Below are 72,089 nucleotides of genomic sequence, written 5' to 3' on the forward strand. Positions count from 1 at the left end.
TAAAATGTTACCAACTGTTGAGATGTCGGTAAATAGTCTTCATGCAGGAGTATGCGACTCCTACTGATATACATAGAATCTAATGAGTTTCAAATGGAATAAAGCAGTAGTGATATAAATGTCTGAAAAATGTAATAGGCATTTGCTGCCAAATTCATTTCATGTACATTTTAAAAAAATAATGAACATCGCTTCTTGACCAACATAAGCAATTTCAGTTTGACATCAATTAGTGAGCAGCTTTTACTTTTATAGACATATTTAGAATGGAAAAGGGTGCATTTAGGCTTTAAGGTCCTGCCAGCTAATCAATTTGATGAACTAATTGATAATAAATGTTAATTGACAACTAACAGCAGTCAATTAATTGCATTTCAAATGCAACTCCAGGAAGCTAAGTTGAACATTTATTCTACCTCAAGCTACTGAAATAATAGCTAAGCATTGACTTTGTAACAGGCTGCAAAGGTCAAAAAGGGTTGCCTTTTATATTTATTTTAAGAAAAATGATATGAACCGACATAATGCATTATGTCTGGGTATGACTACTAGTGTTATATATTTTATCTGATGCTGGTATTAAAAATATTGGCTGCTTATTGTTTCCACCTACTGCTTTTGGTGGAGCTAAATCTTAGTCATCCAAATTCTAATTTAATGTAGCAAATTCTGCTGGTCATGCTTTAACCTTTCAGTTAAGATTTTCTGATAAGTAAAATGTTTTGGAACCAGTGGTAGGAACTCAAAACATGCAAACTTGATAAAAACTCCCTCCATGCTATTCCATAAGCTATTTTTCTATGCCAAACACTGTGCAATGTCTTTTTTTTTTTTTTTCAAATCACTAAAAGCTGCAAACATCTTATTGAATTCAGCTTTCCATCTGGTTATAAGGAAGTCATGCAGCAATGAAATTATGAAGTCCCTGATGTATGAACAAGCCTCTAATCTGCATGCAAAAGTGTTCAGTGGTCCTTTCTTCTGTTAAGTTGCCATATCAAGATACGCTGCTGTTAAGTGAACATCCAAAAAAAAAGAGGTGGAGTGAAAAGAGAAAGAGGAATCCTCTTTACCGTCAGTCCCTTCCTTGAACTTGAAAAGAGTATGCGAACATCCCCCCTTGATTTCTTTTTTTTCTTTTCCTTCTGTCACTCTCTGCTCCTTTCATAATTTCTGCAACAATACTCTCATCTGTTTTATTTCACAGGCTATTGTTCAAACACTCAGATTTTAACAATGTAACTTCGTGATTCTGCTGCTTACACAGAGGTGCTCTTCTACAGTCTAATGCTAGAAGAATAATGGTTAGGAAAAGTAAAAGCTTCGAGCACTAACTTGATTTTTAACAAATGTACTATCAGTGCCTAATCAATACCTTGGTGTACTGGGGTAATAAGACAATACAGATTTTGTAATCGAAAACTCCATTTGCAACAAAAATCTAATCTATTAAGATAAAGATAGTCTGAAAAAGATGTTATGTTGTCGCCCTTTATGTAACTTAATAATAAAAAGTATAGGAGTTTATTATGCATTTTAATTTAAAAACACATCTCTAGCTTTAAGCCAGAGGATACAATATTTAATACAGTATCTATCATATGCATAGTTCTCTACAACACTTATTAGTTGGTAATATTTTGATAAATATGAATTGCAATATGTATTCATTTAAAATATTATTATTTTTGTTACTAAAAGAGAGATGATATCAATGCACATGATCATAAACAAAATTAAAAGTAAAGCGTTTACAAAGGTAAACTGTTAGTAAAATACAAATACATTTCAAGATGATATATTAGAGCAAGAGAGAGAAACAAGGTTAAACAAAAATGGAATATCATCAAAACTTGTATGGTTTAATTTGTTGCAACAAGGTCTCCACAAATGGGCTGTAATATCTATTAGATACAGAGGTCTTTGCAAATGACAGCTTCGATAAAACCCAAGAGCATAATATGGAGTGGTTTACCTTTACCTTATTACAACCCTACACTACTTTCCCTTCCCATTGGCCTATGAGTAGCACAGCGGGCAGGGCTTCCTCTGGTGAGGCGGTTTATATTGTAATGAACATTGGGAGTACTGATTCACTGTCAAACACTCAAAAAATGTTGGAAGAAACAGGTAAATATGCCCTGGGGATTTTTTATATTATTTTAATAATGATAGCTGTTATGAACAGACTTCTTTTTAAATATTTGTGGCACCATACGTTACGATTCTTCCCATGGCTGGAGCCACGGGAGGCCTCTTACCTCTGCCTGTGTGATGCCTTGTTTGGCCTTGTGGCCCGGAGGCCGCCGGCAACATCCTCCCACGGCCCGGAGGCTGCCGTCATGCTGGCACAGCAGGAGCCACGCCGGGGCTCTCCCTCGCGGCACAGAGCCGCACCGGTGTTCTCTTCCATGGCCAGAGGCCGCCATCTTCCAGCAGGCCAGGAAGCCTGCTCTTCAGCAGCAGGATGCCACCATCGCCGTTCCCATGCAGCTGGAGAGATGGTGATGTCATCGTCCTCCTCTGCGGCCTGTGGGCCGCTCCGGAGCTCCTCTTCATGGCCCAGAGGCCACCACCAATGTTTCCTGGTGGTTGGAGCCGCCTCCAGACCTCCTCTTCATGGCAGGAAGCCGCCTCCCTCGTCGGGGCCCTGCTCCGACTCCTCCTGTTTTCAGCATCTTCAGCAGGGCCATTGTCCATGGTCCTGCACTTCCTCTTCCTGTTCCTCCTTAGGTGCGGGGCCGTGCCTTCTGACCAGATTTAAAGGGCAAGTGAAGGAGTGGTCCCTCTGGCCCCCACCTGATGGGTGTTCCTGTCCAGTCCTACAAAAGGGCTCAGTTGCTACTTCAACTTCGCCTTTGCAAGAAGCTGGTCTTTCCTTAGACTCCCCGTCTCTGCTCCTGCTGGCATTCCTGTATCTTCGTGGGATCCCTTGTCGTCTGTCTTCCTGGTTTCTTGTCTTAATCCTGGTTGTCCTGGTGTCTTCACGTCCAGATGTCGTCTTGTCCTGAAGTTCTTTGTCCATGTTCCTGAGGCTCTGTCATTCTGTCCCAGTGGTCTGTGACCAGCCCCCGCTGGAGTGTGTAGGGCACAAGTGGGATTCTTCCATCTCACAGGGCCAAAGATCCTCTTCATCTTGATGTCCAGATGTCCTCCATCTCCCGATGTCCTCTGTCTCCGATGTCCAGAGGTTTGCCCCTTTCCTAGGCAGGCCCCACTGCCCTCGTGGTCCGCGACCAGCCGGCTGGCTGTGTAGGGCGCTTAGGGGACAGAGTGGTCCGCGACCAGCCCAGCCAGGCTGTGTAGGGCACCTGAGAGACCTTGCTCGCCCATCCACCTTCCTCCATTTCCTGGACTTCTGAGGGGACGTTGTCCGTCCTCCTCTCCGAGCTGCTCTTGATTGAGTGTCTGTGAGTTACGAAAGGCCCAGCACTCTCATGTGAGTTCTGGACTTGTATTCGCCTGTTTTTAGCTTGTCTTGTTCTTGAATGTCCTGGTCCGGATCCTCCTCTCTGTGGACTGTCCTCAGTCTAACTTCTCTGACCTGTTCTGCAAGGTCTACGAAGCTCAGTCCAAGACGACAGCTACACCAAGTTGCCCAGATTCCTCACCATGCCGAGTTTTAGCCTCATCTTCAAGTCCAAGTTCCACATCTTAGTCTCATCTGTTCCAACGTCCATGTCTTTGTCTCATCTGTTCCAACATCCAAGTCTTTGTCTCATCTGTTCCAAGTTCCAAGCTCCAGTGTCTGCCTTCGTCTCTTCGTCCTGTGCCGAGATGTCTTCATTTGCCCTTGACCTCTGTCCAGCCTGCCGCTTCTTGCCGTTACCCAGCGGCAGGTCCGAAAGGGCTGGAGTGGTCGGAGAACCACTCAGAGACCACCATTGTATGGGTGGCCTCACGGAAGCGTGCAGGTCCGGTGAAGGGTCAGGGTCTCCAGATTCCCAGACGAGGACCTGTCTATCCCCAAGGGCACACACATCTCGTCCCGCAATGGGGAGCGCTCCCTAGTGCTCCCTTCCATCACAATGCAACACCATTCTGGTAGATCCACAGGGAATGAAGCAAATATAGATAAAGACTGCAATTCTCAAAGCCATTTACACCTTTAAAACCTGCTTTTATGTATATAAATGGCCTTCTAAAAATTATCCAGAGGGTTGTACATAGAAAAGTACATACAAAAGCAAGTTTGCATGTACAGTGGAGTTAGGATGGGGACACATATTTTTGAAAGTGTATGTATAAAAATTCCAAAATAAAGTTATATCTGTTCCTGAACTGTTGTAACTTTGGGCATGCGTGATGGCACCAGTTCTGCACACACCTGCAAATTTTTTAACAGATTTATGCATATAAATTTACTTTGAAAATTTGAGCTAAAATGTGCAGGTAAAAAGTACCCAGACTTCAGAATAAGGGGGTAACTTTCAAAAGGATTTATATGCATAAAAGTTGCATATATCATAGTAATTTTCAAAAGTCTTTTTACATGCTTAAAGTGCACATACAACCTATTGACAATTCAATAACATATCATAGCAATTTTCAAAAGCCTACTTGTGTGTGTAAAGTGCATTTATATGTGTAAAACTCAGATTTAAGCAAGTAAATCCTTTTGAAAATTACTCCCTAGAAGGTCATTTATATACATAAATGTTTGAAATCTTCATAAAACACATACACAAACACATAAGTATATACATATGGAGAGAGAACGAGAGAGATTCTTATGACAGAAAGATCAAAATCATATTTCAGAATCAAGTTTAGGATTAGATTGCCAGGGTCTGAGACATTGCCAGAGCAATTGATAAAAGGGCATTCTGAAATAAAATGGTTTGTGGTCTGTGAAGGGGAATAATATTCACAGTTGGACGTGGTAGACAAGCCCATCTGAAACTATAATATTATATTGGCTCAAAAGTGATGGAGCCCAATTCAGAAGATCCAGAGAAATCAAATAAGGTTGGAGCTAGGTGGTTCTGATGAAGGCTTTATAATTAAGACCTTGATCCTGCATTTGTCAGAGTTCCATCACTCTTTCTAGAGTTGTGCAGCCCAGATGTCTGAGGAGAATCCTCAGTGACATAATGCAGGTGATGCAAATGCTTAATGAGAGGGTGCAATGCTGCAAGTTGTTTGCCTGGGGAGTTTAAGTGAATCAGCTGATGTAAATGGTGACCAAGATGAAGTTCAGAACAATGAAATATGTTGCATGGGTGATGAGTGGATATCACCAAATGCAAATTGCATGCAGTTGTTCAGATTCCTGCCTATGCTGGAGGAATGGATACTTCTGCATTACCCTGAAATACAGCATTCAAATGGAGAGTAGGCAAGTTCCAAAATAGATGTGCAAAGTACAGTAAATCTGGCACCCATCTATGGTTGACTAGTTAGCAAAAAAGATTGTTAGATACCTGAACATTACCTGCCACTTGAGTGAGGTGAATTTTTAAAGTGAGGAATGAGTAAACAACACTGGCCCCAGTACAAATCCCTGGGACACTATTTGCCTTTGTTCATTGGAAAAACTATTTAATGTTACTCTTCAATTCCTATCCTTTAACCAGTAACCATTCCTCAGTAAGACATTGCCTCCAATCTCATTACTTTTTAATATTCTGAGAAGTCACTCATGAGGTACTTTATCAAACACCAAATACATCATATCAATCAATTCACCTTTATCCACATACTTATTTGTACCTTCAAAGAAGTCTAATAGATTAGTAAGGCCTCTCTTTGCTGAATCCATGCTGTCTCTTCCCCATTAAGCCATGAATAGCCGTATGATTAGTAATTTTGTTCATCTCTTGTCTTTACACTATGGCTGCATGCACAGATGCTGCTTGGCATAGGGATGTGAATCGTTTTTTGACATTTTAAAAAAATCGTCCAATATATTTTAAATCGTCAAAAATCGGTACAGTGTGCGATACAATAGAAATTTTTAAGATTTATCGTGAAAAATCATTACTCCGTTACTGTCCACTAACGGGAGTTATTTGGGGGGAGGGCGGGACAACCAGCACACCAAAACAACCCCTAAACCCACCCCGACCTTATAAAATTAATCCCTTACCTTCCCCCACCCCCCAAACCCCCCAAAACTTTTTACGAGTACCTGGTGGTCCAGTGGGGGCATGGGGACTGATCTCCCGCTCTCGGGCCATCGGCGACATTTTGGCTGCCACTCAAAAATGGCGCCAATGGCCCGATTAAAAAAAACCCCACCCGACCCTTTAAAGATGACCCCTTAGCTTCTCCCACCCTCCCGATCCCCCCAAAACATTTCTAAATTACCTGGTGCTCTAGTGGTGGTCCCAGGAGCGATCTCACGTTCTCGGGCTGTCGACTGCCAATCATAAAGATGGTGCCGATGGCCCTTTGCCCTTACCATGTGACAGGGTATCTGTGCCATTTGCCGGCCCCTGTCACATGGTAGGAGCACTGGCTGGCCGGCGCCATCTTTAAAGATGGCCGCTGCCATCGGCAGAGGAGACCCATCCCACACTTCAATGATGGTAGGCTGTGCTGGGTAGAGGAGAGAGTCCCGGATGTAGGCTCGCAGCACTGAAGCTGAAGGTGAGACAAGCTGACAAGGTTAGTTTACTCACTGAATAGATAGCTGTATTAAATGATGATCCTGGCAGGCAGAAGTAGTTGGTTTGCAGGCACCAAGGCAGGGAGAGCAGGCCCTCGAGGAGCGAGTACCCAGTATCCCAGATAGGCATCTGAAAGAAAGCATAGGGCCCCCGAGGAGCGGGAACCCAGGTTAGAGGGGAATGGCCCCGGAGGGCAGAGAGAACTTCCAGCAGCAGCAAGGAAGCAGCAGAGCAGCTTAGACCAGAGGCAATCCAATCCTTGCTAACTCAGTTTGTTAGCAAACGAAGGGCAGGCTAAATACCCGGATGGCGTGACGTCACTCGGAGGGGACGCCCTCGAGGTTCTCGCCATGACGTGGATAAAGGCATGGGTGGCACACACTAGGAGTCCCTCAGGAGAAACATGGCAAACACTGTCGCCATAGCCATTCCGGGGACGCTGGAGAGAGTGGCATGATGACGCAGCAGCAGCCATCTTCCCAAGGCTTGTGGAGAGAGAAGGAAGAAAGTTGAGGCACAGAGGTCAAAGCCGTCTGAGACCGACGGATGTAACAGACAGGACTAAAGGCTTAAGCAATAACACGTGAAACGTGTTGTGGATTCCCAAGGAGGCAGGGAGTTGTAGCTGGTAGGTGACTGCTCCTATGCATCGAAGGATGGGGAACAGACCAATGAATCTAGGAGCTAGCCATTGAGATGGCAGTCATATTTGAATGTGCTTCGTACTGAGCCAGACGATTTCTTGTGGAAGTTCATGCAGACGAAATACATTGGTTAAGTAGAGTCTAGCTATTTCTGGAGCTGAGGGGAAACCTGGTAATGGGACAAAGTGGGCCATTTTTGAGAAGCGGTCAATGATGACCCAGATTACAGTATTTCCTTTTGAAGGAGGTAGATCCACGATAAAATCAGTGGAAAGACTTGACCAGGGTTCGGTGGGTGCAGGAAGAGGTTGGAGGAGCTCCCATGGGCAGCCAGTCGGGGTTTTTGCTGCACGCAAACTTTACAGGAGTCCACGTATTCGCGGGAGTCCTTTATCATACTAGGCCACCAATAGTGCCTTTGAAGCATCTCGAAAATTCGGGCTCGACCGGGATGGCTGGCCAGCTTAGAGTCATGACACCAACGGAGCACATGTTCACAGAGATGGCGGGGAACCACCATCTTCCCGGCTGGTACTGTGGTGGTGACTGCAATTGATATGCAAGCTGGATCGATGATGTGCCTAGGAGTTTCGGGTGTGTCTTCTGGCTCGACAGAGCGATACAGCACATCTGCATGGAGGTTCTTTATTGCCGGGCAATAGCGGAGCTTGAAGTTGAAGCATTCAAAGAACAGGGCCAGTGGGCTTGTCTAGGGTTAAGTAACTGGGCCTCCTTTAGGTGTTCTAGATTCTTGTGGTCAGTAAATATTGTGAATTTGTTTTGTGCCCCTTCCAGCCAGGGACGCCATTCCTGGAGGGCTAGTTTCACTGCTAGGAGTTCACGGTCCCCTATTGTATAATTTTGTTCTGTGGAGGAGAATTTATGTGAGTAGAAAGAGCATGGTACTAAAGTTCCTTTAGTGGAGTATTGACTCAAGACTACTCCTGCTCCGATGGTGGATGCATTGATTTCAACGCTGAAGGGACGGTTAGGATCCGGATGATGTAGACATGGACCATTATAGAAGGCTTCTTTCAAGGTGTGGAATGCTGACTGGGCCTTGGGACTCCACGCTCAGAGGTCACATCCCTTCCTAGTCATGGCGGTGAGTGGAGCAGCTAGCGAGGAGTAATTAGCGATAAAGTTTTGATAGTAGTTTGTACATCCAAAGAATCTTTGTAGGGCACGGAGGTTTGTCAGAGTCCATGGTGAAGCCACGGTTGGAAATGATGTGGCCCAAGAATGGAAGGCTGGGTTGTTCAAAAATGCACTTCTCTAATTTTGCATAGAGATGATGGTCTCTGAGGTGTTGGAGGACTGTTTGAAAGTGGAAACGATGGGACTTCAGGTCTTTGGAGAATATTAGTATGTCGTCCAGATATATCACGACAAATGAGTATAAAAGATCCCGAAAGATCTCGCTCATTAAGCGCTGAAAGTCTGCAGGGGCATTGCAAGGACCGAAGGGCATTACTAAGTATTCGTAGTGCCCATCTCTTGTGTTGAAGGCAGTCTTCCAGATGTTGGAATCTGGTTGGATTCATACCAGGTTATATGGTCCTCGGAGATCCAGTTTCGTGAAGATTTGTGCACCCTGCAGACTAGAGATGTGAATCGGTACCGGACTCATTTCTGGTATTGGGTTCGGGGAAAAACCCTGGGAAATCTTCGTTCCTGCGGTACTTAGCATTTTTTATCAGCTGTCTCGTGCCGCAAATAAAAACCCCACCCGAACCTTTAAATTTAATTATTTTGAATCCCACACCCTCCTGTCCCCCCCCCCCCCCAAACTTTTTTAAAGTACCTGGTGGTCCAACGGGGATCCCAGGAGTGATCTCCCGCTCTTGGGCTTTCGGCTGCCAATAAAAAAATATGGTGCCAGGTACTTTAAAATGTTTTGGGGGCGTCAGGTGGGTGGGGAATGCTAAAGAATTAGATTTAAAGGGTCAGGGTGGGCTTGGGGGTTGTTTTTGTGTGCCCTTTCTTCCCACCCCCCAAAACGATAAGATAACACCCACAAAAAATTTCATGGGGTTTTCCTATCGGTTTTGGAAACCCCCTGTTATTTGACGAGTTTGAAAATATCGTCCGATATTTTCAATCGTCAGAAAAATGATTCACATCCCTACTGCAGATGATCAAATAGTTCACTAATAAGTGGCAGTGGATAACCCTCTGTAGTCTATGCAAGGTCTTAAACTGCCATCCTTCTTCTTTACGAAGAAGAACCCGCTCCTGCCGGGGAATTAGAGGGTCTTATGAATCCTTTATCCAGATTCTCCTTGATGTATGCTGACATTGCTTGTGTTTCAGGAAGTGAAAGGGGATATGTTCTGCCCTTGGGAGACATGGTTTCGGGTAGAAGTTCTATGGGGCAGTTAAACTCTTGGAGCAGAGGCAGGATGTCAGTGTTTTGTTTGAAGAACACACCTTTGAATTCAGAGTATGGGGCAGGTAACCCAGGAAAGGTTGTAGAGTTTAGAACGGTCCAGATGGAGACACTTGCCGTAAACAGCAGGTTTGACATTGAGGGCCCCACTGAGTTAGTTGCAGGGATTGCCAGTCGAAGTGGGGTGCATGTAACTGGAGCCAGGGAAGTCCAAGGACTACGGGGTGCGTGGATCATTTCAGGATCAGGAGAAATATTTCCTCATCATGGAGGGTTCCAACGGTGAGGCGAATGGTCATCGTACGGTGAGTAATACATCCAGGAAGATGCTCTGCCTGGATCGAGGTGATACAGAGTGGTACCTCCAGTGGTTGGACCAGTATCTGTAGAAGCTTGACGATATCTTCCATAATATAATTTCCACTCGCCCCAGTGTCCACGAGGGTGGTAGTAGCGAAAGAACGTGACTCTCTAAGGAGGGAGATAGGGAGCAATAGTTGAGGGCCAGAAACAGTAGCACTCAAGCTTGGGACTCCCACCAGGTTCAGGCTTTGGAGTTTTCCCGGACGCACAGGGCAAGTCTGAAGAAGGTGTCCAGAACCGCCGCAATATAAGCAAAGACCTGCTTTTCTGCGTTAGAGATCTTCCTCTGGAATCAAGCGGCCACGATTGATTTGCATGGGCTCCTTGGTAAGGAGGAGCCACCGTAAGGCCTTCAATGGAGGAGTCACTGCACAGGATGATCGTAGAGTAGGAGATCGGAGGACCTTTACCTCCTGATGCTGTTGTCGTAGACAGTAGTCAATTCTACCGAACAGGGAGATCAGGTCTTCCAGAGATATGGGGATCTCACAGGTGGCCAACCTTAAGGGCAGGAGACAGTCCCTTGAGGTAGAGTGCCCACAAGCAGTCTTCTTGCCAACCTAACTCAGTGGCTAGTGTTCTAAACTCCACTGTATATTCAGCGAGCAAGTGCGAGCATTGCCGGAGGTGGAGTAGGTGGTAGCCAGCGACCGCCTCTCGGCCTGGGTCCTCGAAGGTACATTGGAAAACGGAGATGAACTGAGGGAGCTGGCGATGGATGGCGTTGGAATGCTCCCAACGTGTGGAAGCCCATGCCAGGTCCTTCCCCTCAAGGCGCGAAAGGATGAATGTGATCTTAGTTGCTTCATCAGGAAACAGCGAGGGTTGCAGTGAAAACTGCATATAACATTGATTTATGAAGATTCAACAAAGGTGCGGATCCCCATTAAAATAGGGTGGAGCCGGGAGGGCCAGCGGTGCCCATGAGGATGAGGTGTGGGCAAGACCCCCTGAGTTGGCCATGATAGATTCCTCCAATTGGGAACGTATTTTCTCCACAGAAGAAGCCAACGCTTTCATTATCCATTGTTGCTCTTGGACACGAGTGACCAGACCGGGGATGGCCTGCAAGGCAGGAGACTCTGCCATGACCATGGACTTGGCAACCTGTTGCACCGGAGGTGGACCCTTGGCCTGGTGCAGGATTGGTATGGCCCTCTAGTCGGACCAACAGAGCGCCTGCCACCAGGAGGCAAAACACACAAAGAAACAGAGGCTAAATGGAGCTTCACCGATAACAGTCCGGGGTTTCCGCAGGTTGAGCCCTTGGGGACCCGGACCGCCTGGATTTAGGTGGGCCTCTGGGGTCTCCCGGAGAGGTAGTGGAGGGGTGTGCTCACCACGAGCAAGGGTGCGTGGCTGATGCAGAGTGGATGGACTAGACCTGAACTGGAAGTTCCGGAGACCTCAGGGAGGCAACAGTTCAGGAAGGTTCTCCGGGTGAGATAGGCAGTGCCTGCGGGTCTAGTCTAATGGAAGCCACGGTTAGGTTCCAAGCAGGTTGGTCTGATGGTCACAGTAGGCCAGAAGAGAGGGTCTGAGTGAAGCACAAGGGTCAGAGCCAGAGTATCAGTCCAGGAGAAGTCAGCCAAAGCAGGGGTCAATACTAGAGTCAGTCCGAGGTAGTCAAGGCAAACGAGGGTCAGTTTAGGTGGCAGACAAGAGAATGGTCAGGCAGGCAGTGGTCATTTCCAGGCGGCAGGCAGAGAATGGTCAGGCAGGCAGTGGTCAGTTCCAGGCGGCAGGCAAGAGAATGGTCAGGCAGGCAGTGGTCAGTTCCAAGCAGCAGGCAAGAGAATGGTCAGGCAGGCAGTGGTCAGGTCCAGGTGGCAGGCAAGAGAATGATCAGGCAGGCAGACTGCCTGTCAGGCAGGCAGTCCGAACAGGTACTACCTGAGAAGGATACAGGAAAACACGGATCCACTGGGAACAGAGAGACATTGGAACACGGAGACGCTGGAACAAGGCGACGCTGGAACAGGAGAACACTGGAACAGTATGAGGCAAACTAGCACACCAACGGTGTCGACCCGATTGCCAAGGCACAGATCAGGAGACTGAGCCCTGCCTTATATACAGGGCTCTGGTGATGTCATCTGAACGTGCCTCCCTTGGGTTTCCCACACTTGCCCTTGCCTTCTGGAACACATGTCTTGCCAACATCAATGACTTCCTCACCAACATCCACCTCGCTCTAAACTCCTCCAAAACAGAGCTGCTCCTTATCTCTCCTCACCTCCCTCCCAAACCACCGATCTCCAACGATCCAGCTTTCAACGTCATAACACCCCAACCCACAGTAAGAGACCTTGGGGTTATCATAGATCAACAACTCAATCTCAAAAAACAGATCAACTCCATCCTCAAAGAAGGTTTCTTCAAGCTTCACATCCTGAAGAAACTCAGACCCCTCCTCCACTATCATGACTTCCGCACCGTCGTCCAAGCCACCCTTTCCTCAAAGCTGGACTACTGTAATGCCCTCTTCCTTGGCCTACCCTCCTCCACCACCAAGCCCTTACAAATGCTCCAGAATGCCATCGCCAGGGTCATCACCAACTCAAGGAAAGCTGATCACATTACCCCAATACTCAAAGAACTCCACTGGCTCCCCATCGCATCCCGAATTCTCTTCAAAATTCTAACCATAGTGCACAAGTCCATCCACTCGCACAATTCCAATTGGTTGGATGAACCCTTTCGTCCTATACGCACTGAACGACCCACTCGCACTGTCAACAAAGGCACCCTCTCCATTCCCCCTTTGAAAAAAGCCCACCTCTCCTCTACTAGGGACCGTGCACTATCCATTGCAGGCCCTAAACAATGGAACACCCTCCCTACCACTCTCAGGCTAGAGCCATGTTACGCCAAGTTCAGAAAAAAACTTAAAACATGGCTCTTCCGACAAGCCTACCCTGATTAAGTACACCGACTTCTGCAAGTATATTGCCTACGCCTTGTATATTCCTGTAAATAGTCCGTTGCAGTTTTTATTTATTGCTTTAATTCCTCCACCTCCTGCTCTTTGTATACTCCTCCTTGTTCGCCCTCCCTGTTCATTGTAATTTCTACCTTTAAAGTTACATTGTAAACCGGTATGATGTATGCATACTAATACCGGTATATAAAAGTTTTTAAATAAATAAATAAATAAATGCGCGCCTAGGGACGGGGCCAAGATGGCCGAAGATGCGGAGCCCCGTCGGGAGCTCTGCTGCGAGGCCTGCAGGGATGAGGATGCTGAGGAAGGCCGTGGTAAGCAACAGGGACGCCGGGGGTTAGTGGCAGCAGCCAGGCCAGCACTTGTGGAGGGCAGCATGAGGTGAGCAGGCCCGATCGCGGCACCCATGCAGCCGGGACACACAGCACTCTGTAGTGGTTTGTAATGCCTGCAAAAAAATAACAGAATTATTTATAAGAGACACTCCTCAATGTTTTACAATATCTAAAAAACAGAGCGATAAAAGTGTTATGTTCAATATATTCAAATGCAGACATTGGTTGGTATCTTTTTTGGTAGTTATTCTATTTTTGTATTTTTTTAATAGAAAATATAATATTTCCTTTTTCTACTATAATGGTAATTTTAAACATCCTGATTGTAAAACTATATGAGCATGGCCCTGAAAATATACTGGGGCAAAGTTGGCATGGAACTATGCATATTGTCAGGCCAACCAGCACTTCAGAAAGTCTTGTGGTGGGGTCAGCCAGGGGTGGGGGAGAGGTCACCTGCCAATGATGAGGCCAACCTGCTGGTCACCTTTTGATGACGTGGCTGCCCTGTCACTACAGCAGTGGCAAGGAATGCTGACCCCCTGCTCTTAATGATGCATCTTGGTGTCTTCCTTGGAGAGGCCTCATTTGGAGCACTGTGTTCAGTTCTGCAGTCTGTATATGAAGGGGGATAAAGACAGGATGGAGGTGGTCCAGTGAAGAGTGACCGAAATGGTGTGATGTCTGTATCAGAAGACCTTTGAGAAGATGCTGAAGGATCTGAATATGTATACCCTGGATGAGAGGAAGTGCAGGGGAGATATGATACAGACCTTCAGATACCTGAAAGGTTTTAATGATGCACAATCATCAAACCTTTGCTGTTGGAAAGAAATCAGTAGAACTAGGGGTCATAAAATGAAACTTCTGGGATATCAACTCAGAACCAACATCAAGAAATATTTCTTCATGAAGAAGGTGGTGGATGCTTGGAATGCTCTTCCAGAGGAGAGGGTGAAGATGAAAACAGTGAAGGAATTCAAAGGGGCATGGGATAAACACTATGAATCCCTAAAAACTAGAGGATGGAAATGAAGAAAAGAGTGTATGGGATAACTTGCTGTTGCAGCAGTTATTACTCTTAATCAATAAGTCTACAAACTGTTAATGATGCTCCATCAGTGCTCTCTGCTTTAACAGCAGGGGAAAATGGGAATAGAATTCAAACAGCAATCAATGTTGGCCCTGACTTTTACGGTCTGGGGAAACAAATAAGCATGGGGGTAACTTGCTAGTGCAGTGGTTGCTACCCTTAACCAATAAGCCTACATACTGTTAACGCAACTCCATCATTGCTCTCTGCTTCAATGGCAAGGGGTAACAGGGAATTGGAGTCAGAAAGTAACCAATAACCCTGTTTTTTACAGTTTGAGAAACTGATAAGCATGGGGGTAACCTGCTTGGCAGATACTACCATAAGCTTGCTGGGCAGACTGGATGGACCATTTGGTCCTTTTCTGCCGTCATTTCTATGATGGCCTGGGCAGTTGTCTTCCATGCCTGCCCCCTTTGAGAGCCATGCCTGGGACAAGTCTATAAGGAATCATGTTTTAGTCTTGGCTTGCTTCTTTGGGCATCATTTCAGCAGGCTGAGAACCAGGGAAGCCAGGGTTTAAATCCCACTGATGCTTCTTGTGATTTTAGGCAAGTCACTCCACCTTCCATTGTCTCAGGTACATACTTAAATTGTGAACCCTCTTAGGACCTGATTTTAAAAAGCATTTATACGCGTAAAACAGGGTTTTGCTCAAGTAAAAGCACTTTACTTGAGTAAGTGGGCTTTGTAGTAATTAATCCCTCCTATTGGTACCTTTCATTGATTCAAATGAGAAAAATGAATCAGTCATATCAAATTTGCAGTTAATTCCTCTGTGTATGGAACCCCCCCCCCCCCCAAACCTGCCCCGAGTTGAAAGTGTCCCCTCTTATAGTGGTATATATAGCATGTTAACATTGACTCACTCTCTCTCATAAGAGCTGCGGTTGGGCGTTACAACCTGCAATAATATACCATGTGCATTAAAAACAATTAGGACTGGATTTTCAAAAGTTTACCTGCATAACTGGGCTTATGCGCGCCAGGCCTATTTTAAAAGAGCCCGGCAACGCGCGTAAAGCCCCGAGATGCGTGTAAGCCCCGGGGTTACAAAAAGGGGCGGGGAGGGTCTGGGCTTGGGGGTCGTGGCGGTGGCGGGGTTAGAGGCTCCAGGCACAGTGGCCATTTGCCACTGTGCTTGGGATTGTGTGCTGGCAGTCGGCCGGCAGGCGCAAAAGGTAAATTAAAAGTTTTGGGGGGTTAGAGTAGGGCTAGGGGGAGGAAAGGTTAGGGGAAGGGGTGGGAAGGTCAGGATAGGGGGAAGGGAACGGGGCAAGTCAGCGCAGCTCAGCGCGCAAGGGGGTGCACAATTATGCAGCCCCTTGCGCGCACCGACCCCTGATTTTATAACTTGGCCGTGCAAGTTATAAAATCAAGTGTACATGTGCCCGCACCGGGTAGCGCACGCACATGTAGGCCACGCGCGCTTCTTTTAAAATCTACCCCTTAATGCGCAACGCGATAATGTGCCATGTGTTAAGATATTTATTTATCTGATGTGGTAACTCTACAATTTGCCTAACCATGCCCATTTGTTTTTTTTTACCAGGGTCTACAAGTGAATTTGAGAGTGTAAAAAGGGGCATTCCAAGGAGGGGCCAAAGTTTACAGAAGTACGTTGCTATTTCCACTATATTAATAATGTTTTGATGAATCTAAGGGTTAGCCAGCTAAGTAGCATTTTAAGACTTATCCAGCTAAATAGCACTTTTAAAGACTTATCTGGCTATCTTACACAGCCTGTTAAGTTGGAAAGGTGCTACTTAGACGGACAAGTAGTGCTTTTCAGAGTTATCCAGCCAAATAGAGCCTGCTGCTATTTAGCAGGATAAGTCAGAATTTAGCTGGATAAGTGGTACTACTATCTAGATAAGTTCAAATTTGGCTAAGTAATGGTAAAGGCACTACTTGACAGGATAAGTCAGAATTTAGCTGGATAAGTGGTACTACTATCTAGACAAGTTCAAATTTGGCTAAGTAATGGTAAAGGCACTACTTAGCAGGATAAGTCAGAATTTAGCTGGATAAGTGGTTCTACTATCTAGACAAGTTCAAATTTGGCTAAGTAATGGTAAAGGCACTACTTAGCAGGATAAGTCAGAATTTAGCCAGATAAGTGTGGGCAAATGATATACCCACATATGTCTGTATCAAATTTTAAAGGGATATGCAAGTAGATTTTGCATGCATTATTTAGACACATTTACCCTCTATAAGTCAGGGTTTTTTCTAACATGTGCATGGCAATGAACTAACCAGTTTTACCAATTAGTCTACAAGTTCACACTGTCCATCTGCAGCTCGTGAAGCCCCTCCTGGCTCTTCAGTCTGAAGTCCCCCTCATTTCAACCAGATCCCTCCCCAGTCATTTTTTCACTTTTAAGATGTTAAAAAGCTCTTACTCCAGATATTGAGCAGATATTAAGTAAGGTGCCGAATTTACATGCTTTAATTGCTTATAAAATAGCATCATACTCATGCAGGCCCCTCCCTGGAATACCCCTTTTTAACACTCTCAAATTTACTTGTGGTCCCTGATTTATGGGTGTCTGTTGAGGTTTCTAAAATACTCACATGCATGCAGTGCTAATTTTTACACACGTAACTTTTGAAAATTCACCTTTAAGCTTTTTTTTTCCCTATAGATATTGAAAGAGGGAAAAACATAGCAAATCCAGTCCTATATTTGGCAGTAAAAAAAATTCCTGGTCTTTGATTTTAACCAATGACCTTTTGACCGAAGAGCTAGACTAGTGCCAACAGAGCTGTATTGACAGTAGATATATTTATGACAAATGCAACCACTGTGTCCATCATTTATACTTAAAAGAATCAGAAAAAATACTCTAGGAAAGAAACTCTTAAAAGGTTCCAGACAAGTTGTTTGTGTTCAGATATAGCAGTTAGAGTTAAAGCATAATAGTGATGTCACCAAGAACAGTAAATGCTGGAGGCTAGCAGGACATTTTCATTGTAATAACCTCACTGCAGATTTATTTGAACTGCTAGAATTTCTTTGCAGTATAATTATGGCCTATTTCTATTTCAGTGGTTTTGAAGATAATAGATACCATTCATAAAAAACATACACAATACTAATGTAGCAACATATATAAAAATGATCCTTATATAATATGCTAAATCAAATTAAATATCCCATTATAGCATATATTTGGTATATGAGTAATAGAATGCACAGATGCAGATCATCAAATAATAAACAGTTTTATCATTTCAGAAATATGCTACTTTAATTATTTTAGTTTGCTATAAGCTTAAACAATAGAAATTATATTTACAGGCTATTTATAATTGCATGTTTTCCCAACTATAAGGTTTTAATATTTTCTTGTCATGAATTTGTATTTTCTTCCACTTCAAAGAGGTCCCTGCACACTAATGGATCAGTTTTCAAATGAGTGTAATGGGAGTTTCGCAAAATATGAGAGGGTCTAACATCTGTAGAAGCCAAATGCCAGTAAGGCAATAGAGTTCAATAGAAGTGTGAGGATGGGCTGGAGCAGGACCCATACTGACTCCAGGCTTTTCTTTTGCATATTGAAGCAGAGAGCAATATTGGAGCTGCATTAACCATGCGAACGTTACCTCCACTCCAGTAATCCACCCCCATGGCTCTTCTCTTCATTCCCATCCTCTAGCCTTTATGGATCCACAGTGTTTATCCCTTGCCCCTTTGAAATCCTTCACAGTTTTAGTCTTCACCACTTCCTCCAGAAGGGCATTCCAGGCATATACCACCCTATCCATGAAGAAATACTTCCTGACATTGGTTCTGAGTCTTCCTCCCTGGAGCTTCAAATCGTGACCCCTAGTTCTATTCATTTTTTTCCAATGTAAAAGGTTTGTTGTTGACCATGGATCATTAAAGCCTTTCAAGTATCTGAAAGTCTGTATCATATCACTCCTGCTCCTCCTCTCCTCCAGGATGTACATATTTAGGTTCTTCAATCTCTCCTAATAAGTCATTTTATGAAGACCATCCACCTTTTTGGTTGCCCTTCTCTGGACCGCCTTTATCCTGTCTCTGTCCCTTTGGAGATACAATCTCCAGAACTGAACACAGTACTCCAGGTGAGGCCTCACCAAGGCCTTGTACAAGGGGATCATCACTTCCTTTCTCTTACTAGATCTTCCTCTCTCTATGCAGCCCAGCATTCTTCTGGCTTTAGCTATCGCCTTTTCACATTGTTTCGCTGACTTTAGGTCGTTAGACACTATCACCCCAAGGTCCCTCTCTCCTACTCTGTACACATCAGCCCTTCACCCCCCAATAAATACAGTTCTTTTGGATTTCCATACCCCGTATGCATGACTCTGCACTTCTTGGCGCTGAATCTCAGCTGCCATATCTTCGACCACTCTTCCAGCTTCCTTAAATCCCGTGTCATTCTCTCCACTCCTTCCGGCGTGTCCACTCTGTTGCAGATTTTAGTATTATCCGCAAAAAGACAAACCTTACCTTCTATCCCGTCTGCAATGTCGCTCACAAAGATATTGAACAGGACCGGTCTCAACACCGATCCTTGCGGCAATCCACTTAACACCGCTCTCTCTTCAGAGTAAGTTCCATTTACCATCACACATTGTCTTCTGTCCATCAACCAGTTTGCAATCCAGGCCACCAACTTGGCACTCACTCCTAAGCTTCTCATTTTATTCACAAGCCTCCTGTGCGGGACCGTATCAAAAGCTTTGCTGAAATCCAAGTAGATGACATCGAGCGCTCTTCCTCGATCTAATTCCCTAGTCACCCAATCAAAAAAGTAAATCAGATTTGTCTGACAGGACCTTCCCCTGGTGAATCCATGCTGCCTCTGGTCCAGCAATTCTTCTGTGTAGATAGTTCACTATTCTTTCTTTCAGCAACAACTCCATTACTTTTCCTACCACTGAAGTGAGGCTAACTGGCCTGTAGTTTCCAGCCTCCTCTCTGCTCCCACTCTTGTGAAGCAGGACCACCACCGCTCTTCTGCAATCACTCGGCACCACTCCCGTTTCTAGGGATCTATTGAACAGGTCATACAGTGGACCTGCCAGCACATCTCTGAGCTCCCCCGTATCCTGGGTTGAACCTGATCAGGCCCCATGGCTTTGTGCACTTTTAGTTTTCTTAGATCTTCCCATACATTCTCTTCCATAAACAGAGTTACATCTACTCCACTCCCTTCCAGTTTCTTGTTAACTAGCGACAGTCCTTCTCCAGGGTCCTCTTTAGTGAACACCGAACTGAAGTATTTGTTTAATATTTCTGCCATTTCCTTCATCTCTCTCCACACATTGATCTTTTTCACCTTTCAATTTCACTATACCACTTTGAACTTTTCTCCTTTCTATGATGTATCTGAAAAATGTTTTGTCACCTCGCTTTACCTCTTTGGCAATCCTTTCTTCCACTTGACTTTTTGCAGTCTTGATTACTTTCTTTGTCGCCCTCAGTTCCACCAGATATTCTTCCTTGTGTTCCTCCCTTTGGGATCCTTTATATTTCTTGAACGCTGTTCTTTTAGCTTTTATTTTGTCAGCCACCTCCTTTGAGAACCAGATAGGTTTTATTTTTCTCTGCTTTTCTTTACTTTTCTAACATATAGATTAGTTGCCTTGGTAATTGCTCCTTTTAGTTTGGTCCATTGTTGTTCCACATCTTTCTTGTTCTTCCAGCCTTCTACTTCTTCCTCCAGGTACTTACCCATTTCATCAAAGTCTGTGTTTTTAAACTGTAAAACTCTGGTCTTCATGCTTCTTCTCTGTGTCCTATTTGTGATATGAAACCATACCGTTTGATGATCACTGGTGCTGTTGTGGGCACCCATTTGGACATTAGAGACATTATCTCCATTAGTGAGCACTAAATTGAGTATAGCTCCCTCCCTTGTGGGTCCCATTACCATTTTTTGAACTGAGCTCCTTGCAGGGCATCCACTATCTCTCTACTATTGTTAGATTCTGCAGAATGGATTCTCCAGTCTACATCAAGCACGCAGATTAAAATCTCCAACAATCACCACTTCTCTCTTCTTTACCATCATTTAGATGTCTTCAACCAGATCTCTGTCAAGCTCTTCCATTTGATTTAGAGGCCTGTAAACCACTCCAATAAAAATGGATGCCCCATCATCTTTTTTTAGGTCGGCCCATAGGGCTTCTTCTTTGCCCCCTTCTTCCTTGCAGCTCAGATGCTTGGATATTGTTTCTGACATAAAGAGCCACTCCTCCCCCTTTCCTGTCCTCTCCGTCCTTCCTTAACAAGTTATAGCCCGGTATTGCCATATCCCAATCATGAGATTCTGTGAACCACATCTCCGTGACAGCAACAACATCCAAGTCCACCTCTACCATTAGGGCTTGCAGATCTTGGATTTTATTGCCCAAATTATGAGCATTTGTGCTCATATCTTTCCAGCTTTTCTAGTTCAGGTTACTGCTTTTCTTGGACTCCTTTTGTGACTGATTTAGTTGAGTTTTGTTATCCACTTCATCCTTTTCCATTGCATTTGTACTATTGCACTTCTTATTCCTTAGATAAGCAGCATGGAATATACCTACCCTTTGAACAAGGCATATATGTGTATTGCCAGTACAGTGAAACTGTGAATGGCTCATTATTTCAGTTATGGTTCTGTTACTTGTATAGCTGTGGTGATTGTAGGGTGCATACATACCAATGAGTGCCGAGTCACAAGTCATAGTGAAGGGAATTGCAAACAGCAAAAAGGTGTCTAAAGTGTGATACACTGAAAATAGTGCAAAGGGGTCTAAACCCACAAGGGGTACAGTCCTTCTGAAACAGCATTAATATCTTTAAAGCCCTAGACAAGATGTGTGATGAATTGTAATAGCACAAAAATATCTAAACAGCTATGGCATGGAGTGCAGTGAATCCCAAACAACAGAAATATATCTAAATAATCAAGGCATGGAGAGCGGTGAATTACAAACTGTACAAAGTTCTTTACACTCCCAAGGTGTGAATCAGAATCATCACAAAGGTGTCCAAACCTACAAGACATGAAGTGCATCCATCGCAAACAGTGCAACATTGTTTAAATCACAGGGCATGGAGTACAGTCCATTGCAAATAGCATGAATATGTATAATTCCCCAAAGTGAGTGCAGTGAATCTCGAACAGCAGAAAGGTGTTGTTGCGTCCATTGGTCGCAGATGGCTGCGACTGCTCTGCCTTACCTCTTTCTTGCCTTTCTCCACATCCATGGGCAAGATGGCTGCCTCCGGTGCCGAGTGCCGAAACCCTCAGCATCTCCAACTCATCCCCGTCCACCATGCTCCTTCCCGTGGCCTCCTAGGGTGCATGCACATAGCCTACACTTATCTACATGTCATGGCAGGAACCTTGGGGGTGACCCCAAGCATGACGTTAATACCTCTGGGTATTTAAGCCTCCACTCTGCTCAGAATCGTGTTGCCGTACGGCCGGCGCCATTTTGCTTTGCCATACAGTAAAATGGCACCGGCCATACGGCAACACGATTCGAGCGCAGTAGGTCATTCCCGGACCCCCGCTGGACCCCCAGGGACTTTTGGCCAGCTTGGGGGGGCCTCCTGACCCCCACAAGACTTGCCAAAAGTCCAGCGGGGGTCCGGGAACGATCTCCTGCGCTCGACTCGTGTTGCCGTACGGCCGGCGCCATTTTGCTTTGCCATACAGCAAAATGGCGCTGGCCGTACGGTGCTCGTGACGTCGGGGAACACGAACCAAAATGGCGCCGGCGCCATTTTCTATCAACGCGCCCGACGCCTGAGAGTGGAAGATCACAACGGGACCCCCCACTGGACCCCAGGTAATTTAAGAAATTTGGGGGGGGGGTTCTGGAGGGTGGGGGATTTATTTTAAAGGGTCGGGGTGGGTTTTAGGGATGTTTTAATGTGCAGTTTTCCTGCCCTCCTCCGATTCACGATTTACACGATATTTAGAAAAACAAAACCGCAACGATCCGATTCCCTCCCCCCCAGCCGAAATCGATCGTTAAGATGATCGATCACACGATACACATTTCTACTATTTACAGCAGTACAATAAAGCTTTCCATCTCCAGTGTCTGCTCTCTGAGTCTAGCCTATCACTCTAGTTCCCCACAGGGCCCCTCCCCGTGGGAGGAGTCATCTCCACAGCGACTAAGAGTCTACACACTATGCCTCAAACCTAACAGGTGTCTAAACCACCAAGGTGTAGAGATTCGTGAATCATAAAGATTAGGGATGTGAATCATTTTTTGACGATTTAAAAAAATCGTCCAATATTTTTTAAATCGTCAAAAATCGGTACAGTGCGCGATACAATAGAAATTTTCACGATTTATCGTGAAAAATCGTTACTCCCGTTAGTGTCCACTAACGGGAGTTATTTGGGGGGAGGGCAGGAAAGCCGGCACACCAAAACAACCCCTAAACCCACCCCGACCCTATAAAACTAATCCCTTACCTTCCCCCACCCCCGAACCCCCCCAAAACCTTTTACAAGTACCTGGTGGTCCACTGGGGGCGCGGGGACCGATCTCCCGCTCTCGGGCCATTGGCACCATTTTAACTGCCACTCAAAAATGGCGCCGATGGCCCGATTAAAAAAAACCCCACCCGACCCTTTAAAGATGACCCGTTAGCTTCTCCCACCCTCCCGATCCCCCCAAAACATTTTTAAATTACCTGGTAGTCTAGTGGTGGTCCTGTGAGCGATCTCCCGTTCTCGGGCCGTCGGCTGCCACTCATAAAGATGGCGCTGATGGCCCTTTGCCCTTACCATGTGACAGGGTATTCGTGCCATTGGCCGGCCCCTGTCACATGGTAGGAGCACTGGATGGCCGGCACCATCTTTAAAGATGGGCCATCGGCTGCCACTCATAAAGATGGCGCTGATGGCCCTTTGCCCTTACCATGTGACAGGGTATCCATGCCATTGGTCGGCCCCTGTCACATGGTAGGAGCACTGGATGGCCGGCACTCCTGGGACCACCACTAGACTACCAGGTAATTTAAAAATGTTTTGGGGGGATCGGGAGGTTGGGAGAAGCTAAGGGGTCATCTTTAAAGGGTCGGGTGGGGTTTTTTTTTTAATCGGGCCATCAGCGCCATTTTTGGGTGGCAGTCAAAATGGTGCCGATGGTCCGAGAGCGGGAGATCGGTCCCCGCGCCCCCACTGAACCAGTAGGTACTCGTAAAAAGTTTTTGGGGGGTTCGGGGGGGGTGGGGGAAGGTAAGGGGTCAAATTTAAAGGGTAGGGCCTCACTAAAAAAAAATTAACGATGTGAATCGGAACCGATTCCGATTCACATCTCCAGTGATCAGATTTTTTTCTCCCTCCAGCCGAACCCGATCGTTAAGACGATCGGGCACACGATTCACATCTCTAATAAAGATCACAAAGGTGTCACTAAGGTTGGAGAGTTGAAGTAAATAGCAAACAGCACAAACATATCTGAACACTTTTTTATGTATATTTTTTTGTACTCCATCCAAACTGTTTTGGAGGGTGGGAAATAAATACATTTAAAAAAATAAAAATATAAATAAATAAAATATGTAATATGGTCCATCGCAAACAGCACAAAGCTGTCTAACCCACCAAGATGTGGACTGATATGAATCACAAATGGCACAAAAGTGTTTAAATACAATCCAAGAGAAATGCGCAGTCAAACTTTATGAAGAATCCACACAGAGTCAAAGAATGGTGCTCATAAATTTTTAAATCATTACGGCAACTCCATAATTCACAAATTGCAAGGTATCCAAAATTTTAATAGACCCGGGTTACAAAATCTGCTCCGCATGTGCGCACACCACTCTTATTTTATAACACGCGCGCAGTCACTCTCGCATGTTATAAGATACACATGTCCAAATGTGCACGCCGGGTCCCACATACACATGGACACACGTGCCTCGTTTAAAATCTACCCAAAATTGTAGTATGATTAATCAAATCTAACACAGGCAGCAGCATTCTGTGTGCAGATAATAATGCAATACACCCCTTCCTGTTACAGGGTTTTACATTAACCCTTGCAATTGTGGGGGGAAGGGTGGGATTGCTTTTTAAGAGTTCATTGCCTTAACTCACAGTTGAATTAATTAATGGAAATGAATGCCTTTTTATTAAGGTGACTGGTTCTGAAACTGTATATTTTTAAATCTACCTTCCTCTCCAGAATCGTATATTGTATGTTAGATCAGATTTCCAATCTCTTGCTTAAATAGGGTAGAGTATTGACCCTTGGTGATTTTATTGTCCATATGGATACTCAGTGTGTTGTCAGTAGTTTCTTAGAGACTAGGTCTTTCAGATTTACACAGGTGGTATATACATGTGGGGAAAGGAGGAAAGAGGCATATTTTACATTTGAATTGTTTACCCTGAGACTGCTTTGGGGGATATTTAAGCTTATACCATATTACCTTACCCTGGAGTATTGTTTGGTGTTTTTGAATTAATATTGCCCCCATTTGGAATTTCTGAAAATTTTATTAAAAAAAAAAAAGATCTATTTCAGCATTGGACTCAGGGACTTTTATTCAAGCCCTTGTTAATATTACTTATCACACAGATGGTCTCCCGATTGCTGACATGATTGATCTGTGGAACCATGATGCACAATTGGCCTTGGATTCTATTGTTCCTGTTCATATTCGAATTATATCTGCAATTAAAAGAGCTCCTCTGTTTAATGGTCACCTGCATCATCTTAAAAGAAATAGGGATATGCTTGAAAGAGTTTGATGCAGACCCTTTTGATTATAATAATATCCTGTGGGAAATTGGCACTAGGTTTTATTTGCATTCTATTATATCAGCTAAAAAGAATTTCTTAAAAAAAAAATGTAACCCTTGCTTTAAATAAACCTAAGCAAGTATTCCAGATTCCTAGAAGGTTTTTTTTACATCCTAATAATGTTTCACCTGTTGCTAAAGAATCAGCTCTGAAATCACATTTTTACTATCAGGCAATCTCTTCATGTAGATAAGGCAAGATAATAATTATGCATCCATGTGTACAGCTTATGAATCTCATGATTTATCTCAACTTTTGTCCTTAGCTTCTCCATTAGGTGGGCTATTAGCCTTTTGCTCTGTCAATAATTTTGAATTGGGTAAATTACTAACTAGTCTGAAACCAGTTACCTGCCTTTCAGGCCTACAGAGATCGCTTCATTGATGTTTTGAAAACAATAGTTAATACTTCATTATTAGAAGGACATTTACTTAAAGCTTCCAAGGCTGCTGTGGTACATCCTGTATTTAAAAAAAAGTAGATGCTCCTGCCTATGCTAATGTTGATCCCATTTCTAGTACTCCTTTGCTGAGTAAACTCATGGAAAAAGCTAATCTCACATAGCTAACAACTCTGCCTGATTCACTAAGGCTTTTTTCCCATTCTGTGTCTATGGAAAAATGCCTTGATGAATCAGGTTTGTATGGAGCATAATTGTCTGGAACCATTCCAGTCCAGTTTTTGAACTGGATATGGAACAGAGACTACTTTTATGGCTCTTTTTGATTATCTCAGATTAGAGCTGGATAAAGGCAATTTTCAACCATAGAGATGTTTAGACAAAAAAAAAATCTTTTTTCTTTGTTTTTTTCTCATTTCCGGGTTTTCTTCAAACTATTTATGTATAACATTTTAAACAAAAAAATTACAAGCACATACCTGCATGACATTATAGTAGCAAAGAAATAAAATCTGAAAATACTTACATTTATATGTCTAATAAGTGAAATACTTATTACAAGTCATTCTTCTACAAAGTCCCGAAAAAAGAGCTGGGGGTGAGGGGAAGGATGCCAACAAATGACAGGGGAAGATGGCATCAGAGCTACAGAAAGGCAGTAAAGCAACATTTTAATGGAGGGGACATAAACTGTTCTATACTATTGAATATAACTTTAAAGTTAGCCAGACAAGTTTATCCAGCTAACATTGCTCTTCAGACTGTGACTGAATATCGACCTCAGAGAGTAGAACTAAATGGTCAATTTTCCAAATGCAAAAAGGTCATTAGTGGACTGCTCCGGGAGTCTATACTGGGCCCTGTGCTATTTAGAATATTCATAAATGATCTGGAAAAGAGATCCAATTTGCAGATGACACAAAATAGCTTTGAGTCATTAAAATAACAGCAGATTGTGAGAAAATGCAGAAGAACCATGTGAGACAAGGAAACTGGGCATCTAAATGGCAGAAGCAACAATGTGGACATGTGCAAGGCAATGCAGTAGGAAAAAATAATCCCGGCTACAGGTGCACAATGCTGGGTTCCATGTTAGGAGTCGCCACCCAGGAAAATAACTCAGAGGCCTTGTGGACAGTAACTTGAAATCTTTGGTTCAGTGTGCGGTGGCAGCAGTCAAAAAGGCAAATGGAATGTTAGGAATTATTTAGAACAGAATAGAGAAAAAAAACTGAGACTATCATAATGCCTTTGTACAGATCCAGGGTGCAACTGCACCTTGAGTATTGCTTGCAGCTCTGGTCACCCCATCTCAAAAAAAGACATACAGGACACAGAAAAGGTATAGCGAAAGACAACAAAAATGACAAAAGGGATGGAAAAACTCCCTTCTGGAGAAAGGCTAAACAGATTACGGCTCTTTAGCTTGGAGAAGAGATGACTGAGAGGGGATTATGATTCAGCTTTATAAAATCATTAGTGGAGTGGAAAAGGTAAATAGGAAATGCCAACTTAAATTCATGTCTATTATGTTATAAATATATATATACATACAATTTTTTTTTCTTTTGCATTGTCCTTTCATGTTTTAAGCTTTTATTCATAGTTTATCATTGCCAGTTTAACTGTTATTTTTATTACTTTATGTACATCACTCTGTTTTACTAATGCAATAAGATGCGATTCATCAAGCGATAATAAGCATAGACATAAATGGTTATTTACCCTTTCAAATAACTTTGGGACTAGGAGACACTCCTTGAACTAGCAGCCAGAAGATTTCAAACTAACCATAGGAAGTATTTTTTTTTTCACTCAGCACACAAGCAATCTATAGAATCTGTTGCCAGCGTAACATAGCAGGGTTCAAAAGAGGGTTGAATAAGTTCCTGAAGGAAAATTCCCTAAACAGTTATTAGCCAGGCAGACTTGGGAAAGCCAGAGCTCATCCATGGAAGTGAAATAGATCCAACTATTGGAATCTGATGGGTACTTGCAAGCCAGGCCATCCATTGTCAAAGACAGGATGCTGGGCTCTTTTATCTGTTTTATTATTGAATCATATTGATGATGTTACTTTTTACCTTTCCCAGAGTATTTTCAGACAAATGGACACATGTGCTAAATAAATAGTCCGTATTATGAAAAATATAGCATGCAAGGATAATCTTAAAAATCTTTATGGGATTAAACAATAATATACCACCAGACCTATCAAGGCATCTAAAGTGGGATCTTAAGCTGCCTAAATTCCTTTCAATGACTGATCTGGTAAGCTTGACAGTTTCATTATAATGTTCTTCTGTAACAGTCATTAGCCAAATATTGAGGTGTGTAGGGGGGAGACTAAAAGGCTCGATAATATTGGGGAGGGGTGCCAAGCTATCATAACTTGTTTGGTAAAAGCTTTGAATATTGCAAACTAGTGAGATGAAGCATGTACTTACCCAGGAATCAGCCATCTCTAATTTGGTCACTCTCATAGCCAAATTAGAGGTAGAAGAGAGAATTAAACAGGTCTACCCTATGAGAGAAAGAAAGAAACGTCATTTTCTAGATTATCTAGCTATCTTTTCAGGAATGAAACTATTGTCATTGCACACCACTACATGTCGAGGAAGTAGAAGGATTTCCTGTTTTTATAGCATCTCTCAGTTGCACCTATAGGCCTTATTGCAATATGAATGTAATTGTTTACTTCCAACACTAAAAAGTAATCAACTATGTCATAAAAGTTTCTCATAGTTTACTGTTGGTGCTGTTTTTCTTGAAGAAAATACATGTAGACATTTTTAATTTCATTTTATTATTGAATTTACATCACAAGTATGTACTTGCAACATAAAGTACTTAAAAACATTAAATACAAAAGGAAAGGAAAAAGAAGTAAACAGTATTTACATTAGTCCATGATAAAAAGAGAGAACCAAGAGAAAACTAGGCAGCTTTATGTATACAAGAAATAAAATAAACTTGCTATTGAGAGTTATTTCCTTCCACTTCAGATCCAACAGCTGGAGTCCTGGTATTTGTGAGAATCCATGAAAAACTATAAAGGTGAATATTAAAAGCCTAATGCGTGCATTAAATAGGGATGCACGAATATGTCGGGTTCACACATGCGGAGCAGATTTTACAAGCTGCTGCAATACTCACATCTCGGAATTTTTCAAAAAGGGGCAGGGCAGGGCATGGGCACGATCTGGATAGGGCAAGGGCATTTTGGGAAGTGAAATTGGGATGAGAGTGTAAATACTTATGCAACCTGGTGTGCGTTGAGGCCCCCTGTCACGTAACTTTACTTCTGGAAGTGTAAGTTAAAAATTAAAGAAAAATAGCAGATCTGCGGGGTTTTAAAGGTCAGGGGAGTGAAGACTATTAAACTATGGGAGTTTGGAGGACCTATCAACTGGGTGAACTGAGGATTTACGTGACTGATTTACGCGATTGAAGTGGGATTTGTGCACACAGGACCATGTCCACTTAAATTTCGGCGCGCAGCAGGCTATTTTACAACATACTCGTACCTGGGTGCAGGCCAAAGCTTGCATGCAAATGGGCACACGTGTGAAACTTTGAAAGTTACTATCCCAATCGGTAGGGCTCAAGGAGCATAAATTTCACATTAACTAATATCATAAAACATTTGCAAGGTAATTGAAGTAAGAAAGATGCACCAAGAGCAATAATCTCATGACTTATACCCTGAAATTTCTTCCCTCAGCCTTGCATAGATTTATACAAGAATAGAAAAATCCATATCTTATGCCCCATAAATAAAGCCTATCTATTCCAGAAGTCCAAGTGAAGTATTGAATGCCAGTCTTGAGGGAAGACCAACGTTATAAGCAGTTAGCTCTGTGAGTCTCATCCAACACAAATCTTTCTAAAAACCCAGAAAGTTCCTAACTATCCATGGCTGACTTACCACACTATCTCTACAGCCTCATTCCTCCTTCCAGTTAGAAGGAAGAAGTCCTTACCAATAGGAAAGAGTGTTTCTTCTGGAATTTTTAAAATCTCCTACACAGATGTTTTGAAAAGATCTACTGGAGCAAGCACAAACAATATGGCCTAGATTTTAAAAGGTTACGTGCCCTGGGTCTATTTTAAAAGGCCCGGTCATATGCGTATGTCCCGGGGCATTGGGGAGGGAGCAGGGAGTGGGCGGGATGGGGCGGGATGGGGGCGGGACTAAAGGCCCTCGGCACAGCTGACATTTGCTGCTGTGCCAGGGGATCGTGTACCGGCAGGGTGCCTCAAGGCAGTCGCAACAGGTAAAATAAAAATTTGGGGGGGGTTTAAGATTAGTGTTAGGGGGTGGGAAGGCTAGGGGAAGGGGTAGGAAGTTCAGGCTAGGGGGGAGGGAACAGGGGAAGGCTATGGGCATCGGCTTCGGCAAACGCACATTGCATAATTGTGCACCCCATTGCACACGCTGACCCTCGATTTTATAACATGCGCGCACATATTATAAAATCGCACACTCATGGACGCATGCGCACAACTTTATAAAATGTACCCTGTAGTAAAATTCAAAACTCACAAATTTGCATCTTACACGTTTCTTTAAGTTTCCAATTCTGCAGTGAGTAACATTCTTATTTTGAACAAGAGACTTCTGAACCATAGAGATTTCATTAATATACCACTCCAACTTCTCAGCCTTCTCTGCCTGAACAAAAAGAGAAGTATGAATCTGGCTATGTATATCAGTAGTAATTGCTGCTAGAGAAGAAACAGTGCTCTAGCAAGGCCAGGCTGTCCAGATGTTCTCCTGGGTTGCAGAGTAGAGGGCACGATAGAGGTGACCTTTTAGTCAAGGTTGCCTTTGCAACCTCAACTTTGAGGAAAGGACTAGATCTTTTCCTTAGATCTCAATCCTCAACTTATCCACTTTGTAATCGCTCCTGCCCTCCTTGAGATGCCTTCCTTACTTCTCCATACTTCCCTGCTGGTTTCAAGGGCTGTTGCTCTGTTGATGACTTCTCATGTCACATGGTCAATAATGCCAGTGTGCCTCCAAGGACTGCTGCAGTCTTACCCCCTAGAATGTCTAACAGCACATCCAACACTGGCACATTTACTATGAATGTCAGAACAAAAGTTGTAGTTATGCTATCTGGATTTAAAGATGTCTCACTGTTCAGCTGCTTCTCTATTCCCAAGATACAAGCAGCAATGGAAACATCAAATAGCATTTTTGGTAGGTGATGGAGGAGTTAGAGGATGGGATTTTGCTACAAATGAGGAGGTCACTGGCTGAACAGGGAATGTTCCCAGATCTTCAAGAGAATGAGAACTGGCTGACTGGCTAATCACTGTAGGGTCAACCACAACTTTCTGAAGGAAGCCTGTAGCTAGGAAGGATATGGCTGTGGTGATTTTTACATGGCTTTTCTGCACTGGACTCTTTAAATCTTTCTTTTATTTCTGTCTGAGATTGTAAAACAGATTTGTGAAATCTGTATCTAGGGATAAGTTTTAAAATCTTCACATTAACACAGAGACCACGTATACTTTATACCTACAAGCTTTGAACCAATTTTCAAAGTGAAAGTACATTTGTACTTTTGCTTTGAAACATGCTGCAAATATGTTGGGTGAAATTTAAAAAGCCCTATTGAGTGCCAAAGCCGGGAGATACACGCACAAGTTGGGCCGGCGCGCACCATACGGATTTTGATAGGTACCCCTGTAAGCGTGTATTTCCGGGTACACACACAAATGAAAATGTCCAAAAAAGGGGCGGTGCATGGGCATGGTCTGGGTGGGCCATGGTCGTTCCTGGATTTATGAATGAAACCAGTGCGTAAAAACTTACCCGCCATGTGTGCCCCAGAGTCCCTAACGCTTAAATTTACTTCTGCTACGGATGGTGTGTAAGTCCTAAAACAAAAAAATATAGGCACGTCAACAGGGTTTTAAGGGTCGGGGATAAAAGGGGAAAAAGGAAGGCTATTTAAATAGGGGGTTTAGGAAGTCTTATCTCTTACCTGGGCAATCTGGAAATGAAATGGTTTAACTGGTAATTGCATCAGAGCATGTTTCTATTAAAGTCCCCCCACTTACATGGTAAACGATAGGGATGTGAATTGTTTATCTGACGATTGAAAATATCGTCAGATATTTTCAATATCGTCAGATATCGGGGGGTCCCCGATAGCAATAGGAAACCCCACGATTAATTTAGTGGGTTTTCTTATCGTTATGGGGGGGGGGGGGGGCGGGAAGAAAGGACACAACCTAAAAACACAACCTGACCCTTTAAAATGAGTTTGTTAGAATCCCCCCACCCTCCAGACCCCCCCAAAATTTTTTTTAAATACCTGGTGGTCCAGCAGGGGTCCCGGGAGCTTTCTCCCATGCTTGGGCCATCGGCTGCCACTAATCAAAATGGCACCGATGGCCCTTTGCTCTTACCATGTGACAGGGGCGGTGCCATTGTTGGCCCCTGTCACATGGTAGGTGCAGTGGATGGCCCGCACCATTTTTAAAGATGGCACCGGCCGTCCATTGCTCCTACCATGTGACAAGGACCGGCCAATGGCACGGATACCCTGTCACATGCTAAGGGCAAAGGGCCATCGGTGCCATTTTGTTTACTGGCAGCCGATGGCCCAAGCATGGGAGAATGCTCCTGGGACCCCCGCTGGACCATCAGGTATTTAAAAAAAATTTGGGGGGGGGCCGGAGGGTGGGGGGATACTAACAAACTCATTTTAAAGAGTCGGCTGTATTTTTTGGTTATTGACTTGGGCGCAGCCAATAAAAAAAAACCCGATTGGACTGCAAGATAAAAATTTCACGATGTGAATCGGAACCCGAACCGATACTGGTTCCGATTCACATCTCTAGTAAACAAGGCATTTGTATGCACACATGTACGTGCATACAGCCTATTTTATAACATGCATGCATATACGCACATATGTTATAAAATGGTCACGTTTCTGGAAGCGAGCCAGCATATGCTCCCAAGTGGTTGTTTCAAAGTTACTGTCTCTATGAGTGATCGTTTGCTTCTACTATTTCTGTGAGTAGATTTTTGCTGGAAAAGTTGCTTGCAAAGATTTTAAAATGCCATGGTCTATATTCAGTTATAGTCCAGATAGCAGAGTTAGCAGATAAACTTATCCATCAAACTTTGGAGGCATATTCAATAGAGCAACTACACGTTTGAATATAGCCAGCTATCTTAAAGTTAGCCAACTAATTTTAGAACAGGTCTTTGGTCTGACTAGACTAAGTTATCCAGCTAAGTCTGTATCTCAGAGTTAGCTTGCTAACTTAACTCCTCCCAGTTATGCACTGGAACGCCCCTAGAATTTAGACAGATAATTACCTAAATTTTAATTTAGCTGGCTAACCTTCTAGTTAGCTGGCTTAGGGATAGATTTTAAAATGTCAGCACGGGCTTCCATGTGCGTGCAGTTCCTGGTACGCACACATGGATGCACTGATTTTATAACATCCACACATCACCATACACGTTATACAATTTGATGCACATGCGCACCTGATTTTATGTTGGCGTGCGGGTAGGTTGCAACTTGCACGCACAAGGGGGTGCAATTTTTTTTAAAAACATGCGGCGACACAATTGCCCCATTCCCAGTTCCCTCCAATGAAGGAGCTGACTAGGAGGGAACTTCCCTATCTCCCTACCTACTCGCCTCCCTTTTCCCCTCTCCTCCCTGACCCCTAAACTTATCCTATCTTCTTTTTTTTTTTTTTTTTTTTAAATTTTGGAACTTAACTGTTCCTTTGAGCAGTAGCACATTCTGCGTGCCAGCCAGCTGCCGACACACACTCTCCCCAGAACAGGGCCTAATGGCGCTGTCCCGTCTTGACCCCGCCCCTTTCTAAAGGCCCAGCACTTCCACGCGTATCTCCCAGGATTTGCACGCGCCAGGCTTTTAAAATATAAAATATAATGCTTTTGAATATGGACCTCGCCATCTACATAGCTATTGTTCCTCTCCAGGAATATTTCTTTTCAATGTGGTTAAAAGTATGTGTATTGTGAAACCATAAGCATTCTTGTAACCACAGTGAGGGCAATTTTAAGATTGTTATAAGATAACACTTGGTTATAAGATAAACCCAAAAAACTTATTCACAGCCTATAAACCCTTCCTAGAGGATCTCTCCTCTTCTTTTGCTGCCTCTGTCTCTTCCCATGCATATTACACAAAACCCACACATAAGAAAAATTTGTTGTGGGAACTTAAAAAGTACCAAGTACCATATAACCAACCGAGGGGCTTTTATACTAAGCATGTTTCCATAAACCCAAAATGGGAGGAACAGCAGGCTCCAAGTCCAAAAGTAAAAATGAAAGCTTGAACTTACCCAGTTAAATACCTGCAACAAATGTCCACACACACTGGAGATGATGAGCATGCATGCATGTTACATGTTAAAAATGCGATCTGTGCACGTCCTTCTTAAACGTGCCCCCAAAGCTCCCTTTTTGTACTTGTGTGAGTTTAGCTGGTGAAGGGAAGTAAGTAAACTCTTTTTGCGGTTTGAAAATCTGCAAGAAAATAGTCACCCAAACCCCTGCTGTTCCCACAATCTAACTGAGCCTTCAAGAATCGCCTACAAAAATGCCCTAGGCCAAATTCAGATTTCTGTATGCTGTGGTTCTATTGCTTTCACGAAAGTTCATCAAACCACTTTTTGCTTCTGCACTAGCCAAAGTCATACTTACCATTCTCCCAGATTATCTTAAAAGGGGAATGATAATGACAGGGATGGGAACAGTTCTCCATGACATAATCTTTTACTTTTTAATGACACCCATAATTTTCTTCTGCCGAAATGACTAAATCCTCACAGCCTCTTCCTTGATTAGCACTCCTGCTAGAAAAAAATGTGCATGCTAAATCAACACCAGCTGTAGAAAGAAAGGAAGAAAAAGAAAGAGAGAAGTGCAAATATTCCATATGTCCCATAAATTGGCATCTGTGGCATAACTGTATCAGATACTGTATTAAAAACATACGTACTGAACAACAAAAAATATCAATTGTAACAATCTTTTAGTCTAGTTTCAAATAGCTGGATGTTTTTTCAACTATTTTTTGTTATTGCTAATATATTTAAATGAAATTCTATGATGTATTGTGAGATGGCAGAAATAAGAAACTCTTACATCTTTCTATTATCTGTAAAAAAAATATATATTTGAAAGAATATGTTGCTTCTCTAGTAATATCTTCTACTGTAATAAATGAAAATAAAAGACCATTTTACCAATCATTAGGACAAAACATATCTATATTATATATAAATATACATACAGATATATAGAGAACAGGGCTTCCCAGATCTGTCCTGGGGACCCCACAGCCAGCAAGGTTTTCAGGATATCCACAATGAATATGCATGAGATAAATTTGCATATCATGGAGTCCGTATATGCATATTCATTGTGGATATCCTGAAAACCTTGCTGGCTGTGGGGTCCCCAGGACAGGTTTGGGAAGCCCTGATATAGAGAAAGAATGAGAGAGAGAGAGAGACTATTAATGAGAATGTATTAATCAGATTGCATGCATTTTTTTACATTATAGTGGCACATGGCATGTAGATTTCCAGACCAAAGTCATGCCAGCTTGCAGTTCCTAGGGCGCCTTTAGTTACATAGCAAATAATGGTCACTGAAAACATTTTTCATTTTCTGCATTTACCCTTGTGCATTATCTCATGATAGAGTGGAAGGTGACATGTGTCACCACAGTAAATGGATGTGATATTTTTCAAGGTGAAATAATTATATGTAATAGGCATATGTTAAACGGTGTTGATAATGTCAACCCATGTTACTATTTTCAGCCCAACATAAATTATAGTACAGAGGCATAAGTGACAATTAAAGAAAATATATTCAAAACTGTCATCAAGAAAGACTTTTTTCATGCAGAGAATCGTGAATGTGTACAATGGCCTAACAGGCAAGGTTACTGAGGCAAAACACTGGGGTCATTCCAAAAACAATTAGAGAACATGATGGAAAAAATGGACTGCTAAAGAAGAATGATCACTAATGGGCGGAAAAGCATTTATGTGTTCTTTCCAAATTTCTAATTTGTATATATGTGCGAGTTTATCTGTCGTTTTATATGTAGACATTTACAGAGACATACGTAAGCTGGAACAGAAACCCTTGCACAACATCAGCAAGCAAGGGGATTAAGCAATCCCATTTCAATAAGATTTTTATGTACAAATACGTACAAATTGTACTCTGTGTTTACCTGCAACAAAAACAGCTGAACAGATTAAAGAAAATCCCTCTTTATCCTAAGTCTACGTTTTGAGATCAACTCATTTGATATTGCAGAGGATGAAGGGAGCCAGTATACCGATAAAAACAGGCACACAATGCAAATGGAGTAGAATAATTCCTTCTAATGGTTACAAGTGAAGAAAAGCAAATACAAATAAAAGGAATGCCGTGAATATCTTTACAGAAATCTTTAAAAAAAAACCTGATTTCTGGCCTCCAACGTATGGCAGGCTGAAAGTGAAGTGAAGAACAAATCAAAAGTTTCACAAAATAAATGAGGCACAAAAAAACAAAAAAGAAGGTTATTCCAAAAACTAAATTTTATTCCAAGTGCTACATCACAGCAACTCATTTCAGTAAATCAACTTTAAGGATCGGTATCGGCACCATAGGCAACACCATGTGTGCATCAGGACTTGTTGCTATAGTGTCCCCATGTATGTTAATGAAATGTAATTTCTTGAAACAAAGTCAAGTGAACTTAATAACCAAGGACCTGATCCTTTTTTCAAAAGTCTCAAAGATTCTGCAACACAACATTAACAGTTCTGTGATCTGAACTTTAAGTTTTTTTTCGTCCTGCCTTTTTTTTTTTTTTAAAGTTTGCTTATTATGCTTTTGGAGAGGGTAGTTTTCAGAGAGCCTGCAGTGCATTTAGACCCATGGGTATGTTTGAAGGGAAACTCCCTGTAGAGTTTTTCTTTAAAAACTTCACTGGCAGCCATTGCTTCAAGTATTTCTTTATCTCACCTACTTGGCAAGTGCACAGATGTGCAGGGCAAAGGAGGGGAAGCAGGCACAGGGATAGCAAAATGAACCCCCCCCCCAATAGCACCACCCACTTTCTGCATAGGTAAAAGCATGCAGTGCATTCACGAGGGGCAATACTTTAAAAACTCTGCTGGTAACTTTTAAACAGGCGCGCAGGTGCACGTGTGCGCGTGTTCATCGACCCGCGTTCACAGACGCGTCCATTTTATAACATACACATGTACATGCGCGCAGGTTATAAAATGGGCTGGACACGCGTACATGCACTTACAATTTTAAATGGACGTACACATATGCGTGCAAATACCACGTTTTATCGTGTTAAGTGGGGGAATTTTACAAGGGATGCACACCAACTCCGAAGCTACTTTTCCCAGTTCATTCTCAATTCTCCCAGTTAAGGGATAGGACTTCCAAACCTCCCTAGTTTAATAGCCTACCTTCCCCCCTGTTACTCCCAACCCTTAAAACCCTGCTGACTAACCTATAATTTTTTGTTTTACTACTTGCATGCCATTCATAGCAGAAGTAAATTGACATGGCAGGGGACTCCATCGTACGCAAGGACATGTAAGTTTTTATGCACACATTTCTCAGTCTGTTCAGACACACCCATGCCCATAAGAACATGCCACACTGGGTCAGACCAAGGGCCCATCAAGCCCTGCATCCTGTCTCCAACAGTGGTCAATCCAGGCCATAAGAACCTGGCAAGTACCCAAAAACAGTCTACCCCATGTTACTGTTCCTAGTAATAGCAGTGGCTATTTTCTAAGTCAACTTAATTAATAGCAGGAAATGGACTTCTCCTCTAAGAACTTATCCAATCCTTTTTTAAACCCAACTACACTAACGACATCATCTGGCAACAAATTCCAGAGTTTAATTGTGTGTTTAATTCTCTGATTAGTTTTAAATGTGCCCCATGCTAACTTCATGGAGTGCCCCCTAGTCCTTCTATTATCAAAAGAGTAAATAACTGATTCACATTTACCCATTCTAGACCTCTCATGATTTTAAACACCTCTATCATATCCCCCCTCAGCCGTCTCTTCTCCAAGCTGAACAGTCCTAACCTCTTCAGCCTTTCCTCATAAGGGAGCTGTTCCATCCCCTTTATCATTTTGGCCGCCCTGATTAGACCACGCCCATGCTCCTCCCCTTTTCAGAAACGTTTTATGTTTGCATGCAGCAGGATATGTGCATTCACAGGGTCCTTTTAAAATCTGCTTGGCGCTCGCCAGCACAACTTGTGCATTTATCTCCCAGTTTTGGCGTGCAGAGCGCTTTTAAAATTCACCTGTTTTTACACATGAAAACACATGGTTGCCCATTTTATTTTCTGTAACTAGTATTAAAAGATTTTTTTTTTACACTAATTTTTAAAATTATATTCAATTACTTGATAGTTTCTTTATAGACTCTACTATCCTTTGCTTTTCCCCATCCCACAACCCTTCTCATCAGCCTTTCTCTCTCTCTTTTTTTTTTCTTCCAGGGGCTGAGTTAAGAGGTTAGAGGTGAGGTCTTACCCTGGGCAGGATGCACACTGAGAGTTGGTGGCGGAGTTATTTCTTCTGGCCAGGCTGGGAGACAGTGGCAGTCTTTCCCCAGCCTAACATCAGATCTGGATTTTGCACTGGGCTAGCTGGAGTTGGAAATTCCATGTGAAAGGGGATTTCTCTGGGCAAATCATGAATCATGGTTCCTTATTTTGCTCAGCTCTTGATAACAACTTCATGAACTAGCTGTTCATCAGCTATCATTATCCCTAGATATCCTGTATACAGAGCTGTTTCTGGATTCATGCACCACATTAATTATACATTTAACAAAGTCATTAAAGAAAAACTGTCAAATTAAAAGTTTCCATCGGCAATCAGTTTATAATGTCATTATGCTCTGTTAAGGAGGAAGAGTGGCCCAATAAGTAGAGCAATGGACTGCAAAGCAGGAGTTCAAATTCTACTTCTCTCACTGACATTCCTGGTAACCTTGGGTAAGTCCCTCTATCTACTATTGCCTCTGATACTCGCTTAGGGAATTTTCAAAACAAAAGCACATAAGTAACTTGTACTCACGTGCATGTTATTTTATAAACACCAAAGGTACGTGCATATTTTTGGTCTCGCACATTTCTGTGTGAAAAAGAGATGGTCTGGGGCATTCTGGGACTGGGCAATTTATTTGTGTAATTTTACACCCGCTAATTATCTCGTGCAATTGATATCAGACTTGTCTATTGTCATCTACTATTCGTTGGGTGGGAGGTCTGTGTGAACTGGGGAGAATTCAGAGTGAAGAAGAGCAGGGTTTTGATGACCTGGAGGAGGACTGGGTGAACAGGTTGAGGTTTCGGCAAATGAGTGATCTCAACTATGCATGCATGATTTAAAATATACCAACTTCTGCATATAAAAAGGGATTTACGCAAACACATCACAATTTTTTTCACACATATGTTTTTAAATTAGGTAAGAAAAGTATGTGCTTTCAGTGTATTTTATAATCTGCATGTGACTGATCCGCGCTGGTTATAAAATACTGTAGTAGATCTCTCCGTGGTGATATACATATGTATACGGTGCCCTGTGGAGTTCTTTGAAAGTTATCGTTCCTGACTGTAAGCTCTTTGGGCAAAAGACATCATACCTGAATACTTATCACCCTTAATTAGCATTGCATATGTCTAGTAGCACTGTAAAAATGCTATATTATTATTGATGTTGCGCCAGGAGAGAGACAGACTCTTTATAGGGCTCAGTCTGATACTCTATATATGGACCAATGTAAGGGGCACTTTGATTTGGGGTCAGCTTTCGGGAGGTGGGTTGGGGTGGGGGATGACAATTCTAACAATAGGAGTTGATTTGTACACTGCAGTCTCTGCTAGCTGCATTGTACAAATTAACTCCTCTTCATCACTTATAAGGTCTAAAATTCTTTAATAATGTCAATTTTACAATGAATAAATCTGAATGTGTCTATACAACCTCCCCCCCTAATACCAACCCACCTCCTGAAAACTCACCCCGAATCAAAGTGCCCCTTACAATGGTCCATATATAGAGTATCAGACTGAGCTCTATAAAGAGGCTCTCTCTCCCCCGATGTTCACTGGACTCTTGCACCTAACAAGGGGATGTAGTAAAATGGCATGCACAGCTGCAGACATGTGCGCATGAAGAATATTTTATAACCTACATGCGTAGGTTATAAAATAACGCATATTTTTTTGCGCTGCAAGATACACACATTTATGGGTGCATGCGCAGCTCTTTTAAAATCTACCCTTAAGATTGCAAGTGTTGCTATTTGCAAGTTTTTCACTCATTGGTCAGATCATGAAAGTTGATTAATCTAAATTTAACAGCTGAGAGATGTAGACTTATCTTTACTAAAAATGTGGCTTTGGAAGAACCATAGAGGCCAATTTCCAAAGGCCTATGCACGTCAAAAAGGAGAGATACGTATGTGGCTGGGCTGTGTGCGTGCTCAACGTATTTTTACAGGCCCACCGGTACGTGCATTGCACAGGCCTTAGAAGAAATGGGTGGGCCGGGTCAGCATCATTAAGGCACAGTCCCACTGAAGTGCGTGCTGGGAACGACGGACCCGCATTACCTGCTGCTGCTACAGACCGCGGGTAAGTATTAAAATAAAAAATTCTAGGATAGTCAGCGCGGTTTTAGGCATCAGGTCGGAGAGGTAAAAGGGAGACAGGTTAGGTAGGGAGTTTAGGAAATTTGCTCCTTTACTGGAACAAACTGGGAGGGAACAGGGAAAAGGGCTTATTGCATCGCCATGCACATCCCCTGAAATCCCCCCCCCCCACACACACACTTATGCTAGCAAGATGACATTCATGCGCACATACACACGTAAATATAACATCGTGCATGCATGTGCATGCGGGTAGCAAATTTTTTTTACATGCACGCAATCGACACGCGCATGTTATAAAATTGACGTATCCATATGTATGCGCCGGCAACCGCACACACATGGACGCCCATGCACGAGTCTAAAATCTACTTTTTACTTTTCATCCCACTCTAGAGAATGCAGTGGTACAACAAGTGTGGGATGAGCTGCCCTGGGTAAATCTAGCTGAGGAAATTTTTCCTACCTAGATTTTAGCCTGCTATTTCAACAAATAGGAATGCCTGGCTAAACTTATTTGAATAGCCATGAAAATCAGCACTAACTAGTAGAAACCACTTCTTTGAAAAGCATCCCCTCTTCCCAAGGCCCAATTTTCCCTTCCCTCACTCCTAGTAATAGAAAAAACATGTCCACCACCCGACACCAAGATGGCCTGATTCTCCTCTCTCCTGCTGTTTTAAAGATGAGCTGCCAAGATAGCCCGATTCCCTCTTGCTCCTGATCCTTAAGAATAAAGAGAGCACCACTAGTCCTCCAGACCCTCACTTCTACCCTCATAAACACCACTAGCTCTGCAAAATAAATGTTCCCCATGCCAAACTGGCAGGAGGTTTTATTTCCTACTGGCTTGCTGTCCAGCGTTTCTCTGATAATGAATGCTACAGAGAGCATCACTGTCATAGCAATGGTGGATGCCCAGCTAGTAAGAGTTAAGGCTGAGTGGCTCTCCAACTTGGTTTGGAGAGTATTTTGGAGGTTTATAGAGAGACTGGAGAGGGGAACGAAAGAAAGGCCTGTTGATTATTTTTGGATGGATGGGATATCGGACCATCTTGGAGAGGAGTCATTTTAAAAATAATAGCAGGAGAGAAGGGGAAATCAGGCTGTCTTGGGGGGGAACTTTTTCTTTTAGAAGATCAGTGTGTGGGAGCAGGGTTTAGATGACTGTCCAGTTCCAACTTTTTTATCAGATCGGGCAGGTGGGAGAGGGACAGATTGGGTTAATGCTGAATTGTGGCTGCTGAGGGAGAGAAGAGAGGGGGGGAGGGGGGGTTAAGCACCAGGGCTAGGATTGAGGCAGAATTTCAACAATGGGAGTTTTGAGGAAGAGGAGGATGTGGGCACAGAGGCAAAATCTGACTGGCTAGATTTAGGACTGCATTTAACACACCGAAAGGCCAAAACCGTAAAGTGCGCTCAGCTGCTGGACGCACATTTTCTACTCGCGTCCATTCCTCTTATACAGTAAAGGGTTTAGCGTGTCAAAAACATGCTTCCATCCCCCCCCCAACTAATAGCGCCCATCACATGCAAATGCATGTTGTTGAGGCTATTAGTCATTCTCCCGGGATACCAAAAAAAATGTGCGGCCGATCCGCACATTTTACGCTCAGAAATGTGCTTTTCTGTACATCCTCTGACAATGTCGTAGCAATATTAAGTTGAAGGAACCAAAAGGTAAAAAATAAAGATAAAAACATTGTTTTTATCTTTATTTATCATCGTATATAACTCCTGAAGTTAGCTGGTTAAATCATTTGAAAATTGAACCCAAATGAATTTTTTTTGGGGGGGAGGGTTGCTACAATTACCTGCATCATTCAAACTGGTAACAATTTCCCTTAAATATAATCTTCCACATAGATTAAAGATAAAGGGGGCTATGCAATAAAATTTGCCTTGGGGACAGGCCTGGATTTTTACACAGGTCTGGGCCTAGTGTGGTAAAAGTTATGGTTGAAAAATGTTATGCCCCCCACTGCCCTGCCCTAGACTCTGGAAGGTGCCCTACCCACTGATACCAAGACCTTGTTTCAGTGGCAATCCTCAAAGCAGGGACAATAACTTTCAAACCGGTGCATGTGTGCATATCTGCATGCATATTTGCATATGCACGCATGTTATAAAATAGCCTGGCCAGGCGCACATGTGCACCAAATTTTAAGTGGGCATGCGAAAGTCCCGCTCCTACTGTGGGGGGATTTTAAAAAGGGGCATGCACTGATGCCATTCTCAGTTTTACCAGTTCATTCCCAGTTTGCCCAGTTAAGAGATAGGACCTCTAAGCCCCTGTAGTTTAATAGCTTTCACTTCCCCCGTTAGCTCTGACCCTGAAAACTCAGCAGATTTGCCTTGTTTTCTTTAAATTTTAACTTACACGGCATGCAAAGCAGAAGTAAAGTTTCGCGGCAGGGACCTTGGTGCGCACCAGGTTCATGCCCCGAAATTCCCTGACCATGATCATGCCCCACCCCTTTTGGAAAACTTTTATGATGTGAGAGATAACAGCGTATCTCAGCGGTTTTTAAAATCTGCTCAGTGTGCACAAATCGGACTTCTTAGTGGGGGGGATATGATAGAAGTCTACAAAATCATGAAAGGACTTGAACAGGTTAATGTAAATCACTTATTTACTCTCTCAGATAATAGAAGGACTAGGGAGCATGCCTTGAAGTTAGCAAGTAGCTCATTTAAAACAAATTGGAAAACATTCTTTTTCACTCAGCACATAGTTAAGTTCAGGAATTCATTGCCAGAGTTAGTATAACTGGGTTTAAAAGAGATTTGTATAAGTTCCTGGAGGAAAATTCCATAAACTGCTATTAATAAAAAAGGAATAGTAGCTTGAGATCTATTTAATGTTTAGGTACTTGCCAGGTACTTGTGACTTGGATTGGCCACTGTTGGAAACAGGGTTCTGGGGTTGATGAACCCTTGGTCTGACCCAGTATAGCATATCTTATGTTCTTATATTCCCCTAATTAATGCATGCATCAGGCTTTTAAAATTCACCTCACCGTGAGTACAGGTTTAGTCCCCATACTTTATTTATTTATTTTAGCATTTTTATATACCGACTTTCCAATAACAGAGTTACTGATCAATTTGGTTTACATTTTAACAGTAACATTGACAAGTAAATGTCTTACAATGAACAGGTCGATATAACTTGGATAAGTATATAAGGGGTTAATAACATTTTAAAAGATACATTGCCTAATGTAGGCATAAGTAAGGGATACAGTGCCTAATGTAGGTTAAATAAACAGTTGGTAATTATAAGACTGGGATATGATCTTTGACTGGCAAAGTTTACGTGAGCTCTATAGATGATCTGAATAGCTCATAATAGCTCTCAAGTGGGTTTCCACCGAAAGGATCATTGGCAGGGATGCTCTTACTTACTACACATTAAGGACCACCATTCGAGCCGACATTTGGGGACACCTCACATATCTTGGAGGTTTGCCAGAGGAGGGAATAGCACAATATGCTTAGGGGCAGCAACCATTAAATCCATTCCTATTTGTGGAGGGTATTTTTCAAATAGCCCGCATAACAGTAAAGACTGCATATACATTATAAATTGACATTGAAATTTTTGGGGTCATTGGATGAATATGCCCACGTTTAGTTGCAGAAAGTTACAGCTACTCCTCTTCAGAGCACATAATTTATGTCTATACACTTTTGTGCATGCTTTTTAAAATCTAAAAGTATGCACGTATTTGCTGACTCTGCCTCCAAAACTCTCCTCTGTGTATGTAACAGAACACAAGAAACCAGGCTGTGTGCTCTAGGGATGTGCATACGTTGCATTCGTGATTCGGATTCGTCGGGGAGCAAATCCGTTGCATTCGGCCGTATGGCGCCCCGATGAGTTAATACGGCGAGTTATATTCGTGTCCCAGCTAAAATTAAAATTAACTACAACCCCCCACCCTCCTGACTCCCCCAAGACTTACCAAAACTCCCTGGTGGTCCAGCGGGGAGTCCAGAAGCCATCCCCTGCACTCTCACACCCTCGTTTGCCGGTTTCATCATGGCGCCGATAGCCTGTGTCACAGGGGCTACCGGTGCCATTGGTCAGCCCCTGTCACATGGTCACCGGCGCCATCTTGTGCTCCTACCATGTGACAGCCCCTGTGACAAAGGCTATCGGCGCCATGATGAAACCAGCACCGAGGGTGTGAGTGCAGGGGATAGTTCCTGGACCCCCTCGCTGGACCACCAGGGAATTTTGGTAAGTCTTGGGGGGGGGTTCAGGAGGGTTTATTTAAATTTTTATTTAGGTGGCCGAATAAAACAGAAATCCGTTAAATACGTGGGGAGTCGCGATGCGTTTTGCCTCCCCACGTATTTAGCAGATAGGACAAAATACGTTGCGGATCACAAATACGTGGAAAACGGATCCACACCCTAGTGTGCTCTGAGCCCAGGTCAATTTTAGAGAACAGTCATTTATGTGCATAAAACCAGATAGCATTGCATGCTAATGATGAGGGGAGAAGGAAGAGAGACACTAAACGCCAGGATAGGAGATTAAATGAGAACAGAGCCCAAGTGGAGTACACATCAGACATGAGTATGTGTTTCTGCCTCTTTCCTTTTTGTCACCAAGAGTCTTTGAAGAGTGGCATGAGAGGATGTCACACTGATGAGAGAAGGAGCAAGGAAGGGGGTGGCTTGGAAAGGTCAGCTACCTCCCTACAAGCACCCTGTTTAGGCCCCAAAGCGTCAGGATGACACAATATGCCAGGGCCTCAACGCTGAAAGAAAAGAGTGATGAACTCTATCCAAAATAATTGGTGAGCTGAAAAGAGATTTTAAAACCCATTACTGCACCACCTCAACCCTTGGAATACCTACTGTGGACTTTGGCTACAATAACAATTCCAATATCAGAAAAAGACCCTTATAAATGTAGATATATTTTTGAAGTGTTTAATTGTGTGTTTTCTCCCTCTCTTTTACCTCTTACCTGTTTCTCTACTCCACATCTCCACATGCCTTCTGTTGCATCAGTCATTCCTCCTCCACCCACCATCCCCAAGCACATCTTACCACATCTATCTCGTTGATGCCAGGGAGGAAAATGTAGCCCTGACTCTGGAGGGCACTCACATCGGACATTCACCCTCTATAAGTGCCATATAGTGGTGGTGAGCTTGGTTCTGGTAGTGCTCTATTTAGAAGATTATGAAGAAACAGAGGGACACCCTCAGAGTGAGGCCCTCGTGAGAACAAAGAATAAGGTAGGGATGCCAGTTCTGCTTGTAGGTGGAAGAGCAGAATAACATTGGGAGAATCTCAAAGCTTTTTGAAGAGAGCTCTGTAATCAATTGTAATGAATTGTTGACCTCAAAGAAGCACTCAATATCCAAACCACTGTTCTGGGTCAAGATTCAGACTTCCCATATTCATGAAGACAGTGCTCATCTGCATGCCATTTTGTAAAGCCTTGTGGAATTAAAGGGCACAATAAAAACCTTGTCTCTTCAATACTGTGGATCATTACCATCACCATCTTTCAGTCAGAATAATGCATTCTGGTAGTTGCACCCTTCAAATAGCATGCAGGCTTAAAAGTTAACACCTGGTCTGAGACAGCTGTTAAATGTTTGCCTTTAAGGAGTGCATGCTAAATAGCAGGTGGAGAAGTGTATACTGTGCTATTTCCTTGCAACACTAAAGCCTTGTTTGAATGTGAAATCACTTCATATACAAGCACATACATGTTACCCTCTTCTGAAGCCAGTTTTGGCTGTATAACAAACCTTTATTACATAGCACTCTATTTTTAGCACTTACTAACTGGCCTTAGTGTGCATGCTAAGTTTTATTACTTAGGATCCAAAATGTAGTAGAAAAGAAACTGTCACTCTGAAAAATAAGTAAATGCGGATAAAATTGCACACTAGTTCTACTCCGTTGCAAACACTGCTTCAGATTTATTCATAAAAATATCCAGTATATTCAAATGGAGAAATGCTGATGCAAGACTGAGAAAATCCAGTCCCGCTTTATAGCTGTGCAAGCAGGTCATTGAGAATGGCATGATCCAGATGATCATGGCAACCTCTTGGACTGCCGTTTGCATAGAACGGCATCCCCCCTGCCCACACAGAGCGCCACCAGTGAGGGCCAGCCTGGGAAGCAAGGCTGAAATCACAGCAAAACTTGCATAAAAGACTTCTCCACTCGATTGTTTTATTACGTTTTGCAGCAAATGTGTCCTACAAGTTTGCAAGGCACTAAAGCAAGTGTGCATGCTGCCGCCTGTAACTTGGTGCCTCTCCCCCTTCACCCCATGGGCCTTCGTATGGGCTGACTCAATGAGAACACCCCTGCTCTGGCTTGTGAGACTGTAGGGGAAGCTGAAAGGGGGATGGCGGCAAAATGGAGGGGGGGGGGAGCAGAAGCCATCACTCCTTACCTTCTTACTGGCTTGTAGAAAGTACAAACATTTTATATGGTTTATGAAACACAACTTTTCAAAAGCTAGAAGAGGATCTGATATGATGCAGCCCTGCAGTTTGCTGAGCTGTGTATTAGAATGAAAGTATTTGCTTAGCTGTTCTAGAAAGTCTGATATGAAGAATAATAAAGGCAACTTAGAAATAATAAAACCAACAGCAAAAGAAAGAACTCTGAAAGTGAGTGGCACTTCAGATGAAGTTTAGCAAATTAAGTCATTGACCTGCAGATGAGATTAATACCAAACAAGGTGCCCCTTCTTCTGAAGTGATGAATATTCTTCAAACAGCAAGGGAGCGCTGACTGCTGTTTGATGCTGATGACATTGAAAATTTAGGAGAACAGAAATTCCATCATTTTTCATTTGTATGCAAATGTGCCTGTTCCAGAAATTAACCCTTGAACCCCATGTCAGTTTTCATCTAGAGGAATTCTCTTTGCCAGCACCACACAGTGCAGCCTTGTTGATATCCCAGGGTCACTGGGGGCTTTCCCCCATGTAAATAATAATAATAAAAAAGACCAAAGTCATAGTGGCAGGCTTTGTTTACCCTCATTAATGGGGGATAAAGGAGCAAAAGAAGCAGAAGCATGTTGTAAAATGCACATCTCTGATGCAAGGCTCTGTGTACCACCATAATTGAAATGCAAAATGTAGCTCTACTTCATGCAGGACAACTACCACTAATCACTTCCACTAGTGTTAAGGTGAATCATGGGACAATATACAAATCCTATTACTCTTCCTTTCAGCCGGGTCTTCAATTGTTTAAAAGTTCTTTTATTACTGACCACCTTAGACAAATGTCACTATCTGCATGTGAAAAGAATAGAGGTGATTGTTATTTTTTAATTGATGTGGATTTAATTATGTTAATTTAGACAGCTGTAAAACACTTTGAATAAAACTGCATAATGGGACCAACAAATACAGGTGTCCTTTTACTAGAGGTGTTTAATGTTTAACTTTAAATCACAACAAAAAGTTTTAAGGAAAAGAACAGCCTTAGATTTTCTAGGAGTAGCTACCAAATTTTAATTTATTTTTTTTTTGTTTTCAAAACCCAATCCAACACTACACTGATGTAGTTGATAAGGTATTTTCCTTTAGAGGACTTGCTTCAATGTTCCCACCAGAGCCTTGTGAATATCATACTTCCAGATTATGTAATGTACAACACAATCCTAGGTGTGGTTGTGTGCAGTAGCTTGGTTAATCCTCATTTGAAAGTATTATCCTTCCAAACATACTTAAAAACAATCAGAAGGTATAAGCTGCGCATTTCCTTAAAAGTGGGATCTTCTTATTTTCAGTTTCAAAGACATAAATTTATGCAAGGAATTATCTATAGCACAATAAAACTAAGAAAAACTTTAGCGTTACATATTACAGACTGGAACAGTAACCATGCTCCAGATTAGGACATAGACTCATTGCTTTCATGGAATCCACAAAAACAAATTTATTGGAAGAATATTTGCTTGGAGAAAGGCAGGAGATGTGATTTTCTTTCTCTCTTTCATTTTTATGTTTAGATTTTTATATTCTGCTTTTTGGCACTTCAAAGTGGATTATATTCAGGTACTGTAGGTATTTCCCTATCCCCAGAGAACTTACAATTTAAGACCTAGATTTTTCATTTCGTTATAAACATAGCGGAATGAAGAGTTGTGGCCAGAAAAGGGGGCAGGGGGCAATAGTATGCACCTGGTCGCATCACGGCGGTTGCAGCACACACTTTCGCCCCATAGCGCCCCTGCAAAAGGTGTAGTTATTTCTGGGGCTACTGCTGGCGATAATGTGTTAAACATTATCACCCACAGAGTAACCGTGCCCAAAATTTTTTAAATCCCGCCCAAACCCCTCCCCTTTCCCTTATTTACATTTTATCGTTCTGATGTGGTCGTTATGGCGTGCATTAGGACGTTATCGCACATGATAAGGCCCCAATGCATGCGATAATGGCCATCGCGTTTTGAAAAATGACCCTGTAGCTGAGGCAATGGAGGGAAAAGTGACTTGCCCAAGGTTACAAGGAGCAACAGTGGGATTTGAACCCTGGTTTATAGTCCACTCCTCTAACCACTAGGCTACTCCCTTTCTTCCTAACTTCCAACAATATCTTTTTGTCTTCTATCATTATGTCTCACAGCCTAGGTATTTCTATTACTACTCTTGAACATATAAAATCACAATTTCTCTGAGAAACAAGCATATATTTTACTTTTGCAGGTCCTAATGGAACCCTTGTTCCATTGAATGCAATAGCATGCAGGAACAATATTTCTGCAGACTAGCATAGCAGTTCTTTAAATTCAAGTTAGGTCAGAAGTAAAGGATTATTCAGTGTAGTTGTAGCTTATGTACTTAACTTTTATGTTTTGTATATCCTTTCAGCTATACAATGACATGACATAATGAATGCCAAGGCAAGGAATTTTACATGAGAAGCACTCATGGCAGAGCAGCTGTATACTTCAATGTGCACAAACGTGTGTGATATGGTTGGCTAACCTTTGTCATGTCACTAAACTTCAGACTTCTCATGAACAGTAAGAGGCATTTAAATGTATTACATTTCACTATGTTTATTTGCTCTGGTTTGATTGGGGGGAACAATACGAAAACATTTTTGACAAATCTCAGTGAGTTCACACATCAGAATGTAAAAAAGCAGTTTGTAACAAAGCGAGTATTAGTTAAATGGTTTATGGAGTGGTGGTATTTGTTCCACTGCATTGTGATTTCTCTGAACATTATCTAACTCTTTGGGGCAAATTAACTAATACATTTTTTCATGTGTACAATGTGGACTAACCTCTCAATATATAGCCTTCCATAGACAAACAAAAAAAGGGAAAAAAAATCACAAATTTACAATTACATCTCCAAACATTAGTTGAATTCGTTACTACACTGTTTTCCACACAATCTTTACCTTTTCTTGTGCTTGCAGTCCCTGTGCACTGCACTGCTAGTGATCCTCTCTCTCTAGAATTCAGAGGATATCAAACATTTTTATTTGAACCACACTCCAGGTTTCTATTCTTATATTTACAGATTGTGGGGTAGATTTTCAAACATACGCACGGGTGTCCATGTGTGCGGGGTTCCCGGCGCGTGCGCACATTGACACCCCGAGTGTATAACACGCACGTGCAGGCACGCACATGTTACAAAATCCGCTGGCTGGGCACACATGCTTGCCAGATTTTATAAGCCGCTTGGGAGGTACGCGCAAGGGGGGTGAATTTTTGCAAAGTCTGTGCAGTGATGCAAATGGGCCTTCCCCAGTTCCTTCCCAGTCCACTCCAATTAAGGAGCAGACTAGGAGGAAACTTCCCTAATGCCCTGCCTAACACCTTCCTTCCCCTTCCCCTCTGCTCCCCACCCCCTAGCCTATCTAGCCTGAATTATTTTATTTATTACTTGCAGCTCCTAGGGAGCTGATAATTTACGCCTGTTGGCTGGCTGCCGGCACGCGCTTTCCCAGGACAGCAGCTAATGGCCGCTGTCCCGGCCAGCCTCCATCCTACCCTGCCTTGAACCCACCCCACCCCCCCCCCACCCCCGGCCCTCCCCTTTCTCAGGGCTCAGTACTTGTGCACATATCGCCACTTACGCACATGGCCAGGCCCTTTTGAAAAATGCACACAGCACGCGCGTGGCCAATTTAAAATTTGGGCGTATATTTTTCCTGCTAAAATGTCTTCCTCTTCTCCCAAAACTTTCAGTTAGAAAACAGTATATGTAGCATGTTTATGAATATATTAGCAGTGGTTGGGGTAATTTTGCCATATGGAGCATAAGTTAGCTGGCAAATATGCACATAAGTTACACAATTTTCAGAGTGGACTTACACTCATAAATCTGCTTTGAAAATTATCCCATCAAAACTACGCGCACACACACAATTAAACCTATTTGGTACCATAGTTTTGCCAAAACACTGTACATGCACAATTTAAAAAATATATATACATATATATTGGAACAGAAATGATCAGAACAAGAAGCAAAAGTACAATATACATAACAATACAGAAAGTACAATATAAAGTGGCCATTAAAAAACAAATCAGACTAAGAACAACACCTCAAATAAGTCCAACTCCCATGATAAACACAGAGAAACTATTAGAATGTTAACAGAAGCAAACAAGAAGAGAGTCTGTTGCCTAAGACAGTCCCAAAACCCCAACTCCATAGATGAAGAAAATCTAATTCATAGCAGAAGAATGCGTTATAGAAGATAAGACAAAAGAGAAACAAACAGCCATTTTAGAAGGTGGGACACAACCCCCAGAGGCTTGACCCCCTCCCCTTCCTAGCATATCATTATTACTAAGATTTACAAGGCTTGTTTTAATATGTAATTTGAATCTTCATTTAGATGCTGTTACTTCAAGCACTGCTCAGGCGTTTTTAGTTACCATAGCAGCGATAAATATTGTATAATTAATTGATGTTCCCACTCATAAGAGAGAGTCATGGCCTTGGATGTGCTGCTCTGTAGTGAAGATAAGAGGGGAAAAATCTTGAATATATGAGGTTTCATGGTCTGTTCACTTTTTTGTTCGCTTCAATATTCAGAGTGCTTCATGGCTTAGAGGTTGTGTTCCTTGTGTCAAGCGGTGAACACACATCAGTTTTTGTCTGAATGGTTGACTGTCACCCAGGGTTGTGATTGGGAGGGACTTGTTAGCAAGAGAGGTTACTGATGTATGTTATTCCACATTGTCTAACTCATATAATCAGTCGGTCCCTGAGAAGGGGGCACATGCCCATGGTTCTCCCAAGCCCTGGTTGATCAACAAAAAGCTCTTTGAAAAGCTAAAAGATTATGTCCTAAGAAGACAAATGCCGATTCAGAATCCATTTATAGGGACTCCTTGCATAGTTATAGGGTTAAATGTTGCAAAGCTAGAAAGGAGTAATATACTAAGTTGGTTGCTACTTTGGTTAAACCCACGCAATTGTTTGCTACCGTGAGAAGCTTAACCTCAAAGGTAAGTTTAGAGGATAACAAGTTACTGAATTGTGACAATGTGGCTGAGTATTTTGTGAATAAAGACTAATATTCAGAAGACATTAGAGATGTGAATCTGATCTGGAATCGGTTCCAATTCCGGTTCCGATTCACATCGTTAATTTTATTTTGTGCGGCTCGATCGCGGTTTTGTTTATCGGCTGCGCCCGAGCCGATAAACAAAAAAACCCACCTGACCCTTTAAAACTGATCCCTTAGCTTCGCCCACCCTCCCAAACCCCCCCAAAACTTTTTACAAGTACCTGGTGGTCCAGTGGGAGTCCCGGGAGCGATCTCCCGCTCTTGGGCCATCGGCTGCCACTAATAAAAATGGCGCCGATGGCCTTTTGCCCTTACCATGTGACAGGGTATCCGTGCCATTGCCCGTCCCCTGTCACATGGTAGGAGTAATGGACGGCTGGCGGGAACAATTTCGTGGGGTTTTCCTATCGGTTTCGGGGAGCCCCCGATTTCTGACAATTTTGAAAATATCGTACGATATTTTCAATCGTCAGAAGCACGATTCACATCTCTAGAAGATATTAGGAGATATCCCAATGCATATGGGAGTATTACACCCAGACTCATTCTGCTAGGTGGACACATTTTGTGCTATAACATTAAAGGAAATCATCTCGGTAATTTCCTCTTTGAAATTTATGTCCTCACTCTTGGATCTGTGTCCATTTATAATAGTGAAGACTTTAAAGAATATGTTTTTAATGCTGTTCAAGGGGATAGTTAATAGTTCTTTAGCTGAAAGCCGTGTACATAAACAACATAAATGGGGCACTATTAGACCAATTTGCAAGGATGCCACCAAGCCTATATCAGATTTCTGTAATTACCAACCTGACTGATCAATGGTGCAAAAGGTTCTATGGCTAAGGCGAATAAAGGGGTAAAAGGGAGCAACCCTGTCTAGTTCCTCTAGAAAGAGGGAAATTCTGGGAAAGCATACCATTAATCTTGATTTGAGCCAAAGGCTCTAGACCCACTTACAAAACTCCCCCCCGCAAAAAAAAAACAAAAAAACAAAGGTGAATTTTCAAAGCTGGGCGCATACTGAAATCAGGAGATGGGATTGCATCTAGCACTAGTGCGTGTCCACCCAATTTTATAAGGCAGCAGATGAGCGCACAAGGGTTGATGTGCAAATATCTCACATTGGAGAAAAAAGGGGTGTGGTGTGGTCAGGGTGTGGGTGTTCTGGGGAGGGGCCAAGAGATGTGAGCGGCACATGTCCAGGTCCAGTGCCGCAGAAATTTATTTCTGCTATGGAGGAGGTGTAAGTTAAAATAAATAATTTACAGGCATCTGTGAGGGGTTGGAGGGGTCTGGAGTAACTGGGGAGAGTGCATGCTAAAGAACCAGGGGGTTTGGGAGGACCTAGCTGAACATTGGGCAAACTGGTAGATGAACTGGTGAAACTGGATATTGGCTGGACGTGCGTCTGTTTTAAAATACCCTCAGTTCCACATCCATAAACTGACTTACACTGCTGGGCATGCACAAGTTTAAAATTAGGAAAACTGATATGCAGGACTAGGCTCTTTTATAACATGCGCATGCATGTGTGTACATGTTATATAATTGCTGTGTTTCTGGGTGCGTGCTGACACACGTTGTGCACCCGTGTGCACACTTGAAAGTTACTGTATTAATGAGAGATACATACAAATAGGGCCACTCAACCACACTGACTGCTTTCTCAGCATCTAAAGAAACCAATAGAGACTCCTGTCCCCTACTTCTATCATAGTGCATCAAATCTAAAGTCCTTTTAACATTACCCGTTTCTTGCCTTCCTTTTATAAAACCACTTTGATCATTATTAACGAAGGGCAGCACCTGCATTACCCAGTATTTTAGCCAAGATCTTGTTGTTATATTTTAAAAGTGAGATTTATCTACAGGAACTACATTTGACTGGGTCCTTGCCTGCCTTATGTATCACAATATGTGGCTGTGGCTGGTGGACGTGAGGACCGCCTGGTAACTTGCCTGCCTGGTGCGAAGGTGGCAGACCTCACGCGCCACCTAGATAGGATTATAGACAGTGCTGGGGAGGAGCCGGCTGTCGTGGTACATGTGGGCACCAACGACATAGGAAAGTGTGGGAGAGAGGTTCTGGAAGCCAAATTTAGGATATTAGGTTGGAAGCTAAAATCCAGAACCTCCAGGGTGGCATTCTCTGAAATGCTTCCTGTTCCACGTGCAGGACCCCAGAGGCAGGCAGAGCTCCAGAGTTTCAATGCGTGGATGAGACGATGGTGTAGGGAAGAGGGATTCAGCTTTGTAAGGAACTGGGGAAACTTTTGGGGAAAGGGGAGACTTTTCCGAAAGGATGGGCTCCACCTTAACCAGAGTGGAACCAAGCTGCTGGCACTAACTTTCAAAAAGGAGATAGAGCAGCTTTTAAACTAGAACAAAGGGGAAAGCCGACAGTCACTCAGCAGTGCATGGTTCGGAGAAATGTATCCTTGAAGGATACTAATGAAACAGGAGAGTTAGGGCATCCCAACAGAGAGGTTCCATTAAAAGCAAATATAGTCCATATGCCTATATGTAAAAAATCACCAAAACTAATGATTTCCGAATTATCCCAAACAACTGAAAAGCAGGTTGTTAAAACAAACAAAAAACACACTTTGAAATGTCTATATGCCAATGCCAGAAGTCTAAGAAGTAAGATGGGAGAGTTAGAGTGTATAGCAGCAAATGATGAGATTGACATAATTGGCATCACAGAAACTTGGTGGAAGGAGGATAACCAATGGGACAGTGCTATATCAGGGTACAAATTATATCGCAATGATAGGGAGGATCAACTTGGTGGGGGTGTGGCACTTTATGTCCGGGAGGGTATAGAGTCCAACAGGCTAAAGATCATACAAGAGACTAAATGCTCAGTAGAATCTATATGGGTAGAAATCCCATGTGTGTTGGGTAAGAGTATAGTGATAGGAGTATACTACCGTCCACCTGGACAAAATGGTCAGACAGATGATGAAATGCTAAGAGAAATCAGGGAAGCAAACCAATTTGGCAGTGCAATAATAATGGGAGATTTCAATTACCCCAATATTGACTGGGTAAATGTAACATCAGGACTTGCTAGAGATATAAAGTTCCTGGATGTAATAAATGATTGTTTCATGGAGCAATTGGTTCAGGAACCAACAAGAGAGGGAGCTATTTTAGATTTAATTCTTAGTGGAACACAGGATTTGGTGAGAGAGGTAACGGTGGTGGGGCCACTTGGCAACAGTGATCATAACATGATCAAATTTAAACTAATAACTGGTAGGGGGACAATAAGTAAATCTGCAGCTCTAACACTAAACTTTCAAAAGGGAAACTTTGATAAAATGAGGAAAATAGTCAGAAAAAAACTGAAAGGTGCAGCTGCAAAGGTTAAAAGTGTTCAACAGGCTTGGACATTGTTTAAAAATACAATCCTAGAGGCGCAGTCCATATGTATTCCACGCATTAAGAAAGGTGGAAGGAAGGCAAAACGATTACCGTCATGGTTAAAAGGTGAAGTGAAAGAGGCTATTTTAGCCAAAAAATCATCCTTCAAAAATTGGAAGAAAGATCCATCTGAAGAAAATAGGATAAAACATAAGCATTGTCAAGTTAAGTGTAAAACATTGATAAAACAAGCGAAGAGAGAATTTGAAATGAAGTTGGCCATAGAGGCAAAAACTCATAATAAAAACTTTTTTAAATATATCCAAAGCAAGAAACCTGTGAGGGAGTCGGTTGGACCATTAGATGACCGAGGGGTTAAAGGGGCTCTTAGGGAAGATAAGGCCATTGCAGAAAGACTAAATGAATTCTTTGCTTCCGTGTTTACTAGTGAGGATGTTGGGGAGATACCAGTTCCGGAGTTGGTTTTCAGGGGTGATGAGTCAGACGAACTGAACGAAATCACTGTCAACCTGGAAGATGTAGTAGGCCAGATTGACAAACTAAAGAGTAGCAAGTCACCTGGACCGGATGGTATGCATCCCAGGGTACTAAAGGAACTCAAAAATGAAATTTCTGACCTATTAGTTAAAATTTGTAACCTATCATTAAAATCATCCATTGTACCTGAAGACTGGAGGGTGGCCAATGTAACCCCAATATTTAAAAAAGGCTCCAGGGGTGATCCGGGTAACTATAGACCAGTGAGCCTAACTTCAGTGCCGGGAAAAATAGTGGAAACTATCCTCAAGATCAAAATTGTAGAGCATATAGAAAGACATGATTTAATGGGACACAGTCAACATGGATTTACCCAAGGGAAGTCTTGCCTAACAAACCTGCTTCATTTTTTTGAAGGGGTTAATAAACATGTGGATAAAGGTGAACCGGTAGATGTAGTGTATTTGGATTTTCAGAAGGCGTTTGACAAAGTCCCTCATGAGAGGCTTCTACGAAAACTAAAAAGTCATGGGATAGGAGGCGATGTCCTTTCGTGGATTACAAACTGGTTAAAAGACAGGAAACAGAGAGTAGGACTAAATGGTCAATTTTCTCAGTGGAAAAGGGTAAACAGTGGAGTGCCTCAGGGATCTGTACTTGGACCGGTGCTTTTCAATATATATATCAATGATCTGGAAAGGAATACGATGAGTGACGTTATCAAATTTGCAGATGATACAAAATTATTCAGAGTAGTTAAATCACAAGCAGACTGTGATACATTACAGGAGGACCTTGCAAGACTGGAAGATTGGGCATCCAAATGGCAGATGAAATTTAATGTGGACAAGTGCAAGGTGTTGCATATAGGGAAAAATAACCCTAGCTGTAGTTACACGATGTTAGGTTCCATATTAGGAGCTACCACCCAAGAAAGAGATCTAGGCGTCATAGTAGATAATACATTGAAATCGTCAGCTCAGTGTGCTGCAGCAGTCAAAAAAGCAAATAAAATGTTAGGAATTATTAGGAAGGGAATGGTTAATAAAACGGAAAATGTCATAATGCCTCTATATCGCTCCATGGTGAGACCACACCTTGAATACTGTGTACAATTCTGGTCGCCGTATCTCAAAAAAGATATAGTTGCAATGGAGAAGGTACAGAGAAGGGCAACCAAAATGATAAAGGGGATGGAACAGCTCCCCTATGAGGAAAGACTGAAGAGGTTAGGGCTGTTCAGCTTGGAGAAGAGACGGCTGAGGGGGGATATCATAGAGGTCTTTAAGATCATGAGAGGTCTTGAACGAGTAGATGTGACTCGGTTATTTACACTTTCGAATAATAGAAGGACTAGGGGGCATTCCATGAAGTTAGCAAGTAGCACATTTAAGACTAATCGGAGAAAATTCTTTTTCACTCAACGCACAATAAATCTCTGGAATTTGTTGCCAGAGGATGTGGTTAGTGCAGTTAGTGTAGCTGGGTTCAAAAAAGGTTTGGATAAGTTCTTGGAAGAGAAGTCCATTAACTGCTATTAATCAAGTTTACTTAGGGAATAGTCACTGCTATTAATTGCATCAGTAGCATGGGATCTTCTAGGTGTTTGGGTAATTGCCAGGTTCTTGTGGCCTGGTTTGGCCTCTGTTGGAAACAGGATGCTGGGCTTGATGGACCCTTGGTCTGACCCAGCATGGCAATTTCTTATGTTCTTATGTAAAAATAGAGGCTAAAAGAAATGATTGTGCCAAAGATTCCCCCTGCAGAGCCCTGATGTAAAGTGCCACCAACCTAGGAGCAAGAGAATACAACAAAATCCTGGAGAGAATAAAGCAAAAAAAAAAAATAAATCTTCACCTGAACTCTTATCCCCATTCAATGCTCCAGTCACATTCTTGACCTACTGAACAATAATTAAGATCTCAAGATTCCAAGTCATCTTGTCTGGTAATGCAGGAAGAGACAAACTGCCCAAGAAAGTAGAAATCTCATCATCAGTTGACAACTTAGAAGTATAAGGTGATACTATACTCCCTACATTAATCACATATTCTTCTGGCATCATAAGAAAGTTCACCAGAACGGGTCCTGATCTGCATAATCAGATTCAACTTGTGAGGCAACAGTTTATCTGCCTTATTTCTGTTATCGTAGAACATCTACTTAACTTGATGAAGAGTTTTATCAACTTTCTGCCCAACAATAGATTTTAAAAGAGCTTTTTATTTAAAACCACATCATGCAGAATTGAGAAATGGTATCTCTGATTCATGGTCTCAGCCCTCTTTAACTCCAACCTCACCTTTTCTTCTAAAAGTCAAAAAGAGTGTTTTCTAGCAGCATTCAAAGCTATGAGCTTATCATTATCATTCAATTCAAAGAACGTTCGATATCTTGTCCTTCAACAAACAATCATCCAACTTTCAACTACACAAAGAGTGAACCCTAATAGCTAAAAAGCAATGCAAGATAACTTTGGCATGATCAGACCACACAATAAAACCCACTTCTACAGAGCTAAACGATCCCAATTCCCTCTTATCAATAAAAATAAAAGCAATCCTTACTACAAATTATGAGGGGTGGAAAAGAAGGAATAGTCTCTTTTATTGCAAAACAGGGATCTCCCAAATCATGCTCAGCAAGCAGCCACAGATCCTTAGTAACTGGACCAGTGTTATCTAATCCAGGAGAAAGGATTAAATTAAAGACACTACCCCAACAAACATTTTCCCTTTTGAGAAAGCATAAAGTTCAGCAAAACATGCTGAAATAAAAGAAATTAGATCAACATTTCGGAAGCAAATGGAAGGCAGAGTTATCGAACACCCTGCCACTCTACCCTTAACAAAAATATAACATCTTCTAGGATCTTTTCAAACTTTACTTACATAAAAAAGAAAACACCTGCAAAAAGTATACCCACTCCCCCTTTAACATCATTAGTCAAATTAAAAAGAAGTAATGTATTTGTTCCTAAGACAAAATCCTTGTCTATTTTGAAATACATTTCTTGAACAAAATAAACCAAAGCTTTTTTCCCATCAGCTTCCCTAAGAAGCAAACCCATTTTAGTAGGGTGGTTTAACTCCTTTATATTTAATGAGCAACATGAAAATTCAAAAGGATGGGAAATGATAGTACAGTAAAAACATTACCATCATCACGGACAAATTTACCCTGCAAATATAGATATGAAATTGTACAACAAGCCACAGTATGGATAACAGAGAAGAAAATATAAAGAAAATCTTCCCAAAAGAAATACCACCCAATAACCTCTTTAATCCAAGGTAACAGTACGAGCACCAGGAATCAGCCAACAGCAAACTATCTGATACTGGGGAAGGAAAAGCAATTCTTCCAATCCTAAACACTCTCTCAGCAATAAATGATGCCAACCCATAAGTAAATCCCAGCACAAAAAAGAGAGAGTATAAGTAAAAAGAGCAGAAAGAAAAAAGGAAAATGAATTCTACTCCTATTCACCAGGAAAAACCTATATAATGAAATGGAATAATCCCAGAAATTCATATCTCCTTACAAGAATCATAGCACCCAAGTTATAGTATAAAAAAGAAGTTAGAAATAGAGATTGAGGAGACAACAAAGGGAATTAAAGAAAAGTATCCATAGAATACATCAATTACGCATTCATATACCTACAGGCTTACATCCTCCCAAAGAAAACAAAATAACAATAATCAATAGTTTACTGCAAAGATAGAGCAGGTAGAGAAAAGGCCCAATAAGAAAAATGACAATTGTGTCAAATTCAGAATAAGAGAGAACAAAATAATTTCAACACAATGATTATCAGCCGGGTGTCAACAGGTCCATCTCCTATCCTACTACTCCAGAGAGGAGAACCTCAGCTTCTTCTTCTGAACTTGATGATGTCTCCTTCTGAAATAGACCTCTGACCATTCAAACTCTATGGGGAAGAAGGACCTCTTCTGGATTTTGGCCTTCCCATCAGGCAGTTCAAAATCACCTTGTACTCCTGCAGGTCTGTGATGTGATAATCTCTACCAACCCATGTGAATTGTAATGTAAAAGGAAAGCCCTTTTTGTAATGACTGAATTGAGATGCAGCCTGGCCCGTTAACAGCCACACACTCAGCGTACCATACTTGACTGGGCCAGCTTCTGCTCCTTCCCCAGATGTCCCAGGACCCAAATATCCCAATCTAGGCTTCCCACAGCAAGGAGACAACTGCACAGTGTTCTGGATGAATAAGAGATATATGGGATACCTCCATTCAGAAGACTGTAGCTAAAAGCAAAACTCAGAAGAAAATGTCCCAAGGAGCAGGAAAGAAGAGAGATTAGGCTACCAACTTTGGCACGGACCTGTTATTATTCATGATGGTTGTGGGTGGATCCTTGGGCTGGTGGCAGATGACCATGCCCACGTGGGAAGATCCCAAGAGGGACCACCGGTCAGGCTCAGAATTGGGAGACACACACACACACACGTCTTTTATTAAACAGTTCTTGAGAACCATCAGAGGTGGCATTAGTGAGCTGGAAGAGCCCGGCTGGGCTGTAGTCCCTCAGGCACTGGAACAGCGATCCCAGAAAGGCTGAGCTGTAGAGAAACTGAGATAGGGAGTAGGCAGGGTCTGCAGAGTTCAGGAACAGAACCTTGATGTTAACACTCACACTGTAGTCTCTTAGAATAGCCCAGGAGCAGGTATGAAGTAGGCCCTCGAGGAGCGAGTACTTGGTTCCAAGGAAAGCTCTGAGAGAGAAATGGTAACTCACTGGTGTTGTAGGCAGTGGTGACTTCCTGGCAGAAGTTGTATCCAGTAGCAGGTCCGGGAACGTGGGCCCTCGAGGAGCGAGTACCAGTTCCAGACTGTGACCTGAAAAGTAAAAGAGAGAGCAAGGCCCCCGAGGAATGGGTACCCCTGGTAAAGTCCGAGGAGACAGAGTAGCAAGGTATGCGGAGAGCGAATCCCATCCGCAGCGATACCTGGAGGCAGTTAGGTATGAATCCCTTTACTAACTTGATTAGTCGGCGAAATGAAAGACCTTTAAATATCCGAAGATGATGACGTCATCTCAGGGGGACGCCCCTGAGGTTCGCACCTCTGCTGGTACTTGAGTCGGGGCTGCGCCGCGCCGCACGCGCCCTTAGGCCTCAGGAGAACATGGCGGAAGGCAGCGTTCTTGCCGGTCCAGGAACGCCGGAGGAGGTCGGCAAGATGACATCGCGGCAGCCAAACTTCCATCAACCCAGGAGGGAGTTGCCAAAGAAGTAAGGAGGGAGGAGTGGAGACGTCGGACAGCAACGGTCGCAACAGTACCTATAGTGCACCCCACACACATTTTTTTTTAATTAAAAAAAGTATATGTGTAAGTCCTAAGTCTGTCTGATCCGACTCTACCCCTAGAAAGCCTGTCCCCTAAGTGCACACGGTGGGTATGCATTTTTTCAAGTAAAGCACAACTTCACCTGCAGAAGTCCCTTTCAGAATTACCCTTCCTATGACTAGCTTCATGTTGACAACATTTAGTTCTACATCACTTGACCCTCCTTTTGTCATCCAAACCTGAATCCAATACCCGTAGGCCTACACTAAATCGGCACAGCAGCTGAAATGCCCAAGTGCCAACTGATCTGAAACACATTCTTTCCAGCACCAGCACCTGACTTCCTGAATAGCTTCTTCTGAATATTTCACTCCTGGCTTGTTCTGCTGTTGGCTGCTGTGACAGCTGTGGAACTGGCAAGGAGCTCGTTGCTAGGTCAAGTTTTCTGTTTGCTTGATTTGCTCTTCTACATGTCACTTCTCTTTGGTTCACTTTGCTTGTTATCAAAATAATATAGTTAAAACCTCTCACAGAAATATAGCCAAATTCTGATGCTAAGCTCCCGAGCATATCAAATATATTCTGTGGATCCTAAGTAAAATGGACAGCTTTGCTTCACAAGGGAATTCAGAAGCCACATAAGTTCTCTGTTGGCAAAAAGACAGGAAGGATAATTTTCAAAGCCATTTCCATGGGAAAAACTGTGCTTCATGTACAGAAATAGTTTGTTCTAACATTGCCTGCCCAGTATGTGGATAAACTTAGGTGCATCTGTCCTGTATTCATGTAAGTTTACCTGGACTGGGTGGAGGTACTGTCAGGGAAAGAGCTGGGAAGGATTACACTTATGGGCATACATTTGGATTTTAAAAAGTAAACACATATTTTCTTGAAAACTTTGTGTACACATTAGCTGATGTAATTACCCCACCAAAGCAAGTAGCTTTGATAGGGTCATTTTCAAAGCAATAATGCGGGCACCTAGAACTCGTTGGCCTGTCCCTGCACCTGCCTTTTTTCCAATATCTTGATTCATTGCACAAATAACAGACTATATAACATTAGCTTGGGAATAAAAGGTGGCAACTTTATTATCCTATACATCCACAAGCTTCAATAATGGTAACCTATATGTGTGCCCCAGTAAGCATTTGCCTCTCCCCAGCAAGGTGACCCACCCTCAGGTCTTCTGGGTTGTTAGGGGTGTGCATTCATTTCCAACGTATTGGTAATCCGCAACGTATAGGGCCATATTTGTTGTATTCGTGGGGAAGCAAAACGTATCGCGATTCCCCACGAATACAACAAATCTTCGCCGAATTATTCGGCCGTCTAAAGGAGCAAATTTAAACAAACTCCCCACCCTCCTGACCTCCCCAAGACTTACCAAAATTCCCTGGTGGTCCAGCGGGGTCTGGGAGCCATCTCCTGCACTTGGGCTGTCAGCTGCCAGTAATCAAAATGGCACCGATAGCCTTTGCCCTTACTATGTCACAGGGGCTACCGGTGCCATTGGTCAGCCCTTGTCACATGGTAGGAGCACAAGATGGCCAAGGGTGTGAGTGCAGGAGATGGCTTCCAGGCAGACCAATGTAACACTGCTCCCCCCATACCCTCACCCTGAGTTGAATGTGCCCTCTGACAGATCTATAGAGTTAGGGTCACCCTCTTACAGTGCTCTCCTTCTCTCTCTTTCTCTCTCTCCAAACCTAGTTAGTGCTCTATAACTGTTTCACATTTTTGAAAATGCCGGCACCCCAACCACTGATGGTGGCCTAATGGTCGTGCCGGCCCTGACTGTATAGTTTGAATCAGTAGAAGAGCTCTTAACAGGCCTGGTTCTACTCTCTCTCACCACCACCCTCTTGTGACTGTGCAAAGGCCAAGACAGGCATGCAGGTTATCCCAGGGAGCCTAGGACTAGCCCCAACTGTACAAAATACACACACAAATTCATTTTGAAAATTGATGTTACTAAGGGTTTGGACTTGAATTTTCAAAAGCATACACATAATTTTCCATGAAACATTTCTGCATAGAAATGAGCAGGTAAAATTGTGTGAGGTAGTTCTGACTGGGTAATTTTCAAAGGGAAAAGAAAAGGTTGCACTTACTTTGACAAATATTAAACCTGAAACAAAAGAGAATTGAAAAAGTAAGTGGCAGCCAGTGTCAATGATCAAGAAAATTAAATTAACTTTCAAATAGTCAATATTCAGTGGAGGACAGAACACTTCATAGTTTGGTATTCCATGATCAAAACTTTCTGGTTTATAATGGCCTTTTCATTAAATTAAAGGGGGCCATTTGAGTAGCCCACTTAGGTGCAGCATATGTGTTTCTTTTCACTGAGGCAGATTCTTTTTGAAAATTTTCTAGCATATAGCTGTGCACCAAAAGCACCTGTGTGGTTTGCACCTGATCTTTGTACAGGGAAGAGAGGAGGGAGGGCAGAGAAATAGCACACATACTTTTCAAAACGTCATGTACCATGTGCTGTTTGTCTCTCCTGACCTAAACACAATCCTGAGAATGCCAGCTTATAATCTGACTATAGAAACCATGCATGCGTTCAGTTGGGCAAAAAAGGGCAAATTGCAGTTTATCCAGGTAAATTGCTATCTACCCAGATAACTTGCTCTGAACATTCTCTGAAAATCACTTTTATTTGAAAGTTCATATTGCATATTTATAATACCTAGAATTCAGGGCTAAACACTTTCAAAATGTCTACCTGACAGGAATCTTCCTAGAAGCTTCTTTGTGAAAGTGAAAAGCCAGCATCTTTGCTAGTTTCCTTTAAGCTTCTTGTATACATTTCAAACTTTGCAAATGTTTGGTACTGGTGGTAATGTTTTAGAATTAGGATGACTGTTTCAATACTGTACATCAGGGGAATTGCAGACTTCAACTATAACATTGTTAGATTCTGACCTGACCCAGATCATTGGCAGAATGCGTTCTTCTTAGTGTGATGATTCTTTCATGAATTATGCTAAAGGCTCTAATGCTTTACCGAGGTGTATGAAATCTACAAAAATTGATCATATATTATTGTAGGAGTCCATGTATGCCTGAGGATAAGAGTGAAACTAGATTCCATAATCCGAGTTCAAATGGTTGTCGTCAACTAATCGGAGGCCCGTTTATGAATCTTCCATTAAAGGGTGACTATGTTACACTGTACAGGGGCACATAGAAAGCTGTGATGTCTCAAAGATAATTCCTATTTGGGCCCTGTAATCATCACTGGCTAAACTAGTTCAGCACTTAAAATAATGTGCGATTGACACGTTGAACACAGTTCATCTACTTATATTGACTGTTAATAACAGAAGACCAAAAAATTAAAAAAGAAAGTAACTGGTGTTCTGGGATTTGTTTATTCCAGAATGATGTTTCAATCTTATAAGAAAACTGCATCCAAGAGCTGCGACATATCAAAAAGTCCAGATATAACAATGCACATTTTACTTTTAAGTTGTAAGCTATGAAATTCTTTAAACTGCTTGCCTGCAATTCTCCTGCATTCCTGGGAACAGTGAATAAATTATATAGCAAATAAATCACATATAATAACATCATTCAGTGTATGACTGCCTTTCTGACACCATAGCTAGCAGAGATTAATCAAGTCCAGGGTGTGTAATGCAATTTGACACTTTTTTAAACCTGGCTGTTTTCAAGATGCATGGAGAACTGAAGGAAAAGAAATATAAACATTCTAAAAGAAACGGCTTTTAAGGTGAATTTTCAAAATGTTACATGGGTAAAAATGAGAACATACGCCTCTAAGTAGCCTCTGCTCGCATACTCCGTATTTTATAAAAGTCAAAAAGGGGCATGCATATTCACTTACGTGGGCACATATATGCATGAAAAAGGGGTGGTTTAAATGCATTTATGAACAGGGCCAACATTTACACATATTTTCCAACTTGTGTATTTTGCTAATTATCTGGCGTGAGTGACATTAAACATGATTATTATGTAGCACTGACTAGGTAGGAGGTCTGGGTGAACTGCGAAGAGTTCAGTCTAAAGAGTCAGTAGAGTCTCGATGACCTGGAGAAGGACTGGGTGAACGGGTGGACTAATTGGTGTACTGGATAATTTCATTTATGAGTGCATGCTTTAAAATTAGTCGACTTACATGTGTAAATCAGGACTTATGTGAATATGTCATACTTTACTTTCAATGAGCACCAAAATGATTTGAGAAGGATTTCTACAATACAAATGAAAAACCACAAATTGAATCCTTCATATCGATCTATCACTTCTCTCTCTATGAATTCCAATTCTCAAAACAAGTACAGTAATTCACAAATGTTGATTGGTGTATATTATCAAAAAAATTTTGTGGAAAGAGAGGAATGTTTCATATACAATTGTCATAAATCCCCACCGGGGTAATATGATTGTGGATATAATCATAAACGGACCTCCTCCATCCAGTGTGAACCATAAACATGTGAAAACACCAAGTGAAAATTCTTCAAAAAATTTTTTTTGTGTATATATATAGCAAGAAATAATTTTTATATATATACACAAAAACATTTTTTTGAAGAATTTTCACTTGGTGTTTTCACATGTTTATGGTTCACATTGGATGGAGGAGGTCCGTTTATGATTATATCCACAATCATATTACCCCGGTGGGGATTTATGACAATTGTATATGAAACGTTCCTCTCTTTCCACAAAACTTTTTTGATAATATACACCAATCAACATTTGTGAATTACTGTACTCGTTTTGAGAATTGGAATTCATAGAGAGAAGTGATAGATTGATATGAAGGATTCAATTTGCGGTTTTTCATACTTTACTTTCATGCATAAAATACATGCGCATTTATTTTTAAAATAGGTAGGAAAAGTACACGCCATCAATGCATTCATATACATGGTTTCAATGCATTACCTGTATTCACATGTAAGCCTACATATGCACATGTGCAGTGGGGTAAATATATGCATATTTTATAACAGGTGCATGTATTGTACGTGTGGGCATAAAATACTATGGTAAAATTATGAAAGGCCACATACGCGAGTATAAGCCGCCATGTGCATTTGTCTGAAAGTGTAGATGTCACCACTGCCAAACATATCTTTAAATAATATTGCACCGTAAAAGACTAGGACAGTATACTATAACGTGGCAACTCCTTCACCAATGTTCAATGCACTTGTTTTTTAAAGCAATACTTACATGACCTGAGACAAACTTGAAATACAATTCTTAGAGACACTACAATTTGCAATTCTACAGAGAGTACAGTTTGTGGGTCACTAGCGTGGATCAAAATTCTCTATGCTTAAGAGGATCACCAGCCCATTAATTCAAGCCTGGCTGGCAGACAAGGCCTTTAATACATTTCTGTCTCATTTTTGAACCCTGTACAAAACTTGTTGTGCTGTTTCTGCACTATAATTGCTTGCACTAGTGCAAGCTGCTTATGCTAGATGCCTAAGATGGCGCTGTCCTGGGCCATCCCTGCCCTGTCCTTCCCAGACCATGCCCCTGGCCCGCCCCTTTCCGATGGCCTGGCACATCTGCGCATACCGGGGATTACGCGCGTGGCCGGGCCCCTTTGAAAATGCGTGTGGCGCGCAAGGGCCATCAAAAGTTCGGCCGACAGTTTTGGAAATTGCCCCCATAACTTAACTATAATATATCAGGGGATAGTGAGAAGCATCTTATCTGTCCCCCTGCAAGAAAAGTAAGTGAGTGGGAATGAGAGACAGACAGTAGTTATTGCAGATTATGGTTTTTTTTTCCCATAAGTACAAATCAACACATTTATAAGCAAGGATGACCCTATGTCATGGACTCTTTTGTTCCCCTTTCCCCTTTATTCACATTCTCATTAATGAAATGATGAACCAGAATGGTGCCATCTTTCAGGTTCCTGTGAATAAACTATCTTGGATAACAAATTTTCTATTTTTAGATCTAAGAATATTGTTACTGGTAGAAAGGTTTAGATTGGTGAACTAAGTCTTAAGAATATAAAAACATAAGAAATGTCACATTGAGTCAGACCAATGGTCCATCGAGTCCAGCATCCTGTATCCAACAATAGTCAATGTAGTTTGCTTAGAAGTACCCAACAGAAATCGGGAGATCTATTTATCAAAGCATGTTAAAATGGGAGCATTAATGACCACTGTTAATGCAGCATTCACAAAATAATCATATACAGATGGTGCCGGAGCATGCTAATTAATGCATGTGCTAACACACATTTAACTACCCCTCTCGAGGGGTAGTTAAGTTTCTGGCATTAATACGTGAAGTCATTTGAATAGATTTGCATCTTATTACCTATTATTAAAAAAATGAGTGTTAATGTTAACACTTAACACAAACATTTTGAAGCTAACGTTAGCGCTAGCTCACTTTAGTAAATAAAACTCTTAGTTTCAAAGACATCAGCAAATGTCAGGTACCGTATTCCCATACACAGAAAATATACACGAAAGAAACTACAAAGAGATACAATGCAAAGGCTCTAATAATTTTTGGTTTCAAAGAAGAATTTGTACAGAAGTCAGGTGATACAACATAACATACTGAGAAATGTTGCTCTGAGATCAGAATTCCCGGTGAAGTGTGCCTAGCAGAGCAAGGCTAAGGTAAGTCTAAAAGTAAAACAGAGAATCCAGGCCAAAGAGATCGAGTTAGCACAACGGAGTCCAACCAATTAGTCAGGGCCTGATTCACGAACAGGCGAATTTTAAAAGCCAGATGCGGGTGAAAACCTGTGAAAATGTAGAGCCAGCGCCTGCCGAGCAGATTTTAAAAGATGCTCACTTAAGCGCAAATTCCCGCTATGCGCACAAATTAAAAGTTCCAAAAAAGAGGCAGGGCAAGGGCATGAGCTAGGCAGGGCATGGGTATTCCTGGATTTCAGTTTTAAATTAGAGCCTAAATATTTACAGGCACAGGTGCACGCCGGGGTCCCCCTGCCACATAACTTTACTTCTACTATAGAGGATGTGTAAGTAATAAAATAAAGATAAATAGATAGATCGCTGGGGTTTTAAGGGTTGGGGGCTAACAGGGAAGAAGGGTTTGGAAGCCCTATCCCTTACCTGGGAGAACAAACTGGGAAAACTGGTAATGGTGTCGGTGTGCGTGTCTATTTAAATCCCCCCACTTACGCGGTAGAAGCAGCATTTGCGTGCATACATGTGCGTCCACTTAAAATTGCATGTACATGTGCACGTGGTCAGGTTATTTTATAACATGCGCGCATATAGGCAAGAATGCTTTAAAATGGCCGTGTCCCTGGGCGCAGGCCAGCAAACGCGTGCACATGTGCGCCTGCGCGCCTGTTTAAAAGTTGCCGTCTAAGACTTTTCTCCCTTTTTGTGTCGACAGGAAAAAAAACAGTGAATCAAGACTTAAATGTTACATCTGTAACCTTGTGATACCCCTCCACCTGTGCCATCGGCTGATGTCCATAAGCTGAAGTGGGGCAGGACAGAAGACTCCTGCCTCCTGCCTTATCATGAAAAATTACACTGGGCAACCTCACATAGCTCATTAATAGTTTTATCAGATTAATCTGTCTTAAACTTAACACAAACTAATGCAAGCTATAATGTATTGAACATGTGCTAAAAATGTTAGCCTTAACATAATTTAAGAAATTAGCCCCATAGTTAATTAAAGCCCCTATTCCAACAAACTCCAGATATGTCGCCTAGGACAATAGGAGATATTGCTATTTGTAAAGGGGATGAATGAGTTTAAAAATGCCTCTTTTGAACCCTGGTGTGCAGTTTAATTTTCTGAAACCAATAGAACATTTCTTTCCATGTAGGTGTTTGTGTGGTATTCGTTTTCTCACCTGCCTTCTTTTGAGGCCAGGCTGTGCCCATATTAAGGTCCGTAAAAAGACCGAAGACTTACTCTGGTCCCAGGATGACACGCAACTTCTCCTCCATGGGCGTTAGCTGCAGCAAGCATAGCAGTCATCCCGCTGTCGTCGATGTATAGGACTGGACCTTGGAGCCATCCCCTTTCAATTGCCTTTTGCGGTCTCTGAAGCACTTCATTTTTTGACATTCTCCCTAAGTATAGAAAGTATCGTATCCCTCCCCGGAGCATTGACGACGTTTATTCTGGAATGGCAGGCCTTTTGTACATTTCTGAGATTGGCAGGGAGAGGGGAAGGGGGTGAATTTTTACGATAGTCAGCAGATCGCACATGATCTTTTTAAGGTGCACCATACACTTTTAGCACTGGAGGGAGGTAGGATTGTGGCAGGGGGAAGGGAAGGTGGCAAATGGATGAATGGAAGGAGGCAGTGTTACCCACAAACACTTACCCCTGCTCTTTTGCATTGGTTTTCTGACAATGTAGGCAAGCAGTTCCAAACTCTACCCAACAGGGCCCAAAAATGCCCCCCCCCCCTCTCTCCACCCTATTGTAGGGGAAAGTATATGCTTAGAGGCTTTATGTGAATACTTTTATCTGCATATAGGGTGGGTAACTTTCAAAAAGCCCATTTCCTTGGGTAAAGCACTATTTTACCTGTGGAAATAGGCCTTCAAAATGACCCTCCCCCTTTGTTTACCTTGAAGGCAGGTATAACAAGATGTGAAATACTGGCTTTTATTACGTACCCAGTACAATGCACATAAAGGTTACATTTCCTAGGCCTGTCATTTGTTTATGGCTCAGACGCTGGAGCAATAAGTCAGCATATAATACAGACAAAGCAAGATGGACTTCCACAGAAAGATTATTTGTGCTGTGTTCTTTTGGTTTGACACAACTGTGTCTCAGCAATTCAGCTAATCTTCTGTTCTGAAATCCATATATATATAAAAATAGAATGTCTATCTATCTATCTAAGGATTATTTCACTCTCTGAATTTAGCAGAAGAAACAAAAAGGATGATGAGTGTATTAACTTCATTGCAATGAGCAAACATCTCTTTTTGAAAATGTGACCTTTTCCCCTCGAGAAGTGTGTCTATAACTTAATACAACTCTAATATTTTGTCCAAAATAGCGTTCAGTTAGCATAATTGGTGTTAGTTAAGCCTAAAGTACATTATGGAATATTCTGTCAGCAGGCACTAAATTGAAATCTTAGAGAAAATGATAGCTCTAGCTCTAAGGGAAAACGTACCCTTTTAAATCTAATTTGTTATGCACCACAGTAGGGTAATAGATGCAATGAAAGTTCTTTTATTGAGTTCCCATATCCAAAAGGTATTTAGGTAGGAAAGGATGTCAAGCAGACTCCCCGTGTCCCTCCTTTAAGTAAAGATAGCAGGAAATAAGGTATATAGGTCTGTGTCCTCCTGATTTTTTATTTCCCCCAGGAGTACAACTTATGCAAAGGGCACCTTAGGCTACTTAAAGACTCACAAAGGGTGCCCTGGACCCCCTCACTGTCTGCATGAATAGAATGATCTAAAGGATGACTGAAACTATGCAGCCAGTTAAATCCTTCAGGTGGGTCTTTTCAAATTCCAATAGTGAGGGGCTACTGGAGAATTGGTAAGGATTTCACCAGGCCCCAGCAGTTTTGAGATCAAAAGCACTGGCTAAATAAAAGCCTGTTGGGAAACCTTAAAACCTCTTTGTAATGTAACTTTAAAAAGTTAATACAAAGAGCCTTTAGAATGAAGCCTGTAACAGCACGAACAAAAGTATATTAAAACCAATTCTAAGAAGAGGCACACACATACATTCACCTAATTTAAAGAGCAATCCACATATACCACCGTATTATCCTGCTAAAGAATAGAAATAACACTATATGATGCTATACAGGCACAGCTATTTATATGTATAAGTGATCTTTCTGTATAACAAACCTCTTTATAGTAAATCATAGTTACAGCAAATGGGAACCGTAGTGTGCCAAAGGAATTCTTATATAGTATTTGTTATAGCAATCAAGCTGTGAAATAAAAAATCCTCTTTATAATCAAGAAATTCATTGGCTCTTGGCCCATTTATTATAGAGGAACCAGGCTGTGTGTATAAATAAAATTAACTAAATAAATAAACAGAACTACATTCTGCACACATACTTTTCAAAAATTTGGTGTGTGTATTATTAAATATAATGCACCAGGAAAGTATTATTATTGTGGTATTTATTAAGTCAGTAAGCTAGATATATCAGGGTTTATTAGCTTAGCAATAGATGGTAAAACTATAAAAATATATAACCCTTAATACAAAGAGAAAAATCACAACACTCAACAGAAAATCTAATACAAAACAGATCTGTGCCTGAGATTCAAGATTATGGAAAATGTGGTATGGTGTAATATCTCAGGCTAACAATGTGAGCAAACTGGAAAGGTATGAGGATATGCGCCATAAAGAAAATACATCTATATGTATATATTTACTATGTACAACAGTGATGATAAATTCTCAAATATAATATTTTTAACATATGATGCAATAACATTTATGATATATGCACATACGTACTCTCCACATACAAGCCAGGACAAATCTACAGAATATTACAGAGCTCTCTCCATTTATAAGGATGCTCTGTTGGGGGCGCGTCCCTTTGTCCTGTGCAAATGCTTCAGGTGTCTTTGGAAAGTGTAACAGGCACAGTTTTATGGAAAATTGTTTTTAAGAAAAAAAAAGTGATACACTATAAAAATGAAGCAGAAAATGGGTCTATTTGGTATATATTTTGGTGTCTTTTGTGAAAATGCCCACTGCACAGGTTCACTAAGGGGTAGATTTCCATAAGTGCGCGTGCTTCCCGGTGAGCACACATGGACATGCTGATTTTATAACATGCGCACGTGTGCATACATAGAGCTCGCATCCTTTCTTTACACCATGCACAAGAAACCAGGTGATAGAGGTGGCCAATTTTTCTGGGGCCTGCCATAATGTCCATATGCATGTGGTCATAATCCTCAAGATGAAGTTGTATAGAAGAAAGCTCATGTGTATAGTATGTGAAAGAGGTGTGAAGTAAGTATTAAGTCAGGATTTTCCAAACCTGTTCTAGTTGAC

Source organism: Rhinatrema bivittatum, chromosome 6, assembly GCF_901001135.1.
Source record: "Rhinatrema bivittatum chromosome 6, aRhiBiv1.1, whole genome shotgun sequence".
In the NCBI taxonomy this organism is placed as follows: domain Eukaryota; kingdom Metazoa; phylum Chordata; class Amphibia; order Gymnophiona; family Rhinatrematidae; genus Rhinatrema; species Rhinatrema bivittatum.